Raw genomic sequence first — 71,376 nt, 5'->3', positions numbered from 1 at the left:
TCCAGCATCCCACACAGCGAGTGGAGCCGCCTGGCCCTCTTTGACTTTCTTCTCCAGGTAGGGCTGTGGTGGTTGAGGCCACCTGTCCCATCAGCTGTGGCACCCAGGTTCCCCTGCACCTGCACCTCTATTGTCTGACCATGGTCTCCTTCTGCTCTGAGGGGTCACATCAGCTGTGGTTTCTTGGGATGTATTTTCACTCTTGGGGAGCAGCAGAACTTTGTGCAGAAGTACTTTGGCCTGAGTATGGCCCATGTTTGGCACTTACCAGGCAAGTTGTGGTGAGTCTGTGCTCACGTGGGAGAGCTTTCTGCTGTTCATTTTGTGCTGGCAGAGGCTTGGGACACCCCTAGAGACATCCCCAGGGCATCCCTAGGGATAAGCAGCATGTCTTGCACCAGCCCCATCACATCCAAACTCAGGGATGTGCTACAGGCACTGGAAATAAGGAGCCATGCCTTAGACAGCACTGCCTTCCTCCTCCTCAGCATTAATAGCACTTAATCTTCTGTCTGGAAAATCACACCCTGCCGCTATGAGGGATTGCAACAGTATCCCAGAGAGTTATCAGGTCTTGGAGGGCAGCTGTGAGGAGGCAAAAGTGATTTCTGTGGAGAAAGCCTGTTTAGGCACCTGGGGGCTGTTTATCAGACAAGAGAAAACTGCCTGAAAGGACAAGTATTAATACAAATAAAAAAGGGAAGAAATAAAAAACCCTCAAACTACTAAAATATGTTTTCCTTACTCTCTCTTTTTTTACAACTATGGCTGGCAGAGGTGGAGCTGTTCTGGCTGGGCTTGAAAATATTTTAGCTGAAACAACCAGAGAAATGAGAAGATTAACGAACCCCCTTCCCTTCCCCAGGCCAAAACACCGCTGAGTGCAGTGGAAAGGCTGAGACTGCAGGAGAAAGTATCTAGTTCTAAGGAGAGTTCCTCCTCAAGGGCTGAAGCAGTGCAATGATAAATTCAAGGGCAATACATAGGTTCTCTTCAACAATTCGAATAGAATCCTCCCATGCAGAACAAGTCACATAAAGTTAAAGAGGATATTGTAGAAGTGGAGTAGCATCTTTCAGAAATGGCTTTAGCATCTCCCGCCATTACTGGGGAAGGAGAAGTTGGTGAGCTTTGAGCCCTGTTGTACATTGGCATTGAAATCTTGGTCGTTTTCTTCAATTTCTCTTAAATTTTGGCTTCTTCAATGTTAATTTCTCTTGGTATTTACCATAAGGGAACCACCCACTATGTGCAAAGTTTTAGTGGGGTCAAAATGCCAAGCCTGGTAGAAAAGGGGCAGCTGCTGATGGTTTTGTCCTGCACTTAAACACAGCCAAATCTAAATCAACTCTGCAGCCACATCCCTGCCCTGGGACACCCTCTTCCCAGCCAGGGGGAGAGCAATAAAAATTTCCCTAGGGGAAGCAATCCCAGGCTGAATCATAACTGGAAAAACCTATCACATGCGAGGGGATGTCCCAGGATGGGCATGACAGGGGCTGAAGGCAAGCTTCTGGTAGTGTTTGAGCTTGGATGGGAGAAGGTGTGGCTCATGTATTTGTGTCCTAGCAATAATACCAAAATTCCCATGAATTCGAGCTGTTTAGGCTTCGGAAAGAAGAAATTAATACCAGAAAATCAGGGGAGGGCCAGGGGAGGGAGGGCTTGTCAGCATGTCAGGGCACTCTCAGCATCTCCACAGCCATCTGGTCCCTCTCCTGGGGCTCCACTTGGACACCAGATCTGGCTCCACCTCGCACCCCTGCAGGTTCAGCACCAACCCACCCTGGTTTCACAGGTGCTCGGGGGTGGGTGAGGGGAGTGCTGAGCCCATTTAATGTCTCTGTAAGTTCTCTCAGGTTGTCTTCACCTTCTGTGCAGCCTGCAAAACAACATATCAGGTGAGAGAAACTGGCGTGCTGAGCTCTCCAGCAGGAGATGCGAGGAGGAAATGTGATATTTCTTCTGTTTCCATGTGTTTTGTGACAAGAGGCTCAAGTACTTTTTTACCGGAATGTCTCCCAATGGAGGAATACTGACCTGAGTTCTTCATTAAACCTCAGAAAATAGAGAGGTTTGAGAAGCTCCAGTGTGGGACTAATCCTTCTTCTCAAAGGGAAAGGAATGGCCACGGAGATCACAATTTGTGTTTCCCTGCAGCATCTTCTCCAATGCTTGGTCAGTGTTTGGGTTCAGACTGAGCTCAGTGGCAAAGCACAGCCTGTAATTGGTAACTTGTGCTAATTACCAGGGTAAAGGGAATAGGCAGCCTCTCTGGGTCCCTTGGCTTCTGTGTCATTGTCACTTGCAGATCCCTTCTGGATCACCTGAGATCTGCTCCAGCCCTCCCAGTGGCTCCAGGAGCCTCTCTGCACCTTGAGCCCTGCCTCCTGGGCCAGCACCAGCAATGCCGAGCAAATCAGCAAGTAGGACATTTTCATGCTGCAACCAGAAAATAGATTTATTTTGTACTTTATACATATTTTCATATATTTCATATATATTTCATATATATGAAATATATATTTCATATATTTCATATATATACATGGGGTTTTTTGTAAACAGGCCTTGAGATCAGGAGGAGGTGAGGCAGCTCCCCTACAGGGTCATGGCAACACACAGCTCTGGGGAGGTGTGTTGACAGCTAAGGTCCTGTCTGCCCCACAAATCACCACAGAGGATGTACCAGCTGCTTCTGGAAAAGCTGAGGAAGCTCCATAAATACTGCGGCCAAGTCTGGCAGAGATTTATGTCTTTTAAAAGCCCTTCATTCCTCCAAGGGTGTGGTCGAAACACTGGAAGTTGTCAAGCAGCTCCAGTGTTTCTGCAGGGAACCGGGATGGGAAGCAGGAGGTTTGACAGCCTGGGCTTAAGCAGGAGCAACATGGAGCCTTAGCAGCACCTGCAAATGATTAAACACAAATGTAGCTGAAACAAGTCACCGTGGCCCAACTTAAATGTCAGGCATGCTCTGCATATTCACAGACTGCTTTTTCCCTTACCAATACTTTTCCATTTATCTTTCCATTGAGAGCTGCTCAGGTTACTGTAGGGATGGATGAAAGGTTGCATATGTGACAGGAACCAGATGAAACTGTCATACAGAGCACCAGGACTGGGAAAAATAAATTATTTTTTGAGGTTTCAGACTCTAGGTTTCCTTGGATGCTTTGTTGTTTTTTTTAAATTCATTGATCATCGTGTACGCCTTCATTTCAGCTGGAAGCACAACCCCTTCAGTCTGTGCATATACAGAATGTGGAGGTACCAGGTGTCTGAGCTCCATCAGAAAAGCCTGTCACCATCACCTTTTTCATCACCTTCTTCATGCCAAAGGGGTTTTGCATGTGTGCTTCCACTCCTCTCACTCACCACTGTGTGCAGCTTTTCCATTGCACGTCTCCTGAGGATCCCTAGAAATGTTTCATTTTCCTCTCTACAAGAACAGCTCACAACAGGACCTCCCCAACCCAGGCACATGTCCCTGTTAAGGTCCCCCAATGTCTCCTGCAGGTCCATGACCGCCTGGACCGCTACTGCTGTGGGTTTCAGCCTGATCCCTCTGAGCCCTGCGTGGAGGAGATGCTCCACGAGAAGTGCCGGAATCCAGCAGAGCTGGTCCTGGTCCACATCCTGGTATGCCTCCCTGCTGTCCAAGGGCTGCTCTGGGGCTAACACCTCTGGGGGGTGCCTGGGAGGCACTTGCAGGGCTGAGGTGGTAGCAAAGGGAATGTAGGTCCCATGGTGATGCTGGGTCCTGGCTGGGAGGTATGTAGAGGTATGCAGGGACATAGACATTGGCATCCGCATTCCCCCAAATACTCTCAGGCTTTCTCACTGCATTAAAAAGCAGCCTAAACCCCCACACTGGTGACTCTGCACTGGGTGAACTCCTTGCCGTCCTGCTGGTAGGTCCGGAGGAGCGCGCCGTCCCGCCTGGTGTTCATCGACAACGCGGGCAGGCTGCAGCACCCTGAGGAGAAGCTCAACTTCAGGCTCCTGCAAGGCATAGGCAGGTAGGAATGTGCACGAGCTGAGCAAGGGCTGAGCTGCCACACAGGGGATGTCCAGCAGCCCTGTGTGTGCTCACCTTCTTGCTGCTTCTGGCCTCCCTGATGGGGCATCCCTCTGAATGGGGATGGATGTTCTGGATGTTCCCAGAACAGGGTGGGTGGTTGGGCTCTCAAAAACCTCCCACGTGCCCCTGCCCTGAAACTAACTCTTTATTCTGCTCTGGGTGGCTGATGGCAGGCTCCAAAGCCTATTTCCCCTCTTTAATTGGCAGCTGCACAAAAATAATGAATAATCAGGTATTTCAGCATTTCTTGCACCATTGCCCATGAGGCATTTTGGCATGCTGGAGGCCTCTTGATTTGGAATTTGCTTGGGTCTGTGTCTGATGGAGCTATCCTGCATGCTCACCATGGGCAGAGTTTTCAGCAGAAGGCTCCTTGTCCTGCATGAGCATTTCCTCTTGAAGCGTCGTTGCTCCAGTGCCCTGCTGCTCAGCTTTCCGTGGATAACCCCTTCTCTCCCTGTCTCCTCTGCTCCTCCCTGCAGCTTCCCAGCGGCGGCGGTGGCCAGGCTGCGGTCGGGCAGCTTGCAGAGCCTGCTGCTGCAGTCCCTGCGCCTGGACCGGGAGCTCTGGGAGAGCCAGGGGGGCGCCGAGGGGCTGAGACCCCTGCTCCACACCATTGACAGGAGGGCACAGATCCTGCTCCGCCACATCCAGGAGCACAACCTGACGGTGTTCGAGGACTCGCCGCGCTGAGCCACCCTCCAGCTGGCTCACGGTGTCCCTGCACATCCCAGCAGCCATGGATGTCCCTCTTGCCCTCGGCATGGACCTTATGAGGCTCCACTCTGGAGCTTGGCTCTCCACAAGGTGTTTCCCCTCACCTTGTAGGATGACCTGGAAAAGCAGATGGTACCACAGGGGGGTAGGAAACATGGGGAGGAGATGTCTCCTAAGGCAAGCCACGACTGCTTGAGAAAGGCAACAGTCATCAAATTATGGTCTCAGCATGGATTTTCAAAGGAAGGGCACATCCATGAGATTTTTTGGGTGCCTTTACTCACACGCACACAAACACACAAACAGCAACTATGGAAACTGGAGTCTTGGACAGTTGAACAGCTGACAGGGACCCCGGAAAGAGTTAAAGAAGCTGTGGAGGAAGTCACTGGCAGCCTTTCCATGGCTTTTTGATTATACCTTTGCTATTTATAAAACATCCTGGACAGAGAGGCAGGGGAAAAGCAGAGGGGAGCTTTCTAAGTGGATTAAACAAAGACAAGACACTAGAGCTGAGCTCTGCCTTTCCCCCTGCAGAAGAGGTAATATGTGCCTGGGAAACTGTGAGCCTCTGCCTGGAGCTGAGATTAGGCAGGACCTTGAAGCTCAGCAGCACTGAGCAGCAGCTGCCCTCACATAGCCCATGGTACCATCCCCAGTGAGAGCCACGTGCTGTGTGCCATGAGCCATGGTCCATTCACGTGCCCTGGTGCTCCTGGGCTGCTGCCAATGCTCTCAATGTCGGATTTGAAGATTTAAATCTCTCCTTTACTCTTTGCCTTCACTGTCAGGGGATTAAAGGCAAAACTACCCCACTTCTGAAAAGCACTCCTGGCTGCTCTCCTGGGCACGACTGCATGTAACTCTTCCCCAGGCTTGCAGAAATATGTTTTAACAAAAATGCCAAGCTATTTTAGCAGAAGGCAGTCGAGTGCAAAATGCTTTCTGAGCGCGCTGGCACCTCCGGCAGAGCCCATCCTGTTCCTGTCACCCCTCAGGCTCTTTCCCAGCAGCCCATTCTGATGAAGCACAGCAGCATCCCAGCTAGGTAGCTCCTCAAGTGTCAGGGCTGAGAGATAATTCAAAATCAAAATGAACAGGAGGAAAAGAGATGCAGGGATGGGCTCCATCATTCCCCACAGTGTGTTTCCCAGCTGAGGCATGCAGGCAGTGTTTGCCTGGAGCAGTCAGTTCCTGGCCTGTGGGTTTATGGTTTGCCACCAGAAGGCTTTTTAAAGGCCTCCATTTCTCCAGTGTTACAGGCAGAGCATCCATTGCTTCAGGCACTCCCAATTCACTTGTGCCTTTGGAAAGTCTCTGTGAAACTGGCATTGGCACCCAGCTGCACCATGGTACAGCTGCCCCATTGCAATAGGTTTGGAGAACATGGCCACCCATGCAGTGGGAGAGGAAAATCTGGCTGTGGATACTTTCCCTGCTCCATCCTTCCCAGCACTATGTCAGTTTGAGAGTCTGCTTTAACACCCATGCTGATAAGCACAGGCAATTGCCTTTTTCCCCCTTTTCCCTCTTGCTGAAGAGAGGGTGAAGCGAGACGTGGGTGACATGAATCAACAAGCAAGCACAAGTGCTCTCAGGAAGCATCAGCACTCAGCATCACAGGCACAGCAGCATCCAAAGTGCCATCAGCTTGTTCCTGGAGTCTTGCCCTCCAATTAGCCAGGGAGGGCCTTTCCCCCAACACTCTCTCCACTCTGTGAATTATCACCCTATTTGCTGTGCCAAGAGATGGATGACAGTCATGGAAACCCTGCTAAAGCCTGAATCATGAGGATTTATTACTGGGAGGTGAGCTTAGCTTGTGAGCTTGAAAGAGAGCAACATAACTCATCCTGGGTCCTATGAAAAGCCATACCCAGGCATGGCTGTGTAGGAATAAAGGATACTAAATGTAACAAAATTAAATCAAAAAAATATGCTGGGAAAAATGTGAGGTAACAAGAGCATTAGTTATGATGTACAGCATCAGTCAGAGTTTTGCTTTATCTCACTGAAGTGAGAAACTTCATCAAAGGAGAGGTTTTCATTCCATTTAAGCCAAGTTCTCAGTGAGAATCAAGAGACAGGTGGGGTTCTGTGCAGTGGCCAAAGCTGTGGACATTGCTGAGTTGGACCAGCAGCTTTTGCCTTGCCTCTGGTTGCATCTGCTCTACCTTAACATTGCACAAGGTAGTGGGGTTTTTTTGCATTTCTTTAGTTGTAATGTGAGTTTGCTGGCTAAACACATGTGGGAACATCTGTAAGCAGTTATACATGTGAATAAAAACCCCTCGTGATTTAACAAAGAGCCCTGTATGGATAAATGAGAGAAGCAAAAGCCAAGATCTTGCTGAGACTGATCATTCATCTTCTTTAATTAGTCCATTTTTCCATGGGCTTGCCTATGTAACCAGCACAGGCTCTGAACTGCTGTCATGGCTGTTCAGAGAGATCCTGTGCCCTGCTTGTGCCAGCCTTTACCCTGTCGTGTTGGGTTTGGTTTGCTCCAGCTATCAGTGTGTCATATTCCCTATGACAGACTTACTGTTATGGTTGTAATAACTACTTTATAGTTGGAAATATTCCTGTGGGGCCATACTTGACAAGCTAGATTTCATCTGAGCAGGGATGCTGTTTCACCAAATTTTACTGCACATCATCACAGGTCGTGTTGGGGTGTGGTCACAAAATAAGGTGGTTCATGCTGGCTGTAGGACGGCTCTGTCTTTAAGAAGGCAGCAGCAGCTAAGCAAGGGAAAATCCAGTGGAGAGACAAGAGCTCCTTGACAGGGGGTATCCCTGCAGCACCCTCCTGCTCACCCTTGGCACCTTGGAATGTGCTTGGAACAGTGTTTGTGAGCACGGGCACACACCTCCACGGAGCTCCAGCAGGAGGGAAGTGCTTCATTCTGCAGTGATCCGAGCGACACGAGCCGTGTGCCACAGCTCTCTGCTGTGCACAGCCTTTCAGCTGGCAGGAAATAGGGCTGGGGCTGGGAAGGCAGGGCCAGATTGGCTCCGACCTGCCAAGCACATGCACTCACATGTGCAAACACGCACTGTGTCACTGCTCCTGTGTAGCCTGATCTTCATCCCCCAAAGCTGGTGATCCCTGGCACCCCCAGCAGCCTGCTCCAGTGCTTTGCTGGCCTCACCCTCCATAAACTAATTGCCAATTTGCTGCACTTAAGGGCCACTTCTTGAGCTGCACACTAAGTAGTCTTTTCTGCAGCCCCCTGTGGACTCGCAGAGCAGCCCCAGCACTCACGGAACCCACCCAGTGGCAGGGGTGACACCAGTGGGGTGGCACTTGGAGGTGAGATGATGAGCCACCCTTGTGCTTCCTTCCCCTTAAGGGTGGGTTGTCACAGGTGACACTCAGAGAGCCCCCAGGGATGTTCTGCAAAACCCACCCAAGGATCCCCGTGCTGCACAGGGGAAGCGTGGGCTGACTGCTGCCTGAAAGGCATGAGCTAGCAAGTAAATCCAAATTCATTGTTAAATCTCTGTATATAAAAATAATCTGGCTTTTAGAAAGCAATTTATTTATTCTTTCAGTACTTACTTAAATATTTATGCGAAAAAGGGGGAAAAAGTCTACTCTGACATAGGATTATTGTTGTAGCCACGGTCTTTGAGATTAATGGAAGTAAATTAGCCTGATGTTTTATTTACATCCAGAAAAGCAATAGATAAACTCTCCTTGTGATGGATTTTCTTCATTAGCTGGGCGAACGCCTAAGGTACAGCTCTTGACATTGTTTCTTCCACACAGTTAGACAAACAGTTTATCAAAAGAGTATAAAATTGTCAGGAAAAGGAGCAGATTAATGGCCAGTAAAGTGAAGATCATTGAATTTATGATATAAGTAGCAGTACCACTGGAGCTCAAGAAATGGCTTATTAGATAAGCACCATGTACACGCACAGGGAAGTGCTGAGTCCCCCCGGATCTGCCGCATTGTCGGCAGCTGCTTCCCAAATCCCAGTGGGGTGGTGTCCGCACTGAAGCTTCCCTTCCCTCCTCTTGCCCTCCCTGTAGGTTTGGGTTTATTCTGTAGCTCTCTCATACAATTTCCTCTCAATTAAAACCCCCTAAGATTTCAGAAATGATAACTTTTTCTTCATGTCTGTGCTGATGCAACCATTTCTGCAACTTATTTTGGCAATTTTGGCTGCTTTTTACACCAGGGATAATTGTGCCAATATCAGCAACAATGATGTACAGGTCTTATGATTATTTGTAAAAAATCCCCCAGCATTAGCAGCTTATGCATCCCATATGGCTCCTGCAGCAATTACCACTGCAAGGATAATTACCTGCCAGATAAGGCAAATGGAAGAAAGGAGACAGGGAATGTGGGAGAAACTAAACATTCCTGGGGATGGCAGAGGGGCTGTGCTTGTGGGTTCCTGAGGTCTCTGCTCTGATAGACATGGGCTCAGGTTTTCAAGCTTCAGAAGAGGGATTTTAGGTACACTGATGACTAAAAACCATGAATTTAGCTGGTGCCATGAATCTTGGTGTCCAAGTGCTGTCTCCAGCAGGTGGCATTGGCTCGACAGGCTGTCTTTTCCCAGGGCTTGCCAAGAGCGTCTTACAAATTTCATCTCTGGACTGGCAGATTTCAGGCTGCTAAAGCATCATTAAGTCCCTAATTCCTTTGCAGCCTAATCTGCCCAGCTGTACTTTATATCTCTTCACCAGCACCACCTTTTCTCCCCCCATTTCTCTCTTCCCTACAAAAATCTAGATTTAGGGAAGCAGAGCGTTATGTTACGAGCAAGACAGAGCAAGCAGCTGCTTGAAGAACAAAATGCCACAGCACCCAGGGCTCTTTCCACCCTAGTGTGCACCCAAATGGGGACCCAGGTGCACAGCAGCCACTGGATTTTTGGATTGAAGATCTCAAATGGCAGTCAGGTCCAGGAGTTTTTCCCTAGGGATATTTTGGATAGCTGCTGCTTTGGTAGGATTGTCTCTGTTCCAGAGAACTCATAAAGTTCAGGACATTTTGAATGGGCCCTGCAGCTGTCCCTGGGATGGATTTTAAAAGGATACATCTCCTAAAGCTGTGTGCATCCAACTGGCAGATAACACAAATCCAACCATGCTCTGGGGCTTTGGAATCCACTGGTTTGTAAGCAAGGAAAGCCAAAGATGGGAATAGCCTCTCCCAAACAGGAGTAGTTTTCTACCCCCAGACTATCACCATGGGAATTTCCCTGGGTTTTTGCTTCACTCCTGACTGAAGGACCTGCCTCAGATTTCCTCCTCTTCTGAGCTGAGCCAGTTTTTATTCCCTTGGGCCACACCCAGCATCACTAGGGATGCTGACTCCATAGTGCTGCTGGCCAGGCTCTCTTCTTGAGCAGGTGTGGTACCACGTCTTCCAGTCCTGCTTTTTCAGTGAATTTTGCTCCCTTGGATTTAATGTTTGGCTTTATCTAAGCAGGAATGTAGTTCTTATTGAGGATGAGGTGAGTGGATAGAGTGGTGCAGGCTGCACTGTAAATGTTGCTGTATTTTTGCATGTATTTGGTTTTAATTTCCCATTCTGGGCATCTGGGAAATCTTGGAGTAAGCAAAGCATGTTACATCCCAGGGCTCTTTATGTACATAAACAATTGGAGGTTTATTGCCTTGACCTTCCCTGAAACAAGTTCTTGACTCCTCTGAGTTAAATCTTGGGGAAAAAAAGGGATCTAATAAGCTGAGCTGCAGATTTGGGCTTCTAGAAAGCACATCTAGGTGCCAACAAGATACCAGGAGGCTGAGATTTGCCACAACTGGGACAAATCTTTTTAAATGGCTTTTGTTCAGTTCACCAGGGTCTGCCAGCTCTGCTCCTTGCCAACAGTAAATAGTCTGGAAGCAGGGAATTGGTGATTATATTAAATTTAAGGCAATTCAGCATGGTTTTACTTGGTTTGGAGTGTGGGGGAGAGGTGGCACAACATCTATGCACAGAATGGACAGGTTAGGTCAGACACTTTATTGTCTGAGCATGAAACATTGCATCACATGGAAAGAGCCATAATTAGGTGTTCAGGAAGAGCTCATCCTGCCCATTTGAGTTGAAGTTGTAAACTAAGAGGGCAGAGATCAAAGGCCAGAGCAATTTGCTGAGGAGCTTAACTGGAGGGTTAAGTGCCCATACAGGGACATCAAATCAGCTGCAGCCTCTTCCTTGCCTTTAGTTTTACCCCTCTTCCAGAAACAGGAAACAACCAATGTGGGGGAGGTATCTCTACTTCAGCTGGGCATGGCCTTTTCAAGCCTGATCTCAGTTCAAGAGGTGGGGAAAAAACGCTCCAAAAAGGCACAGCCATGCCCCTGGCTGGGCAATGTGGCTTCACATCCTGGGGCTCCATTCCAGCCTGGCCCCAGGCTATGCAGAGGGAAAACCTGCTCAGTCCTTCCCGGCCTCTCCCTCCTGGTGATGCTTTTGCATCATTCACCCTCTAAAGGATCTCATCTTCTTGAGGCATTTTGATTGCTCTAGGTAGACACTGCCTTCTTTGCCTGCAGCATTATCCCTTCCCTGCCCCTGCCTGCTGGAGCTGCCTCTTGCACACCCCACAAAGCAGCCAGGCACTGTCCTCTCTTTTAATTGCTTTTGCCCACCTCCTTACAGTAGCTTTAGGGGATGTGGGGCAGGGGAAGGGCTTGGAAATAAGGAACATTTGGATGCTGAGAGGCAGGGGAAGGAGAGTAAGCAGGTACCTTGCTGGCTTGGTGGGAGCAGATGTGTCAGTGCAGGCACCTGCATGGATATGGACAATAATTTCTCTGTCTTTGCAGAGCTATGGCCTTGAAGTTTGCCTCTTTTATTCTGTAGGGACCACTGACTGCAGAAAACAGATGCCATCTGTCCACTGTGCCTTGTAAATCAGGTTTTAATCATCTCAGGGAGAGCTCTGTCTCCAGCTGAGTGCTGCAAACCAGGTCTTCAGGAGTTACTCTGCAAAATTTACATTTCTGAGATAGGTTAGTGATTAGGGCTCCAGCTTCATAGCAGGGAGGCTGAAATCCAATTTCTTCCCCTCTCACAGATTTCCTGGCTGTGGGTGGAAAATAGCTTAGGCCATGCCTGAACTGATCAGGAAAGTGCAGGTCTGTTTCTCACCTCCCAGCGGACCTCCCTCCCCAGCACGCTGACTCTGCAGCACATCTGCATCCAGAGTGGGCAGAGAGGCTCCCACAATGAAGGACACCCCTGAGTCAGGACCAAAAAGAGGCACCTCCAAGATCCAGTTTTGCTCCATGAAAACTGAAGCCACAGACTGCAGAGGTGCTGGTGTTGGAGTTGCTGTCTCCTCCAGCAGTGCCAGATTCCCAGCTTGCCTGGTGGATAACATGTTTGTTCCAAGGGCCGCTGCTCTAGGTTGCAGTGGGCAGTGGGGGAGAGAGCCAGGGAGGGAAATGGCACAAGCTCTGACTCTGTCTGGTCTTGTACAGCCCTTACACAGGTCTGTAAGGCAAACTGTGTGTTCCTACAACAATAAAAGTGCACTGCTGAGGATGGTCCCAGCACAGGTGAACTGTCCTTGTCCCTTTTTTCAAATCATTATATATTGCAAAATCATTGCAGGTATTACAGGGAGGCTGCAAAGCAACCTCTTTGTGAGTAAAGAATCAATAATTTGTTTTCTTTTTCCTTATATGAAAACAATACCATAAAATCATGTTGGTTTATTAAAAAGGCAATACTCTCTGAGCACAAATGGCAAGGCTGATCACAGCCTGTCCTTGGGGAGATACAGCTCTTTTGTGCACAGCCTCTCTGGACTTCTTTTACAAAAAAGAGCTTAGCAAAGCCTCTAAAAACATGGTTATTTATTAGTTGGCATTGCCAAGTTTTGACCCTGAGGAACTCGCAGGGGCAGAGCAGACAGAACCCAGCATTACCTGAAGGAAGCTTTGAAACAAATCTCTGCCCCTTCTCCTCCATCCTCACAAAAAGAGATTTGCCAGGCAGGATGGCTCCTCACAGCAGTCCCAGGTCACTGACCTCTGCCATTTTACACAGAAGAAGTGCATCCTCCCAGGCTGTATCACCACATCACAAGAGGGTGGTTACAGCAGTCATACCCTGGGACGAGTCAAGGCCTGTCAGCTCAGCAAACCCCAAATCTAATGGTTATAATGATGCTATCATTAATTTTTAGAATGTGATGCCATTAGAGTTTAAGCTCTTGCAAGGGTGCAGGAGAAAAAAAGGTGCCTCCTGTCAGCATCTTCTGACACGGTGCAGGAGCAAACCTGCATCCTTGGTTCACATGAGCTGGGGCAGCCATCATTCATTTTGCACAAAATCTTTTTTCCCCCCCACCTCTGCAGTGCAGTGGAGATTGCAGCTGGGCCACACATTGGTGAACTGGATGGGGTGAGGGCACAAAGGCAGCATGGCCTGTGTGGAAATCATTTACTGGGGAATCAGTAAAGGAAATGCCCCCTTGTCCCCCACCTTCCTGGCCCTTACACACCCTCAGGGAGTTGTTCTGTATGAAATCTCCATGGAGGAGCTTTGGCTGGAGCTCTCTAAAGGTTTGGGCATGAGGCTGGTATTGATGAGCAAATTCTGGAGCTAAGGGCATCAAAGCTTATTTGAAAAAATGGGCCAATAAGGGGAAGTGTGGTACCCAGCTAATGGGGAGAGAGCCCAGGCTCCACTGCATAAGCCCCCCCCACAGTGCTGGGATTCATTTTAATCAGCACTTAGATAGGAAGAGAAAATATTCCCCATCTTTTTTCATTAAAGATTAAATAATTCATTCAGCCAACACCCTAATGAGGCACCAACAGACATGTAATGAATAAATATTTTAAAAACAGTTAACTTAAACATTAAAAACCACCCTCATCTCTGTTGTGTGGGTAGTGTTTGGGGAACTAGGCTGGAGTGGGGAGGAGGTGGAACAGCCCCTTTCCAGAGGAGCAAAGGAGACTGCAGATTAAACCAATTCTTGAGCTGGTTTCTAATGAGCCTGCTGCAGCTTTTCCAGGAGAATCAAATAAATGAAAATCCTTGGGCAAAACAAATATTTCCATTCAAGTCCTGTTGTCTTCCTATCCCCTAATTTTCCCTCCAAATCCTTATTCCTGACCCAGATGCTCAGCTCAGTCTCAGTTATGAGGATGCTGGGACTGAGGGATCACACCTATTTCCAGGTGAGACTTTGCTGTCCAGAGGATGTTGGAACCATCACCTTACTGGTGTTCATCACCTCCCTGGAGCCCAGGGAGCCCTCACCAAGGCTGGCTCTGTCCTACATCCCTCCAAGAGATTCTACACTTGTGGTCCTTCTCACAAGCACCATGATTTCTCCTTTCTTTCTTCCTCTGCAAAGGAAGAGAATTTAAATATTAAATCCTGCTGAGAAATTAAAAAATCATAGGCCCTTGGGGCACAAATACAGCTAAACCCAACAGCATGAGCAGGGAAACAGGGAAAATGTTGGGGGAAGCTTGGCAGGTAGGAAAATATTTCTTAGCTGAACACTCTCCCTCTGGTTTGGATTAATAGCTGGGGTCCAACTTCACTACTCCCATAACAAATAAATCTTAAACCATAACTAGCCCAAGAGAAGAAGTAACTGCTGGATGTCTTTTCAATGCTGTATTTTGCTGCTCTGTAAAGCATTCCTCTTTTAAAAGCTCTCTGGCTCTTCACAGCTTATTTTCCTTGGATTTTATAGAGATGTTGGCACCAAACACATGCAGACAACTAAACTTCCAGGTGGCAACATACACAGAATACATGTGGCAAAAAGTCCAAGGCAAGATGTTCCCAGCAAAACAATGTTTGATTTACTGCTTGTGAATTATCCATGAGGAGATCCAGACTTTTTTTTTTAACATATTCAGCTATTAGTCAAAATTATTTGATGCTCTGCAAGATCCCTACACCAGTGTCCACAGCCCCTCTGCAACATCTCTGTCACAGGCTTCTCCTGCCCAAGGGGATGGAGGTTGGCATGGTTTTTTTCTCCATGATTTTGGAATCTTCTCCAGCTGCAGAGAGCACCCTACACTGAGATTAAGTTGCCATTGTGTTGGAGCACTGGGGGAAGTTAACAAGAACTCAATGTATCATTTGTACTTCTCTTAAACTAATAAACAATAGATGTTCCTTTCACAGGTAAAGGAACAGCTAATAAAACACTCACAAGCTCTGTCTTTCAACCCCAATAAAATCCCAGCCAGATGCCAAAGAAATCCTTAAACCCAAGCATTGAACTCAACGTTGAAATGTCAGCCCCAAACGTGAGAGGAATATGTCCATTTCCTCAATGTGCCTGGGAAGAGCCAGGGTTTGAAGGGCCTAATCTTTCCCTTTTGCTATCAGGTAGAACAAAATATTTCACCTAAAACCTGGTAGTCATAAATCAGGTCTTTGAATGCCTGCAGAGAAGTCCTCGAGCAGTTCTCAGCTCCAGGTGTGGAATGAGTTTGGACAGACTTTTATCTCCATTTTAGCAAAACAGAGCAAAACCGGTTATACTCCACAATTTTTTTGCAGTCTCCTCAAAGAAAACCCTTCATCAGGTGTCTTTTTTTATTAATTGCACTGTCTCTGAGGATGGGAGGGAAGAAAGTAAATTTGGAGAATAAAGGGGAAATCAAGCATGGCAGAGGTCCTCTCTCTGGGTAGAGAGCTTGAAACAACTCTGATAAATGATGGAGAGCAAGGCCAGCGCACCCACAGGTTCTCCATGGTCCTTTGAATTGGTCAGGAAACAGTGGAAGAGGACGGAGAAGCTGCCATCAATGCAGAGAGGCTTTAATCCCACTTTTGCAGAGTCCAAGAGCAAACTTCTGAGGTGGGAGGTGACACACCAGTCCCATCCAGACCTTGCAAAGCCTGGCCTGGCACCATTGGTGCAAGACCACTTGGTCCTTTCTCTGGCTTGCTGCTACTCTGCTGGCACCAGGGGAGCGGCTGATGGGAGCTGGCGGGAGCCTGGGCACGTGTTTGAAAGCCAGAGAGAAACAGGAAAGATGTGGCATTAATTAGGATGGCTTGGGACCAGCTGGAACTGTCAGAGTGAGTTAACTGAGGAGAAAATGGCCCACAGCTCAGGGACAGGGTGACCTGGTGGGCTTGCAGGGGACACCAGATGAAAACCACCGCCATGTGCCAACCCCCTGCTCTTTCCCAGCCTCGGCCCTGGAGCATCACCCTGGTGTCACCATGGATGCAGCTTGGGTAATGGGAAAACAGAGTGAGCCCACTGTCAGCAGCATTTTCTTTTGAAGCCCTGCCGTCACATGTGGGATCCCACTCTGGCAGAGTTTGAGCTGCCTTCTTAACTAAACTAGGAAATTATTTACCCCGAGACACACCTCCAAGTGAACAAAAGGAACTTGGTCTTGGTGATGCCTGGTCTCAAGCAACTAAATCAAGCTCAGTGAAGCAGTCCAGAGCCTCATTGCTTGGTGTGCTCTAGGACCACAGCTTCCAGTAGGCAGCATGTTGAAATTAACACTCTACATCGAGGTCAGAAATATTTGGAGCTCTTGGCAGCTGGAGAGCTGGGCTGGGGTAGCAGCAGGTGCGCAGCAGGTGGGTGTAGAGGTACCAGTGTGGTTATTTAAATGCTTTAAATGGAAACAGACAAAACATTTTAAAATAAATTGCACTGATTGCACTGGGGTTTTGCTTCTTGTTGCCTCTGCTTCAAGCTGCAGGTTTGCAATCAGTTTGCATTTATGGATAGTTTGCATTTTTAAAGCGTTTCAAAACACTCCAGCCTAAAAACACGCATTTCCAGTCTGTTTGGATTCCGTGGAGAGGAAGAGGTTCCCCTGTGAGTCAGGCAGCTTCAGAGTTAAACAAGAGATGGATCCCTTTTACAGTGAAAGTCAGACTTACCCTGCTGCTGTATCTCTCAAAGGCAAGCAGGCTCCCAAGGACATGCAGGTGGCTGCAGCCCCTGCTAGGGCAGAGCCCCAGCAAAGGTGGCTGTGCCTGCAGTGCTGCACATGGAGCTCCACGTTGGTCCCTTTCCTGGGAAGCAATGACATTCAAGGGCTTGATTTTTGTTTATTCCGTTGCAACCCATGTGGTTTACATGAAGGCAAAGGATATGAAAAAAGCTATCAGACCAGAACAGGGATAAAAAGGGAGAAGCTCCATGCAGCTGCAGCTGGATGCACTGACTGCACCTGGCTGTGTTCAGGCATGTCTGCTTGCTCCTGAAGCTGTTGATCACCTAATGGTGTTGGGACCCAGGACATTCCTCTGGCTGCCCTGGAGGACTCGAGACCCTGGCAGGGGGCTCAGAGACCTTGGCACAGAGTCAAAAACACCTGTGCCTTCGATTTTAACCCATGGAAACAATTACCAACTTTGTGTGAATATTTACAAGCCACAAGAGTTTGAGTAGAATTATAGTTAATTTGTCACAGGGTGAAAAAGTAGAATTTTGGGGTTTTAGAATGGGGGTTCAAGAAGCAAGATGGAGGAATCTGGGCGTGTCCTGTCTGTCTCCTTCTTCTTCTTGCCCTCCATCTTCTGCTGTGATGGTGGCACTTTTGGATTGGTTTAGAGTAGAGACAAACTGTCTAACATAGGCATTGGAAAATTATTGTAAATAAAATACATGTAGTTTGTAGTATAAAAAGTTAACACCACCCCAAGGGCAGTCACTGTGCCATAACCCGACCTGCTGGAGAGATCTCAGCAGGTCAGAGAAAGAATGTAATAGATAAGAAAAAATAAACAACCTTGAAAAGCAGAACTGAGGAATCTTGACTTCTTCTTTGGTCGCAGAGCTGGGAAAAAAAAGACTTTCTAATACCTTGGGGGTCATCTCAACCACAGAAACCTGAGATAATGGTGATCTGATCTTTCTACAGATCACGGGGATTGGCTGTAAGACACTCTTTAATTCCACCAAGCAGAGAGGGTTTCCAGGCAAATGTCTTGTCTGGCCTGGAGCAGCACAAACCAAGGTGTACTACTGCTCCACATGGGTCATTTTGTGGGTCTTGGCTTCCCCTGAAATGTTACTGCCTTGAAACAGAGCTGAGAAAGCAGAGCCAAAACCCTTGCCTGGAACTGTGCAACTTATTTGTGTGTGGTGCTTACCTAGGTGGCCCTCACCTGAGTTCCTGGTGAGGATGCATCAAACTGGATAAGGTGTACTCTGCTTACTCTGCTGCTCAGAGTTTGCCCAAACATGGGCTGTAAGAAATACAGTTTGTTTGTTTTTTTTCCTTCCTGAGGAGAACACTCAGATTAGGTCCTTGCTCAGAAAGGTGATGACACCTAAAAGGGAAATGTGCAATGTAGAGAATGAAGCTAATTGCTCTTTGGTCGTTTTCTTCCTGCCTACCAGCTTTGCAGCACAGTTTTTGGGAGGAAAAGGGTGCCCTGAGACTTCCACTGCAAATTCTGCACTGCAGACAGGCACTATCAGGTCAGCCCCACCAATTTCTCAGCCCTTCCTCTAGCCTGGGAAAAGGAAAATGGTATAAATAAACCACTGTCTAATCATAACTCCCTATCTAGACCCAAATCAATTGCTGAAAATTGCGTCAAAACCAGTTTTGAGTGGAAAGATAGCTCTGGAGTTTACATATTTCATCAAAATTCTCCCTAATAAAATTTTGTTCTTTTGTTTTGCTTGGTTTGGTTTGGTTTGTTTGTTTGGGGTTTTTTTTTGTGGAGGAAGGAAAAGTTGTCAGAGAAACAAAATGTTTCTCACAAAAGCAGCTGGGACATGCAACTGTGGTGTTTGGCCCTTTGGAGCTGCAGCAGCAATGTGTCTTTGTCCACTTTCTCTAAGGAAAAGCATCTTCCAGGCATCAGCAATAATCAGAGGATGCTCTACAGAGTCACTCCCTGCCCAAAATTTAGCAAGTGAGAGGTAGGAAAAGAACAAGAACCCAAAGCATCTGAAACTCTCACTCCCAGACAACTGAATCCCATTATTCCTCCTAAGCAAACATTTCTAATTGCTCCTCTGAAGCACTATCACCATCCTGAGGAAGGAATTTGGAGGAAGAAGAAAGGAGAGAGATTTTTCACAGCTGTCTGGCTCTGAAGCTGACAAGTATTAATGTGTGGAGGAAAGCATCTTCCTCTCTCAGAGGGAAAGAGATGAAAAAGAATGCTTATGAAAGATGGAGGGCAGCACTCATCTTCCATTGTCCTGCAGAAGCACTGCTGCCAGGGGCTTCCTGGCCACAGCTGGAGACACACAGGTCTCATCACAGCTCTCTCACAGGTGTTTGCTCATGGAGCTCTCCCCCTGCTCCCCTCTGCATAAAGTTCAGCTCAAATTTTTCATCTTCCAATGGCAAAACAGAAGACGGAATCTAGAGAGGAGCAAATAAAAGACAAAGTAATGGAGAATTATGTAAATCCTTGAAACAGAGGAGCAGGATTGGGATGAGGACTTGTACAAACAGCAAATCTTGGAGTCCCATGCTAAAACAAAAGGCTTTGATCTACAGTCCTCCGCTGGTGTCTCACCTGTGAAATAGAGGAGATCTTCCAGTAATTCACTCCAGATTGCTCCCCCGCATGCCACCTCCCTCTCCTCCCTGTTTCTTGGAGTGAGAATCCCACAAAAACCCAGACACATTTCATGAAAACCTCAGCCAGATGGCCACCAGTGCCTGTACCCCGCTAGGCAGCTTGAGCAGCAGCCTGAGGCGGTGTCTGCTCACCCAGGTCTGTCACGCCTTGCCAGCCCCACAAGCAGACCTGGCCCCTGGGGCTGGCAGGTGGGGAAAGGCAGTACCCAGCTCTGGCTGGGGTGAAATCACCCCAAAGCAGGAGATCCATGGGAGCCCAGAGAGCAGCTGCTGCCCCAGTGCCTATTTGTGGACAGCCACAGGGACCTGGCAGGTTTTTGTCAGGCAGACTGAAGAAGCAGGAGGAATTGACTCATCACAAAAGCATCCCACTGCTAGCAACATCCACAGGGTAACACTGCTGGAAACCCACAGTGGGAAAACAGCAATGCTGCTGGGCTTGGAGTGCCTGCAGACTGTCCCACCTCCATCACCTCACCCACACGTTGGCTGGCTATTGCTAGAGGCCAGGATAACACTAAAGCAAGGAGAGACAAAGGAGCAGGGAGTCCCTAGGGCAGGGAACAGAGATGTTACCCTGAGTGGATCTGTCGTGGATGCTGCATTATGCATCCAGGGACATGGCTAACCCAGAAGGGAAATCAGGCAATTGGAGCAAGCTGTTTGAATGCACACCCAACAAAAGCAAACTCAATGAAATTTTAAAGGCAGCACGTTTGAAAATGGCAGGACTAAGCAGCATTTAAAGGTGGAGATCGTTGCCAAGTTATTTTGAGCAAACAGGAGGCTATTCCATGCATCTGTCTGAACGTGCCAACAATTAATTTAGTAATCAGCATGTTCTGAAGGGATGACTTGAGAGGTGACAAGCAGGGCTAGGCCCTCAATCAGTGTAAATTCAGCATGGCTCTCTGTGTTGCAGCCAGCCCCATGCTAGCAGAGGGTTTGGCTGAAAGCCCCTCGGGAGGGACACGCTGGGGGAGGTGACTGCTCTTACATAAGGACGGTGATGTGCCTCACACACGTGCAGATGGTGATGCTTCTCATACCACCCACAGCACAGATGGACTGTCAGTCATCACACTGAAAGCCATTCCAAGAGTGTGCCTACCCCAAGTCCAGCAGGGGAAAATTAAGTGCTCTTTTATCCACTAAACCAATCCTACCTTACACCAGCATAGACAGCAGAAGAAAAATGTTACAGAAGTAAGTCTGCTATTTATACAGCTCAGCAGAAGAGATACAGCAATAAAGATGCTGAAGTCACTGTTTTGTTCAATGCAAATTAAATGATGGTGTGCTTATAGAGCTCCTTTCACCCAGGGGGTCCCAGAGAGCAACAACCTCCTTGCTGTGGACTTGGACCAACTCCTGCCCTGAGGAGGCTAAAGGCTTGTGTCAGGGCCCTTGCCAGTCCACCTGCAGCAAATGTGCCTCTGCCTCAGAGCCATCTACACCAGCAGCCTACAGGGTGTTGAAATGAATAATATCCTGAGTGTCCTCACTTAATTTGGGTCCTGTGAGGTGTTGGTGTCTTGGGACAAGAGACATCCACAGATCCCAGTGTGCTGGACATGCAAAGCCCTAAGAGATGGAAGCAAAAAAGTGGCTTGAAATGGAAGAAAGAATAAAAATTTTAAAACTCAACAGATAGCTTTAACAAATAATCCTGTCATACATTTACCTTGAGTAATGTATTTAGCTCTTAGAGATTGAGCTGATAAAGCCAAAAAAGGAACTTTGCAAAGTCCCCTGTTACTGCTCTTAAGAGTTATCATTTCCTTAAGAAAAGGATCTGTCAGAAAAAAAATCAGGGGAGGGGAGAGGAAGGAGAGAGAAACATCTCAATTTGAACCCTGCAGACCCAAGTATTTTGATCAACTATTTCCAGTCACCTTCTGGAGCTGTAAAACCCACCCTGGGTGACCAACCTGGGCTGCAACCAGCCCATGGAGGCATTACCAGCAACCTGCAGCTCCTGCTGCAATACCTCATGGTCCAAGCCCTCCATTCAGCTCCTCTTCATCCTCACACATGTCAGTAAGAGCCCTCCCACAGCCACTGGCTGGTGCTTGCACTTGGCTATTTAGAAGGAGATATGAAACTGCATCCAGAGGAAACCCTCCTGGGATGATCCATCTCTGCAAGCACGGACAAGCCCAGGAGCAGTGAGTTCAAGACCAGCATCCTGCACTGCCCCCAGAGGGTTCTGGATTTAATCCCAGCTACAATTTAATTTTAATCTACTATTTAATCCCAGCTCTTCTTCCAGGACAGCGTGGACAGACAGCACTGGAGAGCATAATGTATTCCCTTTGGGAGCAGAAACAAATGATGCAGCAGTAGAAGTTCCAAGCCTCTTGCACAAAGCAACTTGTCAAAAGGAGCCCCACAAACTCACACAATGAAAAAAACAGACTAATCCAGCTCCAGTCCTGCCCTCCTGCACACAAGAGAGATGCAGCTTCAGCCCCTGTGCACAGAGAGCCTTCATTCACTATAGGACAGAACTTTAAATGATGCCAGGCAAACATTCCTTCTGATCCATCAAGAAGTGGCATTGACAGAGAGGAGCAAGGGAAACAAAGAGCCCATGGGACAGGGGAGGTCTGGGCCTAAGAAATGGAATGGGCCTGCAAAGCGCTGATGGCAAAGTTATTAAAAGAAAGAAGATTTACTCTGGAAAGATGCCAGCACTCCAGAGCAGTTCTTGAGGTAGTATAAATCAGCATAACATTACAGTGCCCAATTTATGACAGCCACAGGCTGCACCAGGGGCTCTCACTGCTGTGTGCTCTGGCAGAGGAGAAATTCAGGTACAGCAGTGAGGTGCCAGCACAGATACTTTTACACTGGGCAGGTGTTGGAGGCAAATGGCAACATCACCAGCACAACTTCAGCTATTTGAGAATTTGAAAAGGAAAAAGCCCTTCTTTTTCTTTTTTTTTTCCCCACCTCATAAAGTACTCACAGCACTGATGAGGAAGACAGAACCTGAATGCATATTTTTGGAAAGCACATTTGATTATCTTCTGGAAAAAATGAGTCTCTCTCTGAACACAAGAGATTGTTTCATGCCAGAGTAAAGAGCACAGAAACCCACATATATGATACTTCATTGTTCTGTAGCCAATTTTGTTGATTAGTCATTAGGATACGAGAAGAAAATAGTTAATGTGCTGTAACCAATCTGCAAATGTTATAAAATCTGCAATCATATGGAACTAATTTTAAGTGAAATGGGATGATCTACAAATTACAGGCATAGGATTACTACAAAAGGCACAGAGAAAAGCAGGCAGGAAGGCAACAAGCAGATCAATAGCCTGCTGAGGATGAACAAAGGTTAGGAGAACTTACACTCAAAGAAAATTATTTTTGAGAGCTGATACAAAATGAATGCTGACTAAATTTCAGATGTCTGCAGACTCATTCACTACCAAATAGGATACCAACAATACCATCTTTGCAAGAGCCAGCAGGATGGGCTGAGCCTCTGGCCACAGGGCTTCAGTTTGAATGGATGTGGGGATGCAGGACTGCTGCAAAACCCTTTTGTGAGCAGGAGCTCATCTGCCAGCAAGCTCCTGGGGAGCCACAGGTCCTGGATGCTTCCCTGAACAGCTTGCTTTCACTGCCAGCTTTTAGGAAATTTTTCTCACCTCAGCTCTGACATATATGGTGTGGAATGTGCAGCCACATGGAGACTTTGGGGCACAGCTCGAATACTCACTTCAGCAAGAAGCCCATTTTCTCCCAAGAAAACAACAATGAGAATATTCCTGTGCCCCTTTAAAATATCAAGGCAAAAACCATTAGTTGGCAAGGTTACAATTGCAAAGCAAATGCAGACTTTGGGACTCATGTTCTGTTTCTTCCCCTCCATTAAATCATAAACATGTTTGAAAACAAAGCAAGACATAATGAAAATGAATTTACAGAAGCAGCACTTGCCCAAAGATCCAATGTTTGCTGTGTTCTGTTCATTTTTCAATCCTTCTGTTTCTTGTCCAAATTTATACATCCATTTGTACTCCCCCTCTCCTTAGAACCCATATTTATAATCCTGCACTGAGATGCTCATCTATCAACCCAGAAAGCAAGACATTTATCCTATTCTTCAAATGTTCATCCAGACCTTGGGAGGAAGGTGTGGACTGGGAGGGAAAGGAGAAGAAAGCACTTTTCCTTTTGCTTCAACACTGGTTATAAACTGGAGAGGATGCTAATATCTGTCAGGGAAACATCTCACACTCCTGCCCCTTTCCTTTTCCCCTCCTCAAGAACTGCACTTGTGACTCAGAGCCATTTTTCAAAGACAGTGCCATTTAGAGTCTCCAGCTAAAGCAGATGTGACAGGATCAGGTCCAAAGTAGTCAGTGTGTTACCCTGGCAATGAAGCCAGATTCTCATCTCAGGGAAAACGAATTTAAGTCTAAACTAAACTACTGCCCCCCTGGAGTAACAGAGGTGTGAGTGTCATCAGCCTGATCCCTGCCATGTTCTGTGGCCAGCCCAATTCCCTGGCACACCTACCTGTTTCCTGCCTGACTCTGCTTCCTTCCACCAACATCCAGGAACACCTGTGCACAGAAAGCTTCCCTTTGCCACCACCTGCCTATTCCCCAGCAAAGCATGTACCTATTAGTAGCTATTATCAACCAATTATTCTGATTAAACACACACACACACACACACAAAAAAAAAAGGATTTTCTTGAGCAGATTGCTGTAAATGCAATCTCTTCTGCATCAGCTCTCCCAAATCACCCCACTCCTTTTTCACCCACCTGTACGTAACTCACAAAATGAAAGCTCCTAAAACACAGTAAATTATTTCATCTACTCTATCCCTTCTGCCTCTTACCTGTTACTACAACCTTTTGCAATAGGGGTGCATTAAAATCTGATTTTAAACACGAAGCTGTAGTCTGTAGTCATTCTCTTCAGTCAAAATACAGAGGAAGCTACAGATACACATTTTATCACAGCAATGGACAAATCTATCACAGTAATGCTTTTGACAAATAACAAAAGGCAAAAAAAGTATTGAGGAGGTTTACAGCAGTTTAATGAAGGCTCTCGTACAAAATCTTGAACTCAAAGTTACAGCCAAGAGTTACGGAAAAATAAAACTCACAGTGAAAAAGCAGATGAGAATTGCCCACTTAGCCATGGAATTAACTGCGCTTTAACGCTGTGCTTAAATAGTCACCACACAATAGGAACAAATTTAAATCACGACCAAGGTACACACAATTCACTTCCATTCTGTTTTCAATTACATGTATTCAGCATGTAATTTAACCTCTGGAAGTTACTCTGAAGAACACAGAGGTTTCTCTTTTTTTTTTTTTTTTCCCAAACACTCACTGGAAATAAATACCATTGTAAGAATACATGTGGAGTGCAGTAAAATGGACACTTAGGCACTGGTACAGTCTAGTCCTCTTCAGCCCTCTACAAACTACAAGACAAGAAGTTTTAAACCATGGATGGAGTGGAGAGCAGGTTAGAGCTGTACAGGTAGTGCAGTGGGTTATGTACTACACAAGAGCACATCTGCAAAAGGTCCCAGAAGGTTTTTGTTGAAGATGCAGCGTATCCACACCAGGTATATCGTGAAGGGCTTAATGTTTTCTGAGAAGGTGTGATTCTGATGGGACAATATATAAGGCATGTAAGTGTTTTCCCCTTGCTCTTGTATCCACACTTCGTATTTTACTTCTCTGACCTTGAGATACCTCAGATTCCAGGGGATCTGCCAGGACACAGCAAGTTTAGCTTCACTCGTGCCCTGGACAGAGGCCTGGCACTTGGCATCCCTCACTTTCCCAGGGTAGAGGCTACCAGACCACTTCTGCTTCCTGGGTCCGGGCTTAGACTTCACAGTCTGCCTAATGACGTGTATGAGAGACGGGATGTTGACCTTCGTGTCCTGGTAGGCACGGAACAGCCACTCGGGGTTGCGGCAGCAGAGGTGCCGTGGCACCTCCGTGCTCTTAATGATGCGCTCCTGCTCAGCCTTGTCCAGGTGAGCAATCCCGCCCTGATCCCAGGGTCTGTCCGGGTAGGTCACGGTGTCTTCCCTGGCGGTGTTCTGCCAGGCAATGTAGTGCAGGTCCATGCCAGGAAGGGTTGCCAGGGTTTTGTAGGGGGTGTAGTGCTCGGGGTTGATAGCATATGGGAAGAGCTCCACCACAGTGGCCCCTCTTGGCAGGAAGAGCGACATGACTAATTGGGCCCCGTGCATGCTGACCAGCATGGACGCATTGCTGATCAACCGCACGATGTCAGAAAACGAATGCTCCTCCAGAGAGACGGAAATGGTTTTCATCTGAAACTCCTGAGCAAGAGCCAGGATTAGTTCTGCCTCATTTAGGATAAGTCTGTTGATTGTCCGACTGAATACTACGATGTACTCCTCACTGGAGCTTTCCTCCAAGCTGATGTTCAGTTTCTGCATCATGAATTTGGTGAATTGCCTGATCTCGTTACCAGAAACCAAGATGTTAGCCTTTGGCCCTTGTGGCTGGACAAATCCATACTGGTACCAGGTGGTGATTTTGGATAGTCCCACATAGGATTTAGTAAAGCAGAGGAGCCTGCCCAGGGTTTTAAGCTCCTCCCTGAGGAGCGGCTGCTTGTTACTCAGTAACTTGTAGAGGTCAAAGTGAACACCTTCACTCCACCCTTCCATGAAGAAGAGTCGTGCCTCCAAATCTAAGTCGGAGAACTGCTGCATGGTGTAATAGATGGGGAGAAGGTCATCATGAAAGACGTGCATCAGGTTGTCCGGGTTGAACCTGTTGGCAATCAGCGCCACATCAGGCACGAAGACCGGCTTTGGCATAAACTTCAGCGCAGCAGCTGGCAGCTCCACAAAGTTGAAGTACTGGGTGTTGTGATCTTCCACAGAGGAGAGGTCGAGCAGAGCCGGCTGGAACCTCCGGGAGCCCAGGTTGGGCAGCATGATGGAGGAGTTGCTGTGGAAGTAGACAAACTCCTCAGCCTCGGTGGAGTAGCAGAGGGACTGGAAGCGGCAGATGCGGTCGGTGTGCATCCTGCCAGTGCACACCATCCTGGTACCGTTCTCCACCAGGGCCTGCAGAGCTGCATGGTAGTCAACCTGAGCCTCAGAAAGCTCCTGAGACTGGCGCATGAGGACCAGCTCCTCCTCCACCATGGCGGCATGATCGCACAGTTTGATGTACTTCCACAGCACGGCAGCAAGGACGGACACGAGCAGGGCATTGAACACAGCTGCTATGTTCATTCTGTACTTAGATCCTAGCAGGATGGCAGGTGGGGAATGCAATGGAGAGGGAACACATCATTAACGCTCTTGGACATGGTGAGGGCAAAGATCTGTGGAAAATAAAACAACAGAGGAACCTTTAAACATCAGGGTTACAGCTCCAGAATAAATCATATTTTATGGACTATTCAAGAGAGTTTAGGCTTCTTTCAGTAATTTTTCCCTTTCCAGGGAATCAGGGGAAAGAAGAAAAAAGTGACAAAGCTCTCCTCAAAACTGTAAAAAAATATAAGGCAAACAGAACTGGGAGCTGCACTACAGGAAGGCTCCTCTCTCATCTTCATTTCTATGCTTTTGAAGAAGAAAATGTACAAGACTTTAAGGATGAGCTCTATGAAGACCTGCTAGAAAGAAAAGTACGTTCTCTGTGACTCTGGAACACTCTGCCTTTTGCAGACCACTCCCACAGTGAGAGGAAACAGAGCAGTGCAATCACCTGCAGAGGACTCAGCCCCAGCTCCTCCTCCTGCTCTGCACGGCTGAGAGCACTCAGGGTGCCCTCACCTTCACTGTGCCGGTAGCAATAGCTCGAGGAGCGTTGCCAGCACAGACTTCACTACACTCCAGTGTGCAATGTGAACTAGTGAACATCACATTCAATTTCATTTTATCCAGGGGTGAGGGAAGGACTTGCAGGTCTGTGGACTGCCCTGAGGGAGAATCCCGAGTCACTGGGGTGTTGCTCTGGCTGCAATCCAGGATCAAAGGCTAGGAACTGCCATCATCTTCCAAAAGAAATATTGGCATGGAAGAGAGGAGAGCTCTGCTCTTTATGAGAGGAACTGTTGTGTCATTAAAGCAATCAGACCTTCATTTAGTGAGAGTCTGGCTTGCACAGCACAGTCAGCCCTTATACAAATGATAAGCTAATGCATTTGAAGGGTTTCACTGTTGGCATTTTCCCGTTCCAACCTGAGAACCTTTTCTGTGCGGCTCCAAAGCCTCCCTGATTCTTTTTCTGTTAGAGCCCACCACTGTTTTCCTTCTATGCAGAAACACTACTGGCTTATAGCAGAATATTGATTATAACTTCAACTGTGAACTTCAATTGAGATATTGATTCACCTACAGAATTTATGGGCTTCAATTTTCATTAAGCATCAAGATTCACTGCTAGCCAGGCTGTAAATACTTGCATCCATGACTCATGGGGAACTTCAGGAAGGGAAACTTCTGATTAGTATTTACCTCACTAGATTGTTTATAGCTGCCATTTTTAAAGCTAGCAATTTTAAATTTCTTTTGGTGCAAGTTTACCGTGACGGAAAAAAAGAAATGTCTCAAGCACATGTTCTGACATCCCAAGCATCCTTTAGCATTTTAACCAAGAGACACTTCTTACATGGCAATGTGGAGGAAGTTAGCCAGGCATACTTGGGACCAAAGCACACATCCTCTACTGCCAAAGGAATCTCTTTGAAAAGAGCTACTGCAACTTAAAAGCTTGATCCTGCAACTTGGAATTGAATGGAGAGTCATGGAACTCAATGAAGGGATTCCTATACCTCATGAGATCCCAACAGCCTGGGGGATCTACCTTAGGAAGAGCTGAAGGTACTGAGAGTCTGAATAATGCCAAAGAAATGAGTGCTAGCTGTAAGCCACACAAACTCAAGGGGTGATCTCTGGAGATCTGAGCAACAAATTCACTTCCATTTCTAGCTACTCAAATGAAAGAGAAATGAAGTCCACCTCCTTTGGCAAGTGGTCTGAAAACCCGCTTCATTTAGAAACTCCCTGAAAGCAAGCAGCAAATTAAAAATGTGTTGTTTTGATTTCAACCATGGAAAAAAAGGAAAGGGACCTAGAGTGATTATCTGATTATCAGGGCAGGATCAATTCTCCATAAACCATGCCCCAAAGATGCTTCTCCATCTCATTCTTAGTACTCATTCATCTCCTCAGCCAGCCTCTGTTAAGAGAGGCATGAAGGACTGTGATAAACTCTTTTCTAACACTTAGCCTTTGTTTCCACCACAGCAATTTTAACTGGGTCTCGTCCCAGGTGCCACAGATAGCCTGCACAGAAAAATGATGGCTGTCACATCACATCTCAAGCTGTCCACTCCATCAGGGGTGACTGCTGCTCCTCACGGCTGTGCAACTCTCAATCATGGCTATTCCATGGACAGCCTGGAATAGAAACCCACTGGGGACAGCAGTATATCACTCAGGTTCTGCTAATGCAATCAAATCAGTTTTCAGGAAGAGAAAATTTTGATGCAGACAGATCCTGAATTATTTTACTAGTACCAACTTTCAGAGCTTTATTTTACTTCTTCACTCTCTTTGAAAAATGTCTAATGGTATCACCCAATTCTGTACATAACTTCTCCACTACAAACCTCTCATCTTGTGAGCACAGCTTTAAGTGGCTTCAACAGCATCAGCAAGGAAAGGATCAAGCCCCAGCAGCCATGTGCAAAGCTTGATGATCAGTTAATGGAGGAGACCTTTAACAAGCAGGTACTCTCCTGCAAGCACACCCTCAAAGGAAGGCCAGCCTGCAGGCATTATGAAATTTAACTTCTGTGGGTCAGAAGAACAAAGCACATACAAGTTCAAGGGAGTCAATGCAGGTTGCAACAACTTGGCAGACGAGGGAAAACCACATGGCTTCTTTATTACTCCATTATGGCAAAGTGAGTGCGTATGTGTGGGTGTTTCAAAGCCATGAGAAGCTCACAGTCCACAAAAACACCACTGATGCCACCTGCATCTCATGGGCATTTTGGTGGTGGGGAGATCTGCTGACCATTACAAACCCTTGAGCCAAACAGGTCTCCTTGAAAACAGCCTGCTCAAATGTTTCACCCCTGACTGATTTGTTCTCTCCCCTCCAGCCCCAAGGGAAGGGCATAAGAGGCACTTCAGAGATGTGGCCTGATGGATGCAGCCAATGTTCAGAGGTTAGCAATTTTCATTTCAGATTCTGCCACAGCCATACCTGCTAAACAGCTAGGAATGAACAACTCCGCTTTTTAGCAAAAAATCACCTGCAAGGCCCTCTTCTACCTGTTCCTTCTTGCAGCTCTTTCACTCCCCTGCACTTAGCTGAAATGAGTGTATGTGCTTTAGCTAACCAGGTGTCAGGAATATATGTTAAATGTTAGCAATGCTAAAGTAATCCATCTTCATTTCTGGTCCTCGTTGCCAGTTCCTAAATTCTGGTTCATGCTGCCTGAGAGAAAGCTGCTTTTGATGGAAGTGAACAACGGGATGTGGACAGGAAGGGGTGTTGCAGGCAGAAATGAAAGGAGAATTTCACAGGTACTCAGAGAACTGTCTTAATTCTTTGCCTGTTTTCCCACATTTTATCATCCACTTTTTTTTCAATCTGACACCTTCAGTGAAAACAGACCTTCAGGAACTATAATTTTGGTCCCTCAGGGAACGATAGAGCATAAATAGTAACAAACACTGTTTGCTTTTACATACCCAAGAGAGGCTGCACCAAGGAAGTAAAGGAAAGCAACCACTCTGCATGTCCCCTGGTTCCTCAGTCCCCCAAGCTGAGATCAGTCATAAAGTGCTGTCAGCAGCAATAGACCTGGGATAAGAATCTTTCCCAGGAGGCAGAGGGCAACACTGAAAAAGGGGAAAGCATTTAGTTTCCTACCTGAAGAGAGCTGCTTCACAATAAAAGAAACTTTCATTACTAAATCTCCCTCAGTAAATGGGTCTAGAGCTGCCACTCCCACGGTGTCATCAGAGAACATCCTAAGAACTGAAAGGCCCTTGCAGAAGTGGCAGGCCAGACACACTGCTACTTAAGAGCAGAGTGCTCTGTGCTGCTTCTTTCTACATAGAGGGCAGCCTCTAGGCCAGTCACCACCCAAGCTGCCCACAGACTCCCTCCTCCCCATCCCTACCACATTCATCCACCCTCTTGCTTCCCAGTGACACTGGCATACCCAGGGCTCTGCTCCACGTGAGGAATATGCCCCAGTTACCAAAGAAATCGATTGGACTGACATTTTTTCACTCTCTGCTTTGAAATGCTAAAGCACCATCCTTCAGCACCAGGAGACACAGCAAGTGATAGAGCAGAGCCAAGGCAGAAGAGACGTGCATGTAAAAGCTGCACAGAGCTTCTCACTGCCAAGCTGCCACAGGGCAATGATGTCCCACAGGAGGGCATGGGATGTGCCACTGAGGACTCTGAGAGGAGTGGGCTGCAGGGGAGCAGCAGGAGTGAGAGAGGCAGGTAGAAGAGGCAGATTTCCCTGGCAGTGATGCTGACAGGCAGGAGGCAGCAGTCTTAGAGCCAGACAAGGGGAGTTCAACAAAAACATCGGTGTGGGGGTAGCTCCAGACTGTGCAGTGGAATTAAGAGCATATCCTGAGGCTTGCAGCTCAGCCACAATGGATGCTGCTCCAGCAGCTAAGAGCCTGTGGGAGGCACTCTATTTTTGGTCAGCTCATCTTTACTCTTTTTCCAAGAGTTCACAGGCATGAAGAGCTTACCCCATTTTCTTCTGCCACCCCCATTCACTCAGCAAAAGCATCACAGTTTCATTCTCACAGCTCAGCTACTTCTCCTCTAACTAGCACTGGCTGCTGGTGAGCAGGTAAAGTCTTCAGGAATATTCTTCTGGTTTGTTCAGCAGGCACTTCCGGCAGAGCCCTCCAGGGTCTTGCAGATCCATAACACTCTCATGCAAGTTTGGACACAGCAGCACCTTCTGCCTGTTAGCTACAGGTTATCTGATGTATTAAACATCCTCAGGAAGTGGTAAGGACACAGGAAGCATAGATGGAGACACTGTTCTCCATCTCCTGTTAACATGCCTAGGAGATCAGAGTGGGCGGGATGAGAGAGGAATTTCCACTAATAGGCAGTTGGCATGAAGAACTGTTTGGATTCATTTAGGAGATGAGTTCTGTTGTTCTTTTTTTAATTGTGAAGCTACAGTAGGATGAATCACTAAAGCTATTAATATGATGGACAGTGTTCCAAATCTCCTCTCAATTTTAAAAATTGCAATCTAGGTAAGAAATAGGGAGAAAAGCTACAAAATCCACATAAAAAAAATCCCAACTACAAAAAAGACAAGCATACACTACTAAGACCCCCAAAAGGAAAAAAACAAAAGCTTGATTAGGGAGAACAAGGGTGAACAGGGTGACCAGCACGCCTAAGGAGGGGTCACCGATTCCTGCAGGTATTAACGAAATGAGAAGTGCTGGGTTTGTCTGTTTAGGCCTTGATGAACTTTTGTTACTAACTACCCAACATTTTCCAGGCCAATGTTCAGCTTCCCAAAGCTACAGCAGGCTAAAATGCCTCATCAAATGGAAAACCAAAAAGCATGAAGGAGACACATTTCCAGAGAGCATCACCCCTCTGTGCACAGAGGAAATGCCTCATGGAGGCCAACTTGGCTTTGGCCCAGCTCCTGTGCACAGCCTGCCAGTGGTGGCATGGTGTCCAAACAGAACCATCTCCACAGTTCCCAGAAATGCAACACAACTGGAAGTGGACTGGGGCTGCTCTTGCCACAGGACAGCAAAGGAGTTAGGGCAGAGTTGCATGGCCAGGAAATGGGCTTCTTGTTAGGGTAACACCGTGGGAGGGGCAGGAGCAGCTATTCCCTCCTCAAGGACATTTCCCCCATCAGCGCTCCCTACCCCTGGATCCATCTCTTGCTAGACTGGCTTTCCAGGACCAGCACAGGAAAAGAGAAGCATGCAAACATGGCATCTTGCACTCCCCCTGCAAAACGTCTTCTGTTCTTTCTCCCATCCCTGATGCAAGAGGCTTAGCTAAGGATTCAGTGTATGCAACACATGCAGTTTTAAATACCTACTTCATTCATCCTCAAAGCAGAAGTTGCTAGAAGGCAACTTTCCCAATTGGAAAGAGGGGGAGTTGGGATTCGGCAGCCAAGAATTTGCTTTTATTCTCATCTCTGTCACAGATTCCCACAGAACTACAAGCAAGTCAATCCCCACAGCCCAAAAAGCTGCTATCATCTTATTCACTCTATTTATTTAATGAGATACATATATCTTTCACAGTACATAGCACATTAAAGAAAGGATGGTACACTGAATGATTGATATACTGGAACATTTTCTTTGTAAAAAGCAGCCAACTGTAGAAGTGCTGACTTTTTAAACAGGAAAAGAGCAGATTCTTGTAGAGGGAGTAAGCCCAGCAGTTAAAGATAAAAATATCATTATTGAAGCCTGATACAAAGAGGGGACATGAAAAACAAGAATATCTAGACTATGCAGTCTCAAGAAGAATTTTAAAAATAGAGCTTTATTTATGGAAAAAAAAATCAAAATATAACAATATATTTTACAAACCCCTGTCTTATAAAAACATTATCTATAGATAGTTGTGATCAAAATTAGGTCCATCTTCAGTTTTTATGGTTCAACATAAGTGAAGAATAGACAGCAAAACTGTAAATCTTTCTATACAAGACTGCAACCAAGGAGACTGAGGCTCTGTGCAATGGTCCCTACTGCAAAAGTACCTTCCATACGAACATCCTGGTGGCTACAGGACACCTCCCAGCTGCACTTATGGATAGAAAACCTAAGTTTTCTTCCACTTAAATTCCAAGTCTGTGAGAGCTGGGACAGGAAGAGATCCAACCTGACTTTCACAATGACTAGCAGCCATTAATTTAATATTTGCTGATACTCCTGTCTTGATCTAGAAAATAACAGGTTAAAAAAAATTCCAAGACTAAAAAGTCAATGCATAGAAGCAAGCCACAAAGCTGAACTAAAAGTATTAATCTAAAAAAAATACTTCTTGGGCTTTTAAGATCTGCATTTCCAAGTTCTCCATCCATAATGGACTATGAAATTCTTTCCCCATACAAAATCCCAGATCTCAAGAAAATTCCCCTAAAAAAGATGCATTTTTGATAAACTAGCTTGAGGCGAGAAATGTAAGGAAAATGAGCTAAAAAGGTGAAGAAAAAGAAAAAAAAAAAGGTATTTCTCTCAGTCCCTCAAGTCTTGTTCACCTTCTGAGAGTCCCAAGCCTGAAGATGAAAACCCAAGCTACTCAAAATAACCATGGCTAGACAGAGGCGAAAGCTTAACAGGCAGAGTTCATTCCAGTTGATCTCTGTTCACCCGAGCATCCCACTGAAACCTATCTGGTTACATTGTCATTAACAGCCATGACACTTGAGTAAAAAAATCTCTCCTTTGGCCTGGTCTCTTGCTTTTAGTCTGTAAACAAGATACCTCTGTCAGAACAAAAAGTGTCAAGAGAGCAGTAGGTTTATCTTACTTCAGTGGTCTGCCTAAAGCAAAGACCGAGCGGGGGTGGCTGAAGGGAAAATTTACTAATGCTGCAAAACTGAATGAAAAAGAGTATGATGTGAAATCCCAAAGGACTGAACAAGACGATCTTCAGCCACTCCAACTGTGCCTCTGGGCTTTAGCTGCCATTTGTTATTCTCTGTATTTTATTTATCCTTTCCTTCTGTGCTCTCCAGCAGGCAGAGTACCTGTGTTATTCGGGTACTGGGACTGTGCTTAGCAGCACCCACAGCCTGAGCTCTCCCTGCTTTCCATCAGCACGGTGCCCAGGACCGCTCCTGGGTGCTGCAAATCCTAAGCAGGAGCCAAAATTCTTTGGAGCACAGCACAGCCAATAGGAACAGTGACAATCCCTCCTTGGTTACCACAAGCTCCACATTAGCATGTTTTTAGGGGAAGGTAAAAAAAAAGTAATCCCATAGCAGCACATGTCGGGCAAGAAATACATTTCTGCAAACCTACAGGATTTAGTCCATATCAGAGACGTTTTCCCCATGAGACTTTTGTTTAAAAATGATAAAGCAAACCACTAGTCAAACAAAGAGGGACTACAAAGACGTGGGATTACAAATGAACTACTGACTCCCTTCCCGCATGTGCACACACACAGAGGAGGGATTCAGTGTGAACTTGCATGGAAGGGGGAGCGAGGAGATACCATGGAAAACATGCCAACCTCCCCCCTCTTCTCAGTACACTGCAACCAGGACTGCCAACAAAACTGAATTCAGAGCCGTATGTGATCAGCACAGCAAACACAGCACAGTTACAATGACACCCGGCAAAGAAATACAGTAATTCAGAGCATCTGCAACCTTTTTAGTCTTGGAAGTACTGTCACTGGTAGATCAGTGTTTCAGCACATGCACGCATACCTGGTGATGCTAAATAACAGGAAATGCTATCCGGTGCCTCTCTTTCAGAGGAGAAAGAAAAAAGAAGACACCTTAAAGCTATGCTTTGCAGGGGAACGAGCACTCTCCAGTCCTCTTCTTTCCTCACCACCACAAAGAAAAAGCAAAAATCCCACCTAAGAGCCGTCGGCACCGTAACCCGCGCACCATCGGCAGCCCGAGCTACCTTTCTCCGCCAGGTCTGAGCATGCTCTGTGTGCCGGCAATGTCCTATCGCTCCAGCTGGCTCACCTCAATTTGTTAGCCTCCCAGAGGTCAGCCTTGCATGCAGGATGATTTGCTGCAGTATTCCTGCAAATCCCCGACGGGCGGCCACACTGAAACAAACACCAGCGTGCTGCTCCACGGAGCTGAGCGTGTCTTGGGAGACGGGCGGAGAACTGCTCTGGGGAGGGGGGACACACGCATTTTAGAAATGCTGCTTTTGAGGATCCTTAACGCCACTGCTACTCCAAACACTTCACAGAAAAGAAGAAAACAATAGGAGAGAAAGGAAAAAATGCCCCTTGCTTGAAGACGTGAAAGCCTTTCGTCGTGCTTTCTAGTAATTCCCTAGGCACCAGGAAAGCAATTTCCCAGCTGTGACGGTCAGCAAATGGCTTAGAATTGAACAGGGCTGTGATTGCCCTCCTTCAGAGATCCAGGGAGCAGTATTTTCATACTAGAGTTAATTTTTATGGTGGAAACAAGTATTTGCTAAACACAAAGGCACAGAAATTATCCAGGAGCTTATAAGAGAATCTCCTAGTGCACACAAGCTCACGGAGGTGAGTGCCTTAAACAAACCTTCCCAGCAGAGCTTGAACCTGTGGGGGCTGAGCAGCTTCATGAAGATGGCAAACCAGATAGAACTGACTGGGAACACTTCCAGTTCTTATCCCACAATGGGATCCACATTCAGATCATTGCCCTCCAAAAGGCTCATGGCATGAAATCACACCATTGAACACAGGAGTGAGACCCCAGCCTTGCAGGGACACTCCTGCAGGCAGACCACAAGCAAACACAGGAGGCTCTGCAAACCTGTTGCTTGTATACTTGCAGGACACATCTTGTTCAATATCTGTCTGTGAGGATTTTCCCTAAAGACCTAACAGGTAAAATAAGAAGGATGAAAAAGAAGGAAAGTTCTCTTAATACCTCCTCCTACATGCTCAAGGTGCACTTCAAACCACAGCATGAACCTATGCCTGTCCTGAGAGGATCTCAGAGAGACATTGCTCAATCACATGTGCCTGGGGGAAATAAATAATAGAAAAGAGCAAAGAGAAGCGAGCCCATCCAGTGCCCTCAGCCTGTCCTATTGGGACTAAGGAAATCTAAAGTCACTCTTCTCTTTTTAAGGCCATCTCATTGTCCCGTTGCGCCTCTGAATACAAAGATATTGCCTTGTGCAGAACAAGTCCGATATTTTTCCTCTGAATTTTGTAACTCTAGGAGTGGAGTTAGATTTGGAGCTGACCTCACTTGAGAAAACACACCTTAACTTTGTGCTTTCTGCACTTCAGAAAGCTCCACAGCGTGACCTACCTTCCACTGATGCTAACGGGAGCCTTTCCACTGACCCCACAGATCTTGGCTAGTGACTGTATCAGTAGGAACCCTGATAACCCAGACACACCATGTTGGTCTCTCTCTCTCTTAGAAAAGCTTTTATTTTACTGGAGAAGAAAGGACAACATATACAGACTGGTCTTTTATGAATAAACTTATTCTCTACCCCTGGAATGAGTTATATTAAAGGATTTCTTAGGTACAATTTATCACAATGCATAGGGAAGAGAGTTTAAACCCAGTCCTGAAGAGGGTCCTGTTTGTCAACCTGCCATAGCACAAAGTACAAAACTGCATCATTAAGGGGCAGGGGAGGAACCATAATCTAATAATTCCAGTAACTGGAATAATAACTGTCCATTTCTATTGCACCATAAGGCACTAAGTGTGGCAGTCCCAAGCTCTTCACAGTCAGCACCTACTACAAGCTGGTAAGGTTTGAATAGGAGATCTTGGCTCAGAACTAAGAATTTGATGAATTATTTAATACCCCTCATAAAGTTGCAGTCTTCAATAACAGCACCACATTTTAGAACTCCTAAAAAGCAGTACAGCACAAACAAAACTCATCAAGCTAGCAAGAAAGTCTGAATAGATCCCTCTTGGTTTAGGGCTGACAAAGAGCAGGTAAATCATTATTTACTGAATCTTTTCAGTGCACATATATGTTGCAGGGGTGCCTGCATCACTCTGAGTCACAGCATTTATTATTTATAGTCCCAGAAGGACTCTCTATAAGAAATTATTCCTCTTGCACTGCTTTTGAACCAAAAGTGCATTTCAGTTTGAGAGCACACAAAAAAAATTATGCCTGAACTAACAAAAAAAGTCTTTGTACTGACAAATACAAAAAAGACACAAAGGAAGCATTTGGTTTCTGGACACCAAGATTGGGACTTCACACAGGGAGGATGACATTTTGATTCTGTAGAAGCTAAAATTAAAACTCATGCCAAAAGGACGAGGACTTCAGCCAAATATTGAAAATTCCTAAGCAAGAATATACTTTGATATGGTAAAAGGTATTTTTCAGAAGAATATCTCAGAAGCCAAATTACCCTTTGCTCAAGTGCTTCAAGAATGACATGATCCCAGGCTTAAGAGATGTAGGATGCAAGTTTTACATAAATATTAGGTTTAAAAAGGTTGAAGTATGATCAAACATATTTTACACGCATGCACACACACAGAGAGGTTACATGTCTTGACATCAACCAAATTCATAGATATTTATTCTCTTCTGCAGATGTAAGCATGTTTTATACATATAAAACATATATTTGCCTGCTATCTGAACTTGTCATATGCTAAACTACTCACTCTAATAAACTCCTCCATCCCTATTAGGAACCACCCTAGCAGCATTGCAGGGACACACTGGCCTGCTCCTGCAGCTGTATGCAGTGTGTGTGGGGAAGAAAGGTGTGGGAGAGTCACCTGCCAGTTCCCAAGGCAGGAAATGGCTTTGGTAGCTGTTCTGATTCAAGTTAGGTGCCACTTGTGCTCTTTCAAGTTCCTATTTGGCCATCAGTAATGACAGGTCAGCAGGGTGACAGAGATAAATCAATTCCCTCTACTACAGCTTTGCCAACTGTGCACCTGCAAATGTAATTAGTGCCAGTGAGTCTGCAAGGGAATTTGAGATAATTCATGCTCATAAAAGCAGTTTGGTAAGTCAATGATGTTCAGCAAGACTGACGTGAGAAACCAAGGGTAAAACATTGCCTGTGAGATCCCTGGGTACAGCCTCACCCTGGTGCTGCCCACAGTTGCTATTTGTTCACTGGTTTTGCCCAGGCAGCAGGAAGATCATCTGCCCTCTCTCAGATGACACTTCAATATTCAGCCACAACCTCACCTGAAGACAGACATCTCCCATTTTACAGACAAAAAGACTGAGCCTGTCAATGGGATCTGGCTGGGATGCACCACACCAGCATCCATTAATATGAGAGCAGCTTCCTGTCAAAAAACTACCAACAATCAAAACCTCTTGTGTATTCCAAGGTTGTACTCATGGGCTCCAGGGCTCAAGACAGAAGCTGGGGCCTCTAAGACCACAGGTGACAGAGTAAACATGGTAAAGGACAGAGAGGAATATGTTACCAGCTCTGTCACTGTTGCTCTCAAAGAGCTGCTGGAGGAGTAGCCACAAGCCTGACACACTCTGTTCCCCACACACCTTCCCTTCCATCTCATCTTCTATTCCCACTGCACTTGCTGTGCAGAAAGTCCAGGGGCCTCCTGCATAGCTGGGAAACCCCTCCTGGACCCACAACTTAGCTTCAAGTTGGAGGCCATGTCAGAGTTACTTGTCCTGGGAATTTTGGAGGAAAAGGAAGAGAGCCTCTTCTCCTGTCTATTGAGACAAACAGGGTAGTCATAACCAGCAAGTCTCACAGATGTCTTAGGAAATTAAGATGTTAATATCACACCAAAATACACCTATTGAAAGAAAAAACACCCCTGAATGTGAACATAATAGGGGTGCCAAGTTATGGAAGAGACATAATAGAAATACAGAACACCAACAGGCACTTAGATCTATAGGGGTGAACAGGTAACAACTGTGTGGAAGTATTCAAAGGACAGGGCATAAGATGTCCAAGAATTTAACTGCCTTCACTGGACTATGCACCTGCTTTGCAAGTGGGCTGCAGCTGTTCCAGAACTGATGAGGACATCTTGGTTCACAAGGAGGATTACAGGAGGGCTTCGAGGATCGAGTCCCAGGACTTGGATGGTCTTCATGGGTGCCTTCCAACTCAGAATATTCTATGATAGGACTGCTGCCTGAAGCTGCCTTTGTTTTAACCTTCCACTTTTTCTATGTTCAGAGACTTTGTACTTTCTTAAAAATCTTGAGAATCCAAACCTACAAACCAAAGTCCTAGTACTTCATGGAAAGAACTCCACAAGGAAGCAGTAACAGCATCTACAGTCTGGATCAAAACAGCAGTTTCGATCCAAGCTGGAGCATGTGCTTCAATTAGCCAGTCTCTGACAAATGCCTGCAAGTAGCTAGAACAGCAGCATGACAGGAAAATAGTTCAGAGCCAAGCTAAAGGAGAATCTAAATCAAATCAGGGGAAATAAAAAGGTTTACTGCCATTTTGAGTCCCATAATTGCAAACTGATTGTTTTGCCTCCAACGCCCCCTTCAGCCACACCTGTACAACACATCCTCCTCATGTCTTAAAGGATGCAGCCAGCATACAGCCCAACCCTACTCCTAGGTCAGCAGTGTAATATAACAACAGGTAGGAGCACAGTATCACAGGATACTCTCCCTGTAGTGTAACCTGTTAGATTGATGCTAAGGGAGCACAAACATCCATGTTTTGAGTGGGGGGCATATCCCAGGGTGCTGACAGTCACATGAAATTTTAGAACAAAGCATTAGGTCTCACAAATCATAAAATAACCTAGACAGGAGGTAAAAAAAAATCAAAGCTGTGTTTCCTGATACCATAAGCCATACAAATGAAAAATATCTGCTGGCCAATTAAAAAAATATCCTAACAACTGGGTTTTGATAAAAATCTCAGTCTGATTTCCCCCAGGGAAAAGAATTCTTACCTTGTCCCTCATCTGATTACAGTATCTTCAGAAGGCCCAGAAGAGAAGTATCAACACATGGCTGTAGGCCAGGCATTTACTGTTGCTCTGAGGGCTACTCCTGCTACTGACAGGAGGGAGAAGAAAGCAAATGAATCATCTTTCTCAGCTTCAACATGAACCGCTGCACACAACAGGGGAAGTGTGATGAATACACTGAATTAATTGTAAAAGCCCATTTCAACTCCTCCAGGTGTCATATGCAACCATTTACAGTTCAATACCTAAGAAGAGCCTCTTCATGCCCTCAGCACCTTGAAAATTCATGGAAAGACTATTGAATTTAGGCATATTTATCAAGGGCACAGCAGCAAGAGGAAGAAGTCCAAGCTTGACATGATGGGAAATTTTTGTATTAGACTTGCTGTTGTATTTATCTGAATAGTAATAAAAACCAAGGTGGTTAATTTTTGCCCCATTTTTTTCCACCAATAAATCAAAGTATTATTTCTCTACAATGAAAAGTGGGTCTCCTTGTGACCCATTTCTGTGGAGTTTTTAACACCCCCATAAATAAACAATATGACATTCAATACACACAAGAAGGTGAAAGTTTCAGAGAAAAAGCAGGAAGTATCTGTTGAAAGAGGAACACCTGCAAAACTACTGACACAGTTGCTGTTCACCTGTGGCCCTTCCATGATGGGAGATTCCTTACCCAACCCTGCCACAGCAGCTCATTTCTGTTCCCTTCCTTCCTACCAGCAATATCTGCTGCCTCTGTTGCATCAAATGCTGAGTCAAGTCTTTGGCAATGAGAATCTCTTCAAGTAACTGAAGCGTAACCTGACTGTTACTGAGAGAGAAGCAACATCAGCCCAATAAAGCAACTGCTGTTCAAGGCAGCTCCAGTTAAAAACATCTGCCCTCATTCATTTTGTACAGCTCTGGATCCATGTGCTGGTATTTGCAAAGCCAAGAATAGAGTGGTCTTTCAGATACTTTACAGAGTATTTCAAGACATCAAGGGCTCTCCAGACAGCTTCCTACATCAGGATGTGCTTTTCCATCCCTAGGCTTCTGCTGGCATTGATGCAGCCATCCCCAGAGAAGCCACCAAGCACAGGGAGGGCTGGAGCAGGGCTGAACCCTCTCAGTAGCAAAGCATTCCCAAGATGAGCCACAGTAAGGACGTAAGGGCTGCCACACCCCGCAGCCTCAAAGAGGAAGGTCTGGTGACCTTGAAGCCAAGACTAAAATATACAAATGTATTGGCCATAGGCAGTGAATCCTATCCTAAGTGTGGAGAGAGAGGTCAGAGAAAGAGGACATTTAGAACCTTCCTGCCTTGGCTCATCCTGCTTCACCCCTTCTGTGGCAGAATGATGTGCTTTTAATCTAACCTGGAGGCTGACAGGAACAATCTGCTGAGGTAGCCAACCCTTCCTTCCAGGCAAAGGGATTAAAGCTACAGCACAAAAAGCTTCTCTTGCAACTATGAAGACACAAATCTGCACCTGTGTTACTGCAGCAAGTACGTAAAATGAGAAAACACCGAAGTCAGGGACTGAAGACTGACTAGGAAACAACCATCATGCTGAGTGACCTATAGTTACACAAAATAACCACCATTTCTTTACCATCAAGGTGATGAACCAAACTAAACCCCAAAATACACTGAAATAAAACCCCTCTTTTAATATACTTAATGCTTAAAAATAAGCATGCACACAAGAGTCCTGTGTTCCAGGGGGACAATACATGCACATAAATTAAGCAAGGATTACAGAACTTTGTGTATAATATAACCTTGTGACCTCTGTGCTAAGTGTATATATATATTTATATATAATACATATGTATGACTATTCCAAAATTAATATAAAATATTACAATTAAGACAGAGACTATGTACTTCTTCTATGTTTATACCCACATTAAAAGATGATTAATCAATGATTTTATAAATCCAAAGAAGTTAATTTCAATGAGCTGCTGGCTTCCTAGCTTTAGCTTTATACTTTGACACAACCATAACAGAGTCAGAAGCCGAGATGCTGCAAAGCCTTATATAAAGGTCTGTGGAACTGTCCCAGGCAACCTTACAGGAGAAGGGAAGGTGAGACCAACTCCAATCTTCATTTTCTATTAACTTTCAGGTCTCTACATGAACATGAATAACAACTTAAGTAGTAAAGAACAAACAGCCAGAAGCAAGGAGCAGAGGTAAGAACAAATCATTAAAAAGTGATAAGCACCAAGGGTCCTAACTTAGCTAAAGGCAGTAAAAATGCAGACACACAGAAAAAACCACATCATGCCTCCTCAAAATGAATCTGGTCGTATAGTTTTAGTGCTGAGTAAGTGAACTGCCTCAGTGCAACACACCAGTGTCTGCTAGAAAGGGCAGTATTTCATCTGTGTGCTTAGAGGTCTGATAGCCTATTTTCCCAGGTGTGTCTCTCCCTCCTTCTAAAGGAGAAAATTACACAGCAAATTAATCTTTGTGAACCTTTTTATTTTTCACTGCTCCTCCTCTTCCCTCCCGCCACTCCTCCTAGCCGTTGTGAAAGGTAAGCAGGAATATGCTGAAATTAAAATTGAAATAAATGACAACAGCAGGAACAGCCCGAGTCTGGTTTGGCTCACAAAAGCGAGTTTATGATATGGTCGAGTCAGTGCAAAAAAAGAGGTCATGAAAGTGCTGTCACATACCTTTCTGGAGAGAGCTTTTTGTCCACATATCCACAGATGAAAGCCTCATCTGCTCAGGGAAACTAATTTTCCAGTGCAAAGGGATTTCAATTCACAATCCACCACCATCCCACTCAATTTACATTACATGTGGCCAGCTGGGAGAGGGGAAAACAACAGCAAACTAAGACACGAAGCAATTCACGAATCACTCATTTCCAATGCATCAAAGGCGTAGCAGTGAGCGTCTGTGTCATGGACTGTGGTCACTCTGTAACTACATCTGACTGCCTGCTTGCCAGAAGCACATGCAAAACCCCACCACATCCAGGGAACCACTGACTGCACAGGGGGACTGCAGTCCCTACACACAAACTCAGAAGGGTTTTTTTTCCCTGGGAGAGAGGAAGGGACAGTGGCAGTTGATTTCAAATTCTTTCAAGGCATTTCCAAGGTATGTTACATTGACTGTGCTTAAGTATTTCATTGGTCACCTGTGATTCAAAAGTCACATACAGCTTAAAACTGCAGATGAGTCTCTGAGCTTAAAGAAACCAAGGTCTAAACTCTCAGCTGAGTACCACTCCTAGAACAAAACATTCACATTAGTACACCAGTGAAGAGAACTGAACTGCCAATAGTGTTATTCAGTGAAGAGTATACAAAATTGATCCCTAAAATAGAATGGGTGAATTTTTAGTACCAGAAGATATTTAAAACTCACAGCATAGCTTTGAGAAGAATGTAGCAGAAACATCCCATTCTGGTTTAGAAGCTCTGAGAAGGGAGAGCAAAGATTACTTTTCAGTGTAAGCTATAAGACTTCACAAGAAGGATCTTTAAAAGCTTGTATGGTTTACTATCAGAGAACATAACTAGTGCATAAGAAAGATCTGTGTGCAAGCCCTCTTCATACATAGAGCATAACCAGGAAACCCATAACAATTTCTTGATGTCATTAAAGCATGGTCCTAATACACAACTCTGAGCTGATGAAAGAGTTAGTTCTCTGAAACAGAAGCAGCCTATGCCAAATTTACACAACAAGGACTTCCAGTCAAGGACTCAAATCCCATAATTCAGCTGCTCTTTGCTTCTTGAGCAGCAAAGCAGCCAGCAGATCAGACTTTAGAGACATCCCTCCCTGCTAATTACATGGTAACAGTTTAAAACAGAGATTGTATCACACCCACTGTCTCTCGAGAGCAAAAACACATGTATAATCAAATTGTTAAGGTAAAACAGTAAAAAATATGGAAAGGCAATTAACACCATATACAAAGAAATCTTTGCAACTGAAAACACATGATCTGTTTTCACTGAGAATAACATTTTCTCAGCTGAACTTTGGCAAGTAAGCTGTGTGGTACAAAAGCCATTATTTCAGAAATACGAGAAACCCCTTTTGGTATCAAACAAACTCTTATTCCTCTCATCTTTAATCCCAAGCCACCTCCACACTAGAACCAAGAAATCCTTATTTAATATCAAAATGAGCCCTTGTCCCCTTTTTATACATATGTGGCCTTCAGAACATCTAGCAGCTGAAGAAGGGGCTCCTGGATGCAACTGAGCAGAGAAGTCCAGCTGCCAGTGAGTACCTAGATCTCTGCTGCAGTTTTATAAGGCAGAGTCAAAGGCCAAAGGAGAGGAGAACACTTGCATTGTGTTTTGAAAGGAAAAGGTGAAACATTTTACAGTGGAAAAGGGAAACATCAGTTGGTTTGGATGTGAGAATTGTGCAGCACAGCCTCTCACAGGTATGACAAAGCAAGCTTTGGAGCACAAGATGGTCAAAAGGCAATGAAAGCTGGAGGCAGGATGGCAAAAGTTTGTGAAACTTTTCAGCTGACATTGGAAAAAGCTTGAAGAGATGAAGGGGCAAATTACTGAGCTCTTTGCTTACATGGCAGTTGTAAGGAAAACTTCCAGGTTAATTCCGAATAGCCAACTATACTTAAACTCAGGTGTGTCTCTTCTCACACCTAAACAAAACAACCCAAAAGAATTAAGAAGACCTAGGAATAAAATAAAGGGAAGGAAGAGAAGAAACAAGTAGGAGGGGAATAGACAAAAAAAAGACACACTTGGACAAAGGATGTACAACAGAAGAAGGTGCAACCTTCAAAGACTGCTCTAGGGAAAAAAAAAAGACCAGACAGGAAGATTATCTTTTTTTATCTGTATTTATCAATAAAACACCAAGAAATTTCCAGTCATGAGCTCGAGACCTCATTGCACTGTATGAAGTAAACAAAATCACTTAAAACACAGGAGAAGATTGTGGGAATGTTGGTGCCAGCCGCCATGCTGTTGGATCAGCTAGTGGTAATTCAGTGAAACTGATGCTGTAAAATCAGTGCATCAGGAAAACTCAGCCTCCATCCCTCTTTTAGAGTCTCAAGGATGCAAGAGGGATGACATCTAATTCAGTACCAAAAAAAAAAAAACAAATAAAAACATTTCCATCTGTACACAAAAATGATATATCACCTCCCAGTTAGAAAACTAGCTCAAATCCATGAGGAAAGACATAGATGACTTCACACTACCAGGAATATGTGGACAGCCACCAGAGCAGAGAATACACTGCATCCTCAGAAAGCACACATGACATCAAATAAAAAGAAGCAAGAAACATGGCAGGAAAATGAACTACAGGGGAGGAAAGAAAACAGAGCCAAAAAGAGTACTTCTACTAAAGGACAACCAGAAAAAGAACCAGATAGAGAAAAAATCATAGAATCATAAAATACGCTAAGGGAAGGGACCCATCAGGATCGAGTCCAACTCCTGGTCCCATGTGGAACATCTCAAGAATCACCATATGTCCCAGAGCATTGTCCAAATGCTTCTTGAACTCTGTCAGGCTTGGTACTGTGACCACTTCCCCCTGGAGCCTCTTCCAGTGTTCAGCCACTGTTTGGGTGAAAAACTTTTTCCTGATATCCAAACTAAACACTCTCTGACTCAGCTTCCTGCCATTTCCTTGAGTCCTGTCAGTGGTCATGAGAGTGAAGAGATCAGGACTTGCCCCTCCTTTCCCCTCCTGAGGATGCTGAAGACCACAGTGAGGTCTCCCCTCAGTCTCCTCCAGGCTGAACAAACCCAGTAACCTCAGCCACTCCTCACCAGGCTTCCCCTCCAGACCCTTCACATTCTTGTTGCCTTCCTCTGGACACTCTCTAATAGTTAAATGTCTTCTTCACATTGTGGCTCCCAAACCTGCCCCCAGCACTGGAGGTGAGGCCACCCCAGTGCAGAGCAGAGCAGAGCAGAGCAGAGCAGGACAATCTCCTCCCAGGTGGTGATGCTGTCCCTGATGCACCCCAGGAAGTCACTGGCCTTCCTGGCTGAGTTGGGAATTATTGAAAATTTCTACATATTTCCCTGTTTGTGAGGGAGGAAAAGTCCTGCACTCCCACATAACATCCCAGTCCCTTCTAGTGCTTCCACCTTGTAAGCTGAGGTGCTGTGGTGCTGTATTGCCTGCTACAAACAAGGCTCTCTGCTCATGGTTAGCAGACATGGGCAGAGGGTGAAAAGTGAAGAGAAGTGGAGGGATGGATGCACTGTAAGGTAGCAAACAATCAGCATCTCTATTACATCAGTTCACACTGTTGTGTGACAGTAACACAGAACAGTTAAACCTGCACTACCCTCAGACTGCTCTTCAAGGGGACAGGAAAAGGCTCATCTTCTTATCCCACTTCAAGCCACTAAAACAAGTCAGATCTCCTTTCACAGAATGAGCTTTGCTTACCCCACACAGCGTGGTGCCAGATATATACACCCAATGGAAGCAATGCTTCTGCTTAGATTTAAGGATGTGCTTAACTCCTGGCTGGATCTGCACTTTCAAACATATCTCCTTGTGGGCCAAGGATTTGCATTCTTACACATCTTTAAGCTTTCCATGACATGACATTTATCATTCTGACTGTGATAAAGGGTGGCAACACCCTGCTTGTTTATCTTGCTCTCAATACACTGCAGAAAACAAAAATACAGATTTTTTTACTACAAGGTGGAGGAGGCTGATATCACTCTCCCTCTCAGATAATTTAACTATAGCATAACATCATCAGGTTTAAATCAGAAGAAGGAAGAAAAGGCTTGAAGAAGCAAAAAAAAAAAAAAAGTGAGGGAAGCAAGATTTACTACAAAAGAAACAAACAAAAAAGTCTGTTTACAGATCAATCTGAAAAGAACATCTCTATTAAACGTCATTTCAGAAGAATTGATAAGATTGACAAGAATAAATCCACATGCAGCTCCAGGTATTTGAGCCTGAATGTGGAAAATACACATTATTCTGAGTTTATGAAAGGCTTAGTTTTTGTACACACTTTCTTGGTTCATTTTAGACATAGCACAAGATTTTAAACAAACAGACTTGGGTGCTCACTGATTTTTAAAGACAACAGCGCCCTACTTTTTAACATGTTTCTGAATTATATATGGGCTGTGTACTCCTCCAGACAAAGGAACTCAGAAAAATTATGTTCTGCCTCTATCCAGGTGCTTCAAATAATCTCCACCCTCCCACCTCTTCATCCCATGAAGTAAAGATGAAGACTGCATGACGTCAGTCACGCTTCAGACCTGTTCAGATGCTGCCTCTACCTGAAACTACACAATCCATGTGTTGAAATTCTCATCTCAATTACCAGAAGCTGAAATTTTTCCTACAGTGGGCTAGGCAGGTCCTGAGAGGGTGCTGACTGGAACACATCCTCCACAAGCCAGCATTATGCCAGACTGCATCCAGCTCCTCTCACAAGTTTCTCCTGATGGGATTGCTCTCCCTCCTGCCTTTCTCTTTGATGCCTGGCTAAGTGATTTTGGCTGCACCTGTGGTCTGCAATACATTTAACAAACAGCCCAGTGTGCTCCTGACCTGGCTGCTCCAGAGCCACGTGCCTGTGGCAGTGCTGCCTAGAGCATTAAGCCCACTGCATGTGCTTGAGCGCACACGGCCCATTTTGGACCCGCTTCATTACCCTTTCCTCAGCAAGCCTGCCTGCAGTTAATTTAATGCATTTAAGGACTGAAGACCAGCCTTGCCACCCTGCAGGGCTATCAAACATGTTACAGGCAGAGGATTTGGCCATATTCCATCTATGGGGTCTCTTTCAAAGTCCATTTCTGCTGAAAATAGCCGAGCTGGTGCTTGAGCAGTATGAGAACAGTGCTCCATCCAACACAGATCACCACCACCATGGAGAGCTGCTGCATCTTTACACTGACCCTTGCATATCCAATCCCTCCCTCACAGGAATGGGATCATTTCCAAGTCTCCTTATCTGATACTTTAAAAGTATGGAAGAAGACTGGAGTACACAACAGTGGTCCCCACATTTAGGTTCTGCAGGCCTGGTCAGCTTAATATGCTCTCTCTCTTGACTGCCACAGAAGGGCACTCGCAGTCCCCAGTCCGGGAAGGAGCATGAAGGACTCACAGGAGTGATCAGAGGCAAGTAAATGCTTTCCAGCTTCTTCCTCAGCAAGAGTCCTCTGAGGACAGTCATCTTGACATCCAGATTCCCATGGAAGAAAGCTTTTGCCTTTTCAAGAGTGACTTCCAACTTTGAGGCCCAGTATAACCAGGACAGCTTTGAGAGAGAAGGGGGTGAGTCTGTGTTCAGAGCCACACCTGGATGTGCCTTTGCAGGGCAATCCCACCTCTGCCTACAAACAGGCTTCCTCCCAACCCACTCAGAAATACCTGTACTATGCTTTCTACCAGTACCATACAAACTAAAAACCTTTAAAGTTCAAACATAAGTCACTTATTTTCTGATCTAGCCAATTGAAAAATGATGAATGACAACAGGTTGTGAAATTTATCTTGTCACCAGCCTATAATTGCTACTTGGAGCTTCAAATTATGGCAGAAAAAATGAAGAACAAAACTGAAGGGCTTATGGCTTATTTGGATTCTGGTTTACAAAGTGTAGATCATTATCTTTGTCAGTGTGTGAAGAAATGCAATTGCACTGTGGATCTCTACATCAAAAACCATCTACTTTAATTAATTGAGAATTATATCACCAAGAAAAGAATTACTGTAGTTATTTCAGAGTTGCTTATTGCTTTTATACATATATTGCTTATATAATAATATATATAATTATTATAATTATACATTGCTTTTATACAACCTGTCTGCAAAGGTTAATATGAATTTGCCAAAAATCTAAGTTCATTTTACTACAGAATTATTAAGGTATTAGGATTTAGGATTAGCATACCATGACTATTAGGATTCTTAATGGTATCCTAAAAAATACAAAAATATTTTGAGGTCTTCCTAAAAAGGGACTGGATAAGGACTGAGGAGTAAAGGAGGAAGAAAAGGCTGCAATTTAAGTAGGTGTGAGATTGTCTACAGATGGAGAGTTAAGGATAGACAACGACTAAGGAGCCCAGTGTCAAAGAAAGAAATAAAATCAACAACAAACTATAGGCAGATTTCCAAGACCTTACAAGTAAAATTACAGTAGTTTAGGTGCACTTGGTTTAAAGTTCACTCATTCACATTTCTTCACTAAAAAGTCACCCATAAATACCAGAAATAAAAGCTCACCAATCAAAAGCAATCAAAGCTACATTTTAAAAGCTAGCTCTGCCCCTCTGTTCTTCCCCCCAGGCTTCCAACTTCCCATCTCAGGACTGTCAGTAGCTGTCAGCAGATCATATGAGAAATTCATCTGAACATACAACATAACTTGACAGGCAATACATCAGAAAACCTAGATGTGACAACAGCAAATTCCACCAGATGGTCCTGGATCATATCTATCTATTAAAAAAATTCTGACAGAAAAAAAATTCTAACCACCCATAAGCAGAGCTTCTGAGGAACAGAAAAAAAAAATCTGGTATATGCACTGTTTCACCCTTTACCCTAACCATGCCAGAAAAGGAGATACACAACAGCTCCAGCTTGTCCTCAACAGTTTGTCCTCTCATTAATATCTATATGTATATTTCATCCTCCTCTCCAAAGAAAAGACTTCTAAATAAAGATGCCTCTCCCTTAAAGGCAGTATGTACTACATACATTGCTGCTTTTCAATTGAGAAAATTCTGTCAATGACTCTGGAGCTTGGTCTTGCTCCAGCACCAGCCTGGTCTCCAGGAACACCAAAACCATGTGGTTAGCCCTGGGAGTAGCTGCAAACTTGAAGCACATTCAAGACTCCCTGTTTGCCACCTTTCCCATCTCCCTGTTGCTCTGGCAGGCAGCAGATTCTGTTTGCGTCCAGGCTGCCTACAAACCTCATCAGCCTCTGCAGCAACTCATTTAGGAGAGACCTTGGATTGCCTTGTCCACTGTCGGTCACACAGTCAAACACTGACTATCCAAACCTACCCTCAATCCAGGTAAAACTGCCTTTGATATATGTGGAGTACAAATCACATTCCAGCATGCACAGCCTGCTCCAGCCTCAGGCCCACAGAAAACAGTGCTGTGGCAGGCATAGGGTCAGGGTCAGGACACTGTGCCACCCTCTGAGAAATGAGCACAGTCCCATGGCAGGAAACTCCAGGTTCAGAAGCAGCTCCATGGCTATTTCACTGATGCTGTCACTGTTCTTCAGGTGAGCACCACCAGCCTGGCCGCAGCAGCAGCTCAGCTGTGACAAAAGTGACAGGCCTGTGAAATGTAAATCAAACTGGAGCAGGCTGTCGCTGCTCGAGTGAGACCCTCAGGAACACCATTCCTTGCTCCTGTTCCGCCCCTGCCTTCTACAGCTGTGTGCAGATACATGTTTTGCTCTGTGAGATGGAAGTTGTGTGTAACTGCAAAGAACTACCACATGTCCTTGTCCTCCCAATTATCCATGCTTGGGACTAAAAGGTATTTAGTCAAATATATTTTAATTGGTAAAGCAAACGGACATGAATCTGAATGCACAGTGGGAAGGAAGACAGTGAAGGATGTGGTGTTACTTTATCATTGTTTAATAGGGCAAGATGGTGCTCCAAGTCCTTTGGAAATCTGACAGTTACTTTGAATACAAAGCTGTGACTGTGGTAGAAAACAGATCTACTCCCTGTCAGTGCACAAGCTGCACTCCACAGCTCAGAGCTGAGGTAATCTCTCTTCAGGCCAGTGTGGCACAATCAGTTTCCACCAAGAAACCAGACTGATCCTTTAACCAAGGAGTAGTTCTGTATATCACACAAACCTTTTTTCCTTCCCCTAAGGCAGCTCCTTCCATTACAGACTCTCCTTTGCTGTTAATCAAAGTGCACCCGTTTCCTGAGTGAGAAACACCTGAGTGTGGGATTACTCCAGTGTGCTGTTTATTGTCTCCATCCAATCCATTTTACAATTATCACCTTCAGCACAGAGAGAAAGCTACTTTTACATCATAGCCCTGAGAACAAAAAGCTTATGAAAAAGCCAGTTCTGCCCTCCTCCTTGAACTTCAACAAGGAATGTATGATTTTTCACTGTGCCTTTGTCATTTTGACATAAAAGAAAAAGTCAGTGACATTTTCAAGTTTTGTTGTTGTGCACCAGTGGGGTTTCAAATACTGCAGAAGAACATAATTACATTTATAGACACTTTTGACTGGAACTTAAATGTTGCAACAGCTATAATAGTCTCTTAGAGATAAGAAAAATAGGCATTTAGCTCAAAATGTACGTTCTGATTAAACTGAAAATGGACACCATCTTTTTACTGGACTGCTTTTTGGCATCTAAAAGTTTTTTCTATAAATACTAGACTATGATTTTTCAAACCATCAACTTCCTACAGAGAGAAAAATACACATCTTACTATTTAACTGTTCTCAGCTGAAATACTGTAAAAGAGAAGGCATAGCATGTATTTAATAAAATTAATGGAAAGTCACTTCCTCCCATTCTGATATTTAATTATATCTCATTAGAAAAGAAAAAAATAGTGCAAATCAAAGTCCATGAATCAGCTGTTTACTTTATTTATTTATAGGCATTTATATAGTGCTCATCACCATAGCAACCAGGAAACTTTTCTTCTTCTTGTTCAAAGGAAAAGTTGTAATTTCAAAATGTGATCCTTTGATGTCACAGTGCAAATAGGTACTTAGGTCCTTTGCAGCAAACACTTTAGGCAGGTGCCTGAAGTACACCAATCAAGTCAAGGTGCAATGAAAGAGACAGAAACAGAGAAAGGAAAAATAAAAGGAAAGGAACCATGAAACAAGTGAGAAAAAGGGAAAGAGGGAAAGAGTAAAGGGCTTTCTTATGAAAATCCACAATGCATGGTGTCCCACAATAAGCAATGACCACCCCAGTACTTTTTACCTGTAATAACAAGTGTCTGGTTCATGGAGAACAGTCCAATTAATGAAGACCAATCAGCAAGTTCCAAATTTATGCTGAGGGCACTGGTGAATATTCTTAAGCAAGGATTTCTAAAAGGATAGTAGCTTAAAAATGAGGCTGCAGAGGGCTGTCTCCCTTTTGAGAGCAGAGAAGTCAGGAGCTTCGCTTTGACTCCTACTCTATTCTGATCCCCCAGCAATTAGGCATTACCAAATTCCCACAGAATTAATAGACCCTTTTAAAAATGCCATCTGCTCACAAAACATCAAAGAAATGTGTAAATTAGAACACTGCTCCTGCATATACCATTATAGAATGAATTACTAGGTATGTCCTGCAATTGCAGTTTCCTCATGATACTGCTAGGAACTTCTTTTCAGACCCCCAAAAGAGACTGAAATTGGTTTTACGCTATTTCATCTGGCTCCTTCCCACCATTGTATAGATGATACACATACATGAACAACATAGTATTTCAGATTCTTTTTAAAGGTAATGAATTTCTAATTGGGACAGAAAGGAAAAAAAAAAATATCTTTGGCCTGTCGTCATTTTGTTATGTAAGAGACATTATCATGAAGATTTCCTCAAGACACTGGTATGTGAAGTTATTATCTTCAACTCTGCATTTAGCTTGATCCTAACTTCCTCATAAACCAATACTGTCCAAAGCAGTTAAATAAGGAGTGTTCAGTTGTTACTAAACTAAACACATAAATCTTTACTCAAGACTGGTGGTTATTTTGTAGTCTTTTTTTATATTGTATTCTAAATAGGGCAGAAGCTGCATGTATGACAGCAGGAAAAGTGACAAGTTCCTTATCTGGAAAAGCACCAGCAGGCACTGTTATCAGAGCAGACCAGCTCTTTTAAAGTGGATTGATGAAGCTATTTTTAAAAACACCTAATAACATCACAGAGGAGACTCTGATCTCTGCAAAGGTGAGCCACACAGCTGGATACTCCTGGGAGGCAGCTAATGAAACTGAAGCTTGTCATACACAGACTGCGTCCAGTAATTGTCTTTGAACACTCCCAGCTGAGCCTCCCCCGTGCTGAGCTCAATGCTTGCTCACAGCTTGTGCCAAACGCAGGCCGAGCCGGGCGCCGTCCGGCACCACCAGGTGTGAGTGGCCCTCTCTCCCCTGTCCTGCCAGCAGGCAGAACCTGCACACTTGGAAGGCAAAGAAAGAAACCTGCTTTCTTCCAGCCCCTCACACCTACCAGCTGGCTTCCAGGACAGGGAGAGACAGTTGCGTGGGAAAGGTGGCAGAGTGGTGTCAAAGCAGGCGGTGTGCTGATGGAGAAGGGAACACGTTCTACCACAGAAGGTGAAGGAAAGGGGGGGAAACCTAACCTTTTAGAAGGAGGAGGATCCCATATCATGTCTTCATCTAGCACAGCAGAACCACCAACAAATGGTAACCTCTGGGAACCCAGGAAATTCCTCTGGCTGCCCTGGAGGACTCGAGCCCCTGCCCAGGGGGCTCAGAGACCTTGGCACAGAGCCCAAGACCCCTGTGCCTTTGATTTAGCCCTTGGAAAAAACAATTACAACCTTATATGAAGAATTACAAGCAATGAAATTTAAGTAGAATGATAGTGAATTTATCACAGGGTGAAAAATAGGTTTTTGAGGTTTTTAGAATGGGGGTTCAGGGGACAAGATGGGAGGAATTGGGACGTGTCCTGTCTTTCTCCTTCTTGGCCTCCATGTGCTGTGATGGTGGCACTTTTAGATTGGTTTAGAGTAGAAGCTCACTGTCTAACATAGATGACAGGTATTGGAAAGTAATTGTAACTATTGTCCACGTAGTTTTTAGTATAAAAAGATAAGACAGCCCGGGGGGCGGGCAGAATGCCTCTGACTGTCTTGCTGAGTGGACCTCGGCAGGACAGGAGAAAGAATTTTATAGATAAGATACAATAAACAACCTTGAGACCGAGAACTGAAGAGCTCTGACTCCTTCTTTGAGGGCCAGGCTGGGAGAAGAGACTCTCTAACATATCTTGGGGTCACTCTGACCAGCTGAGACCCTGAGACTAACCCTCAGTCAGTGCTCTGTGCCAAAGGTGCAAAGTCCCTTAGGGACAGCTGCTGGCTTCCCCTGGAAGGCAGCCAGCAAGAGACGGGAGCATCACTCATCTTCCCCAAAACTCCACTGACCCTTCCTAGCCCGCTCTTCCCTGGCCTTTGTGGACCCACAGATCTACTCTACCTCTCAATGTAAACTTCAACATTGAATTCTGCAACCACCCTGGAACACAACCTAAGAAAATACTGTCCCACAGTGTGAGATCTTTGCCCTTTTGAAGAAATTTTATCTGCATAGCTGAGGATCTGTGATCTGGTTCTGGCTCTGTGGTTAAATGCTCTCCTTTGCGCCACCTTCTTTTTCATGATTCTTCCTGCCTCCCACTACTTCCTAGAAAAATCCACTCCCTCATAGCCTAGATACACCCTGACTGGAAAAGCCATTTTAAATAGAAAGCAGTTTCTTCTGCTGAGAAAAGTCATCTATGGCTCTGATCATTTGACAGTTTTATTTGTGGAAGATCTCTCTAGGTCCCTATGTTTTAAAACACCTCCTAAAGACCTTACTATGTTAGAGCACAGGCCAGACACATTAAAAACTCTGGGGAGCAGCAACTGAATGTGGGTTAATGTCATAGGGAACCATTTAAACCCACAGCACTTATGGAACACTTTAAAGCAACAACTTTTAAAAGAAAGGGGGTGAGAAAAAGGGGCATGAGAATATTCAATTTCCAGATGATTGAAGCAAACCTCAGTAAGTTCACAATGAGATGCAACTGAGGAGATTGGAAATTTAGCTGGAAAGAGATTTCCATATAGTCAATCCATTTTTCACATTGCTGAATAGAGAGTGGGCTCTAAGTAACTAGTTCCAAAACATTACCCAGGCATCTAGAGTGCATGTTCATGGCACATTTCACAAGTGTTGGAAGCTGAACTCCAGCTTTGATGACAGCTAATTAAAACACAAAAGTGAGACTCCAAGTAAAACTGCCACCTTGCAATCATAAACCGTTCAAAATGCACTCTGGCAGAAAAGCAGACTGCAAGGCAGCTTTCCTGTATCTAGTTCACACATTTGGTATCTGCCGCGGTTTTGAAAATGACATTGCAAAATAAACACCCTGTCTTACAGCTGATGCGTTTAGCCTAAGTCAGATTTGTTTCAGGGAGAACGTCCTTGCAGAGAATAAGAGCTCTTCTGGTTCCCAGCTAAGTCAAGGCTGGAGCTAACAAGCCAATCAATCAGTTCAAGCGTTTTGAGATTGCTCTTAAAAGGAGCCGCTTCTGTTTTATTACCAAAGTCAGCAGTCACCGTTTAACAGTCAGCATTTGTCAATAGTTACCCAACTATGGCACTGGTGTGAAAACACTGATACGTTCCCTTGGCTTGAGCAGTTGTTCAGATACAGTCCTCATTCTCATCACCAGAGGAGAGTGTGCCTCTCCAATTTATTTATTTTTCTAAACATGAAGCCTTTATCTTCATAGCCCATTTAAACACCGGGTTAATTGAGGGGGACTGGAAGGGAGCAAGGGGACCCAGCAGACACACAGAGCCCACCTTTGGAACATGCGTGTGCAATGCATCCACAGCTGACACAGCCAAGAGAAACTTTTCCACCATGCTTAGTCAGCACGCAATAATTAAAAAGGTGCAGGGTGTGATAAACCCAGCATCCGTATCCACTGGGGCCAAACTCGCAAATTCACTGCTAAGCTTTCAAAGCCCAAGACAGCTGTCGGGGGGCTAGGGGGTGTCCCAAGGCACTCAGCCATCAAGGAAAACTGTCAGGAGAGCATAATTACATCTTCACCTTCCCCAGTAGGCTTTAAACCTGCAGTGCCTTTGACCTCTGGGGAGGTTATCAGAGTTGGGATTGAACAGCTGCCTGCTCCGCTCACCCTCACTGCGGGCTGCCCTGCCGGCCCGGAGCGCTCTCGGTGCCCGCCTGTGCAGAGGTGCCCACGGCCGCGGCGCCAGCCCCGCTCCGGGAGGGCTCATCTCATCCGCCTCCCCGCCGCGGGGTCGCCGCCGACCACGAGGAACATGGCCCCGCTCCCCCCACTTCCTCATCACCCCCTCTCCTCTCATTCCCACCCTTCGGGAAGAAGGCGACAGCGGCCACCGCCACCCCCCACGAACCGCCCCCTGCGGGAGCTCGGGCCGGCCCCCGCCCCGCGCCGCCTCACCTGCCGCCCGCGGCAGCGACCGCCCCTCGGCTCGGCTCGGCCCGGCCCGGCCCCGCTGCCCTGGCCGCCTCCTCGCTCACGGAGTCCCCGCCCGGCGGCGGGCGGGAACGGGGCGGGCGGGCCTGGCAGGCGGCGGCCGCGCATGCCCGGTGCGGGCCAAGGGCATTGTGGAGGCTGCAGTTCGCGGGGCCCTGAGGGCTGGCGTCCTGCTTGGGCGCTCAGCGCACACCCTGTTCCCGCTCCTGTCCCCGCGGTCAGCGCACACCCTGCCCCCGGCCCTGCTCGGGGCTGTTCCGCGCACACCCTGCACCCGGTGCCAGCTCCCACCCCTGCTCCCACCGCAGCCCGGCGGGTTCCCTTCCCGGCTCTCTTCCCGGCTCGCGCAGCCCTTGCCTCCTCGGCTGATCGTTTTCCTGGAACCCTCTGCTTTTCCCAGCCCTCTGCGTTGCCCACCTGCAGCTCCTTATCTTTCTCCCAAATCTCCTTCAGCCTCCACAGAATCATTGAATCATCAAGGCTGGGAGAGACCTTTCAGATCATTCAGTCCAAGCGTCCACCCAGCACTACCGCTGTCACCCCTAAACCACTTCACCCAGCGCCAGGTCCAAGTGTCTCTTGAACTCCTCCAGAGACGGTGATTTCAACACACCCCTGGGCAACCTGTTCCAATGCCTGACCACCCTAACAGGGAAGAATTTGTTTCTAATAGCTTATATGACTGTCTCCTATCCCAGCTTAAGGCCATTTCCTTTACTCCTCTCATGCTAGGCATGGCAGATGAGACCTGCCCCCACCTCACTGCAACCTCCCTTCAGGTGGTTGTAGAGGGCAATGAAGTCTCCCCTGAGCCTCTTCTTACGCTGTACCTCCCATCACCTCCCCACACTGTCCTAGCCCTGTCCCTCTGGCTCCCTTTCTCACCCTCTGCTCCCCCTGCCTCACAGGCTTCTTCCTTGCTGCTCACACTCCTTGCCCTCTTCCACTCAGAAAGAGGTGGTAAAGCAGAGGGCAGCCATCCTTAAGATAAGTACACACCTCCAAATCCACCAGGAAAATCTGACAGATCTCAGGCACCTGCATCTTTAGTGGAAGAAGGTTCCTTCCCACCAGGGAAATTGTGACAGTGGTGGCAGGTCACATTCACATGGTGGTGTTTTCTCTGGTCAGGCTTCACCAGAGCAACCCAGAGACCATTACAGCTTGAAAAAACCTCCAAGATCATGCGGAGCCTGCAACAAGAGGCACCTGAGCAGGTGGGCACGTGTGTGTAACAGCACCTCTGCTCACAGCCTCTCCCAAAGTCACTGGGGCTTTTGTCATCCACTTCACTGAGGCTCATGGGAGCTCCCATTTCCAAACCATACAGAGCTCTCTCTCAACAGGAAGGACAGATAGAGGTTTGGCAGCATCTTTCACATTAGCTGATGTTTGTATGTATACCTAAATGCTCCCAGAGTGACAGAACTGCTAAACATGCATGCGGGAATTTAATAAAAAAGTTTAACCATTGAAAAGTTTGCTCCTGAAAAGCTGATAATCATTTGGGGAAAATCAAATCTAAAAGCTTAGTGCTCCTTCCTCTAGCCTCTTTTTTCTGCCTTGCAGATTTTGTAGCTAATAATCTGAAGAAATAACTTGTGTTACAAGAGATACACACAAGAACTGAGGGTTTTCAGAAATGCTTGTTGCTACTTAAAATTTAATTTTGTTACAGTCTCTGTGAATTCTAGTGTTGAGCTCCCGTGGACTGACAAGGCAAATGTCAGGCTTCTGAGATCTGTTTTTCAGCTTGTTCAAGAACAACTACACTAATGAGCTCCATTGCAAGAGATACCATCTACTCTGCTTCTCATTAAGTTCCTTAGTTATAGTCCTGTCTTGAATAGACTTCAGAATGCTGGACCCACATCCCTTTAACTAGAGCAACAGTACCAAATAATCATTATCATCATAATTTTCATTATTTCATTGGAATTTTCACTGGAATAAAAAGTCACTATTTCAATAATGTTTAGAGATATCTATTAATCTTCCCAAAGCATTTGTGAGTAGAAATCCTGACTAAGATTTCACAAATACCTGCTTGTATATTCACGTTAATGTCATCTGCAGTGCTACTTTTCCTCCTTGTTATGAAATATTTAATGAACCAGTCAAAAGCCAGACACTACAGTAATTTGAATCAAGTGGCCAGTCACGTATCGCAGACGATGAATGGCTAAAGACACAGACATAATCGTTCAAGAAAAAAAGAACACCCATAAGCTGAGATGTGTTTCTATGAAATATTCATAGGGTTGTGGTGATTTATTGTCATGTCTGCTCCAGAATAACCTGCAATGGGAAAAAGAGCATAATCTGATAAACTTTTCATGCAGAACAGTTCATTGGTTATTCCTGGAATAAGAACTTTGTGGACCCACATCTGTTTAAGCACATCGTCTGTACAGGGTAGGGATGCGTTTTCCTTAATGCAAGGTTTTGCAGGAGATACTACTGGAAGCAGTGTGCTAATGGCAGAGACAGCCCCTTCAGGTGCCCAGGCACTGGTGCCTAGTGCAATTTTGGACAGTTTAGGTTGCCCAAGACATCTGCACAAGGCTGGTAGATTCAACATGGGATCTATAAGAAGACACTGCCTGGCCTGGACTTGAGCTTCAACATAGTGTCACACAGTTATATTGCTCAAATCACTTCTGATGTGACCATTCAGGGAATAAATCAGCTTTTGCAGACACAGGCAGAGGATGGGCTCACAACTGGGAGCTCAAACTTAGCTTTTGCAGTTCAATAGGCTGCATCTCCAGCCTGAAGCAAACACTGGAATGTTTCCAACCCCTACATCCTCTCCTCACATCACCTTCTATACCTGTGCTATAGCTCTCTTGTATGTACACTCTCTTTGAATGATAAAATGCCAGAGGGTTGGATCCTGGAAGCTGACTCCACCCAGCAGAGTCACTGATGTGCCTGCTCATGAACATCGACATATGGGACTGCAGCACTCCAAGCCTTGCTCAGCTGAAGTCAACCAGATCCACTGGCTTCTTTGTTGTGTGTCTCTGTGTGAGGCTGCCTCAGCTTTTTTGGCCATTTACCTAATGCCTCTGTTCTCCCTTGCTTTTCACTGCCTCTGTGTGCTGCACAAATTGTGGGTACTTGTGCTCTTATCCTTTCCTCAGCAGGACAGAGATAAGGATCTACTGGGATCTTGCTGGGATTTAGCCACTCAGATTTTTTTCAGTGTCAGCTTTGTGAAATGCATTTGGTGGGGTTAGTGGGACATGCAATCCCAAGGGATGTAGCACTCTGCCTGTGGTATAATCACAGCTCAGCAGAGCCTGTGGGCCAACCAGCCAGTACGTAAAATTGGATGAGCACCAGGGATTCCAGTCTTGCAAGAGGTAATAAGCAACATCCATGGAGTAAGAGGTAATAAGCAACATCCATGGAGTAGCTGCGGCCTAATCATCCTGCCAAGGAAAACTGTTTCAGCCAAAACCATAAGTGAAGCCATTTGGGACTGAAGGCACCATGGAACTCTCTGCACATCCGCTCAGCATATGCTAAATGCGGGCAGCAGAGAGAGCTGAACGAGGGACTTTGAAAGTGCTGTATGCCTCAAACCTCTCTTACAAATTCATGTAATTCACTAAAGAAATTATACATATTCATGTCATTTTACCTCAGGACCATGAATTTGTTTGGAGGGGATAAATGCTTTCTTGCCTCCAAAGAGCAAGATTTCATTAAACTGTCTCTCTTTTGGAAAAAGCAAGCAGTGACCCCAATCTCTGCAGTACCTGGCAGCCAGTAATAGCTGTATCATGATCAGTATCTGCCCTCTAGTAGCAATTTTTCACACACTGATGTCAAACACATGCAGGAGTAAAAAAAGAAATAAATCTGCTGCTGAGCAATGCTGCCACTGAAATGACTTGTTCCTACGAGGTGGTGAGGACACTGGGTGTTCTGAAGATCACAGCTCTGATCCCAGCGTTTCTCTCCTTAAGCCCAAGGGTTGGGTAATTGCTGCTGTTGCCAAAGAAGGTTAAGGTTTTGTTTATCTTGTTGCAGGTGAAATGAGGTGAAATGAGCACAAACAGGGGAGCAAACATAACCATTCTATACAAAGAGAGATCAAAAAAGGACTTCTAAAGATGACGGTTAAAACTATCCACTGGTTTCATGGTGATACTAAGAGAACAAGAAGACTTCCCAGTCCCACAAGCAGGGCACCAACCTCTGCTTCTGCTGCTAGCAGTGGGATCCCATGGAGCACAGAAGTGAGCAGCACATGGCAATCCACACTAGCATGACAGCAAACCAATGGAGAGAGTAGCTTTCTCCTAGCTCCTCCTGGAGTGGTGACAGCTTCTGCTTGGTTTTTGGAGTAGTCTGCTTGGTTTGGAATGCAGGACAGTTAGATAAGCAAACACCTGATTTATTTAGCCATTCACTTTTTTAACAACATGGTACAGACAAACTATTAAGCAATAAGGAATTTTTCCTTATAACAGGAAATCCATTCATTTATGGACTTGAAGTAGATGTTTCTGTTAAATATAGAAAAAGACTTGCACTAATCTAAATTCAACTGAATGTAAATCTCCATAATTCAAAAAAAGAATAGGTGGGTACTAATGACAATGAATATAAAAGACAGGAAAATGGAGAAATCCAATGGCAGTCGGCATCAACAGATGCGCCAAAAGCTCCTTTGTATGACAAAATGACTGTCTCATGAAATATTAGCAACTATCCAAAACTGGGAAAGTGTGAAAATCTTGTTGCTGTATAAATTATCTAAGATACTCCTGCCAATTATAGACTTGCTGTGAGGAAGAGAGACATTGGTAATCATGACAGCAACTGTTCGAGTGTCATGTGAATATTCTCGGGCGATTATTCAAATCAATCATTTCTTGTCCGTGTGGGAAAGATTGATCACTCCTAGTACTTTGTGTCACTCAGTGACTGAATTGATGGTGCTCTGCTGTCTGTGGTGTTCTCTCTGTGTAGTCTGCCTGTTTAAGGTGACAGCACTCTCACGTATTTAACTGCTGAAGTGAGGAGCTGTCCAGCAGAAAGTAGGAGAGCATAGGCCCAGAATCCTTGAGAAACATTACATAGGTTGTAAGAGACCAGTTCCCTTCTGCACTGAGCAATGTCCCATCCAGATGGATTTTTGGAAGTGGCAGGAGCAGTGCTGGCAGTTGCCACTGGGGCAGGGCATGAGAGGGCTCTAGATGCAGAGGGAATGCAATCCATTCAATCACTCTTCTTCCGTACAGGATGTTTATGAGACCTGCTAGCCATGTCTTGTCATGACAAGTCCTCCAACTTCAGTGCCTGCCATCCCTGTTCATTGAGAATGATTCCCATATTTGATGATGTTCTTGCCTCTTGCTTTCCCAGCCTGTTGTGCTCTGACCTACCCTCTCACACCTGCTGCTCTGCATAAAGAGGGCCTCCTATCACCACAAATTCTTTCATCTTCCCACCCTTCCTGGCAGGAATTTCTCTAACAGAGAGCTGTGTCCTGCTTCCATGAGAATTACTGTTGGTAAGAGACATGACTGAAAATGTGCAATGTGTCAGTGTGTTCACCAAACTGTGACTACATAAATTTTGGTCTTTGACTTGGATTGATACATCTGGTCTTATCTTCCTTTTTGTATATCATGAAGTATAATTTATCAATTTCCTTTTTTGTTTTTGATTAATATTCCCATCTATTTCTTCTGCCTCTTCCTGTAAACTATGCATGTATAAAGGCTGATTCCAGCCCGTTGTCACAAGGGGATGCATTAAAGCTGCAGATCTGCCTTTGCAAAGCCTTAAGCACCTGATTTTGTAAATTAAATAAAATACCATCTACATGTTACTGCTAAAACTACCTAGTATCAGCTGCATTTCAGTACCACAGGGCTTCCCTGCTTCTGTTTGAGAAAGAAAACTAACACCAGCAAATGGTAACATGAAAAGAATTTGTTCTTTAATAAAATAACAAAACAAAGTCTTCACAGAGGAGTAGTTTCCTTTTTTCCTACATATAAGTGTTTGTAACAAAATAAAAGAGCGTTTAACTCTTCAGGCTGGTGATAACAAATAAAGATGTGGTTCACCTCGACTTTCACACGCTCTGTCTTTCTTTTCAAAGAGCTTCTTTCCTTTATTCATGAGCTCTTCAGGGACAGGATTTTTAACAGTTCTTTCTGCCAACTTGTGGTTAGCAGAATATTTGCTTTCCTTTTTTTTTTTTAAGCGTGTGTTGTGGCTCCCAAGTATCCATCTGTAACTCTCTGAAAAATATCTAGTAGCTTGCGGCTAGAATATATTTTGGGATGCCTAGTTTATCGCTGGTTAGCTCGGATGCTGAAGTTTAAACCGACACCTGAAATTCACCAAGATGAGCATTCCTTTGGACACCCTCTCTTCAGCCATCTCTTCCAGGTCACCCTGCTGAAATCCTGAGAGATTATTGACATTGGTACTGAGCTGTCACACAGGAGAGAATTTTGATTTTTTTTGCTTTACGACTGCTTATGCCACATATCATCCTCACTCCCTGGATCCCTTCTGCACCTCTAATGAGATATGATGCCCTTCATTCATGTAAGGTTTTGGCAGTGCATATCCTATTTTTAGGAAGTTGTTTTACAGGAAAGGAATCAGTTTTATGTGTTACACCTCCATAGGAAAAGTGTGAGGTCTGGACATAGAAGATAACTATCCCTGCTTCAGTTGATGGTTGAACAGTCCAGCCTTTTGCTCTCTAAAGCATCTGCTTTTTGTAAGATGTGAGCTTTGCCCCAATGTAGCATAGTCTATCTTTGTCACCTTCATTTAATGACACAGATATGAAACAAGGAGGCATTATACCTCCTCCCAAGACCGCAGCTTGAGAGCCATGTCCATCCTGCAAAACAATGGGAAACATCAAGCCTAATACTAAGAAATCCTTGCTTTGGACCCAAGTCTTCCTTCTGGACAATTGCTTTCATTTTCAGCAATTTGTTTTTGCATGCATGAACAACCATTGTGGTTCCAAATAGGAGTGGGGATGACTTACAGTGATTCCTCTGCTCCAGAAACCCCACTGCCCACCACCTGGGGAAGTGGTCATCATTCCACCCTTCTCCCACTTGAGAGGAGTCTGGACTAGCTGACTCCTGCCTAAAAAGGTTCAGATCTTTCTTCTCAGTGAGAGCAAATGTCTCTTTGTCTTTTCCTCTGAGAGCCAGACTGTGACAGAGAATGGAAACTGGTTGTCCTGCTTTTCAGGATGATCCTGTTCCAGGCCAGCCAGAAGGCAATGCCAACTACCAATCCTTGTGTGGCATTGTTTTCAAGTGGGAATGTTTGGTCTCAGTGAACTTTCCCACAACTTAGCTAGAACCTTGCCGTCCTTGACAGCAGCCCTAGGTACCACAGAAGTGAATTGGGAAAGCCAGGACAGGTAATAATGCTGGCTGCCTTGCTGGAGTCTGTCTGCGCCAGGAAGTATCTTCCTATGAGCTCAATTTTTACCTAGCACAGCAAATTAAATGAAACCAAGGCAAAGAATAATGCTCCACTTCTTTGGGAACACAGGGCCTCAAGGATGTAACATGAATTCAGCATCTGTCTTTTTGCTGAATGTCTTTTTGCTTTTTCCATACATGGGATGGAAAAGAACTCTCCAGGGAACAGCAACACAGGTACTCTGTTTCCCCTTCCCTTCCTTTCCTTTCCCTTCCCTTCCCTTCCCTTCCCTTCCCTTCCCTTCCCTTCCCTTCCCTTCCCTTCCCTTCCCTTCCCTTCCCTTCCCTTCCCTTCCCTTCCCTTCCCTTCCCTTCCCTCTTATTGTTTTCTTTTCTTTTCCCTTTCTTTTTTTCTTTTTCTTTTCTTGTAGTGGAAAACATATAGCATTTGCCTGTGTATTTGAGCAGGGAGTTTGGCTCCTTCCATTCATGTCACAGCAAGACAAAGCATCTCTCAGCCAGGATCATTTCCCTGCTCTTTGAAAGCACCACTGTCTGTGAGCGTGCCCCAGCTCTCCCCTCATGTGCTTTGTGTTGACAGAAAAATCATCTCCATGTGAAGCTGCTCTGTCTCCCTGCAGCTACAGCCCCCTGTGAGCTGCTGCTGCCTTCCCCCCGCTCCCTCCCTTACAGATGACACATCCCATCTCATTTATATTATTAAAATGATTTCCATGGGGTCACCTTCTGCTTCACGCCTGAAATGATAGAGAAAATTAAGCTCTTCCTCTTGTGCCACTTGGATTTAAATTGTAGATTTTAAATCTGTCCTCACTTCTCCATCCTTTAATTTTCCACAGGCAGCGCCACTGCAGCGGCAGCTCCTAGTGACTGCATTAGATGTAAAAAAAAAAAAAAAGAAATCACAGGCACATTGACTCATATGGTGTTATGATGAGTGAGGTGGATAATAACAAACATGCAGTACTCCTGTCACCCACTGGGTCTCTTTCCATTTTCTTCACAGAAAACCCAAACAGCCTGCTGTGTGGAGTATGACAAAGGTCGAATCAAAAGAACATCTGCACATTACTGTGGTGATTAGCTTGTAGAGTAGCACCCAGTGGTGAAAGGGCTTTTATCTTCTTTTCCACGCACAAAAGTGATGGGTCACGGAGAGGGATGCTTACACTGAAGTCAGACCTGATGTCTGTTGTGACTTCTCAAGCATTTCATTAAAAGTATTTCCATGCAGGTGAGTTTGGCAAAAGGCACTGGGCTGTTTAAGGTAAAGTGCTGGACTGTTTTAGGAAGTGTAATGGCAAATACTGTTTCACAGGCAAAAATGCTGCCAGGAATGAGTAATTCTTGGTATGGGATGCAGACAATACGGTAAATATGCAAACCAATACTTTGGAAATTGTGTCTTTCACTTAAGCTTGATTTAAATGTGTGAATTCTTTGCAGCTTTCTGGTATTTACTAGTCTTTACCATTGTCTTTCTTTATTACAGGTCTGAAAGAAGCTGCTGCCATATGGATAGCTGGAGCAGCCAAGAGTTGTATTCACCAGCAATGCACCATTCAAAGCAATTAGAAGCTGCCAGTCCTCATGGTCCCAGACCAAAGCTAACCTTTGTAACAGCACTATTAGGTTTTCTTGCTTCTTTTTCCAAGTCAGATGGTGTTGGCACTCTCTTGTGAAGAACACAGGATCAGATGATCTGAGGGGTTACTCCTGATGGCAGTTCCTGTGCTAACTCAGATGCAGCTGCATCCCCAGTTACATTCAGTTCCGGGGACAGAATAATCCTCTGCATTTTTTCACTGTGTTCAGCACCCATCTGATGGGTCTCACCTGAGTACTGGAGCAGGGATGGAAGAAAGGAGGAGCTTTTGCTCTTTCTTTGGGCAAATGACTGAGCTATTCCACAGAGAAGGCCACACAATAAAAATTAATCCAACTCTTTCATAGTGGCTACTGACTAAGTACACAGCTGTTTAAAGAAGCACCAGGCTATATGTTCAGCCTTCCTTGCAGCACATCCTTCTATCCAGAGTATACTCCAGAATGTGGCTGGGGAGTGAGACAGGTCAGAAACACTGTAAAGATGAAAGCTATTGGATTAGCATTTTTGTCCTAGGGCTGTAATAGAAATCTTTAGTAAGAAAAGCCCAGGCATGAAAATCACATTGTAGCTTGAAGATGAAGTCCAATTTTCAGCTGAAATTCACTCTCTTTAGCGGTCTCAAGGCCAAAGTATGCACAGAGACCGTGTAAGTCCTATTTTCATGGTGTTAGCAGCACAGAGATCCCTCTGCTGGTTCCTCTGTACATGAATGAATTGGATCCAGAGCACAACACAAGCTCATGTCAGAGCACTGCTGTAGGCATGTTTGAAGACAACTTTACCAGTTCCAAAATCAAAGATTAAAAGAAAATCTGACCAGAGGAGTGCTGACACATTTTGAAAATTTAGAGGTGAAAGGGATCTGGGGTCTTTTAATAAGCTGTTCTAAACGTAAAACTGCAAAATAACACTCTTCTGTGTGGAAACCTCAAGGCATGTTCCCAACTTTGAATCTAACTTGCAGACTGTATTCCTCTTCTGTTTCCTTTTACAAGACAGTGATATTCTCCCTCGTGAAGAGGGTGCATGCAAACTCCTCTGAGCTGTAAACATCTCATTCTGCTGATGGGACTCTTATGGACAAATTTATGCTACAGAACTTTTCTTCAAACTGATAGCAGATGTAATGTGTGACTGTGATAGTTACAGTCCAAGCTGTGGCTTTGGTTCTAGGATCATTAACTCCTGTAGGATTATCCACCAAAGTGGTCTTAGTTCTCTAGTAACACACAATCTGCTCAAAGACAGTCTTCATGAAGAATAAGGAATGGATTAAGGAACCACAGGCAGCACTCTGAGACCAGGCAGCTTCAGACAATAATGCCCCCTACTGATATTTGAACAATTCCAGGAGAAAGAGATGTCTCTGAGAGCTGGCAATGGCAGCAAGGCTGGTAAAAAGCAGCAAGAATGTGTGTGAGGAGAGCAGACAGACAGCTTGAAGCTTCAGACAATTAAATGCATAGCACAGAGAAAAGTAACTGCTCAGAAAAAATCATATTTTGAGAAAAGGCTGGTTGAAGATCTTGTATTTTAGGGGGAAGGAGCCTCAGTTGCTAAAAGTTAAAATTTGGCATTTCAGCTGCCACAGAACCCCATGAACTGTCTCATCCAGGCCAAGGGAACTGTCACATCCAGGCCAAGGCTTGGGCTGCTTGGGAGCTGCAGGAGCACCATGAGCACAGCTCACACTGAGACGTTTGCAGACCCACACCAAGGTTGATATTACATACAGACCATGGTCATCTCACCTGGCAGGAAACTGAGACAAGATGGCAGTGGCATCACTGAAGGTGTAAGTATGTACAGGTAGGCAAATTACTTCCTTTCTAATTAGGGTTTCTGTAATTGAGTCCTCTTACCAACTGAGCAGTTATAATTCTTTACAGCCAAATGCTGACAGCAATTTCATTGCCTATGAACCACTAGTTGTAACAGCTTTACTGAAATTTGGTGTTGAAACTGCTTGGGTTGCTCTGCTTTATGTTCCATTATTATATATAGAGCAAGTGTGTCGCCCTGATTTTTTAAGATTTTCTAAGCCTTCTGATATTTACATTCTTGTAATGAACTTTCTCACACACTTTCTGTAAATAACTTATTGTTTTGCATTCTTTTATGGAGGAGGAGAAATTTGATGGACTGTTGGTTTGTCCAGTGTCATTGGAGAGGTGGCACTGTCACCCTCCAATCCACTGTCACTTTTGGAAATCTATAAATGTTGGAGTCAGAAATTAAAAATTCTCTTTTTCACCTTGGAAGAGCTGCATGTCTGCATCATGTTATTTTGTGTCCTACAGTGACACAGGTGTTTCCTGCGCTTCCAAGGAAAAACATTTTATATTTTATACTGAGTATCCATAGCCAAGGAGTTACAAACTTGTATTTTTAAAATTAAAATAAAGCTCAGATATTTGAGCAAAAAGACTGCTGCTTAGTTTCCTCACCTTGCCAGGAACAAAGCCAGTCATTCTGTTATATCCACTGAGAGCTGGCCTTGGCTCAGAAGAGCACTTCTGTGAAATTCCTGTGAGGTGCCATCGACTCTGTGGCTCAGTGGAAGTTGTTGTACTTCCATCAGTCTTAAATCATCCTAGGAGCCACATCCATGCAAAAAATACAAGGATGAGCATGTCATTTGATACTTGTCACACAGGTACCCGTGGTCTAGGGGGGAAGAACAGCCTCCTCAGCCACAGAAAAGCTGTGTGCTCTCTGGTGATCAGGCCGAGGCATTTCAGTCAATACAGCCCTGTGGACTGGGAACCTCAGGGCAAGAGACAGGAGCTGGCTCTGATGCTACCCTTAGGTGAGTTACTTCCTACTGTAAACACAGCCCATGTTTCCAAACACTTTCTTCCTGCCTATGGACTTGCTTAGAGCGTCAAGGTAACTTGCTGTAAGTTTGCTGTGGCAGCCTGTCAGCATCAGACGAAGGCAGCATTTGCAAAAATAACAAGACATCCTAAGAAATCTGAAAAGTGAGGTTGGATTTTACTATTACACTACCCAAAAACCACTGTGCATTAGTCTGCCCTTGGGAATATATCCAGACGGTGAAATCCAGTTTCCTTATCGTGTGCAGTAAACACTGTGAAGTTAAAACCCTCGGTGGCTTCTTAAGCTTTTATCACTGGATTTATGTCAGCAAAATAGCATGGAAAGTGTATTCAAGTGGTTATTATGCACCACTCTGATCAGGCCACATGAAGTTGTATCTGGCACCTTGCATGCAAAGGAAATCTGCTTTTGATGGAAACTAATGCATAGTTAATTTGCTACATTAGCATGTGATAATTAGTACGCAGGGCTTATGATGTATTACAACTACATCTTAGTATGCATGCATGCAAATAGACACATAATACATCAGTGTGTTAAATGCAGGCATCTCTAGGACAGAAGGTGATATAAACAAATCTAAGCAGAAGTTTTGGACACAGAATGAGGGCTGCATAATGAGTGCCTCAATTTACAGTCCAATAACGTATTATATATTCCTCGGCACACCCTGAGCTGTGTGCATATATTAAAATCTCTAATCTGTCTACTTTCATATTCGTGAATATATTAGGACTTTCTGTGGTTCTTTCTTTTTCAAATGCACAGGGTCACTTAAATAGTTGCAGCTTGAAGATGAACACTGTGGCTGTGTCAGAGCAGGACATCTCATTACTCTGAGTTTTGTGCACCTGTAACCATGGTGACTTTGTGGCTGCAGCTTTCCCCAGACTTGGTGTAACCTGGGGTGGATAAAGGCATGCTTCTCCATCTGCTGCGGATGTCACGTACAGCATCTCTTAGGATACATTTTAAATTACCATGTTCTCTTAATTACTCCTCCTGATTTCCCTGGTGAATTGCCTTTCTCGAGTTTCAGTGACTCATTGTGAAACCAAGTGATATCTTTGCTGTCTTCAGTCAGGAAAATTCATCCCAGACCTTTGCCCTTTCTCAAGGACATCACTTGTCTGAAAAGCAATGCAACCTGGTGCTTTGTGCTTGTGGCTACTGAGCAAATATGACGTTTTACAGGTGTAGATTTCCTTCCCTCAGCTGCTGGCCTTCCCAAACCACACTGGAGAGCGTGGCCGTCCTGTCCAAAGTGGCCTTTGAGGGCAGCCCTGCTTTGGCTGCAGGCTGGCTGAGCTCAAGGTGGGCTCCACTGCAACATCTCCTCTCAGGGAGGTGCAAGGACTGCATGGTGGTGACTCCAGAAGAAATACAAAGGTGACACATGGCGGGGTGTAAGGACAAGGCAGGTTCTCATCACCCCCTTGGCCATTTGGTCCCCTCCATGGCTGTCAGGCACTCTGGAGATAGACTCATAGGCCTGTGGGACATGGTGCCATAGAAAAGCTGTCTTGTATTCAGTGGGGGAAGCTGTGGGCTGCCCAGCACACATACAGCTACAGGCAGAAGTCTGTAAGTCTGCACTGTGTAAATCTCACCAGCCTATGCTGGGAGGGGGCTTAGCCAGGCAGTGTCCCCTGTCACCACAATCTTTTTAGATTGCTCTGCTACAGCACAGTGTGCTGGGACCAAACAATTCTGGATTTAGCCTTTTGTTTGACAAGGTACATAGCTAAGAGCTGTAATTTATCCCCTTTGAGCAGTCACTTCTCCAGGTGTGTTAAAGCCACCCCTGGGCAGAGGTCCAGGCAGCACAAGCCCTGCACCCAGGTGCAGACACAGACTATACATAGGTTATACAGCCACACAGCACGGGACTGAGCAGCTGGGGAGGGACAGTGCCAGACTGCAGGGGTGTTTTTCTCCCAGCGTACCTGGGGGATTTGTCTTCAACTTGGCCTTCATGAACTGCAAACTCACCTTACACCATAGATTAATCAGCATTTAACAGAGCACCCGTGTATTCTTCCACTTAAACTGCACTAAGCACAACCAGTAACTGCACTATTTCTTTCTTCTACCTGGGCAGTAATAGATCTTCTTTTCATGAAGTCATCCTTAGCTGAGCCATCTCTGTAAAAAACTGAGCTGCTGAGGTGCATTATTTATCACCGTCAGATGTTTAGCACACGAACCCGAGCAGCAGGCGGCCATGGGATCACCTTCTCACTCAGATGGGATGAGAGGGATTTATGGTCGAAAGCTGTGCCACGGAAAGAACACAGAGTACTTGTTAATTAAGGACAAGCAGCTGAAGACCAGTTCTGCTGCATTTCTGACAGAGGGCAGCATTGAGTTTTTTATCACATAAAATAAACCCCCAACAAAACACTTCTTTGCTCTCTAGTGATTGCGCAGTTCGGAAAGAAGAAAAGCTTCTCACTCACATTTTTCAAAAACTGTTCTATCAACTGGCTTTTAACTAAAATTTCCTTTTAAAGCTGGCTATTTTTGAGACTGTTTTGGCAGAGGGAGGGCAGGGTTGGGTTTTTTTGTTCACAGCTTCATGGAAAATGCTGCTTTCTGGTCTGCCCCTCGCCAGGCCTATGCTGCTTCTCCTCTACCCTGGCCATGAAAGTCACCAGAACTAGACACTACCTGGGCAGCCTTGTAAGGGAAACATGTTCTGTAACACCCAGCTGCTGTTCCCCTGTTTTGGGGGCCTGTGGAAAGGAAGGATCTAGGGGTACTCAGAAATCATCTAGGGAGCCACCAGCTCCTGCTGCAGACAGTAGTTTTGTGAACCAGCTTTGGACTTGAATCCCTTTCTCACTAAAAGTCTCTGTTACCTCCTGATTTTTAAAAAGACCAGAGAGCAGTGAGGCCAACCCCACAGCTGCAGCAGGAGGGGATGCTGCTGAATGGCACCCTGGGCAAAGGGCTGGACTTAGGAAATTTTGAAGGGAGGATTTAGCTGGTGCAGTGTTTACAGACACTATCTCTAACTCTCTATTTGCTGTTAGAAGCACATCTTTTTTCCCTGCCAGCAAGGAATCAATTATTTTAATTCCTGACTAACATAATTTATGATTAGAAACAATCCCTGATGTGGGAATTTACAGCAAAGTCTGTATCTAACTTTCTAGTGTTCCCAGCCTGTTTCATCTCTGGGCTCTGGCTGCACCTCCA

General features: G+C 45.3%; 2 protein-coding genes across 5 annotated transcripts in view; one reads left to right on the top strand and one right to left on the bottom strand.

The window, feature by feature from the left end:
* Positions 1-7,098, top strand: part of GASK1A (golgi associated kinase 1A) — a 7,661-nt gene extending 563 nt beyond the window's left edge. Inside the window, exons 1-4 of the mRNA XM_066571669.1 lie at positions 1-57; positions 3,517-3,639; positions 3,916-4,019; positions 4,564-7,098. The exon at positions 1-57 is cut by the window's left edge and continues 563 nt beyond it. Of these exons, the coding sequence (XP_066427766.1) occupies positions 1-57; positions 3,517-3,639; positions 3,916-4,019; positions 4,564-4,774 (495 nt within the window). The 3' untranslated portion in view covers positions 4,775-7,098. The remainder of the gene's footprint in view (positions 58-3,516; positions 3,640-3,915; positions 4,020-4,563) is intronic.
* Positions 7,099-24,397: 17,299 nt separating this feature from the next.
* POMGNT2 (protein O-linked mannose N-acetylglucosaminyltransferase 2 (beta 1,4-)) lies at positions 24,398-56,328 on the bottom strand. 4 transcript variants are annotated; one of them, XM_066571649.1, is made up of 2 exons: positions 56,239-56,328; positions 24,398-26,716 (listed from the first exon to the last, which is right to left on the bottom strand). In XM_066571649.1, exon 2 carries the CDS (start codon positions 26,622-26,624, stop codon positions 24,888-24,890), a length of 1,737 nt encoding a protein of 578 aa, XP_066427746.1. In that variant the 5' UTR covers positions 26,625-26,716; positions 56,239-56,328; the 3' UTR covers positions 24,398-24,887. The 4 variants fall into 4 exon arrangements, with proteins under 4 accessions (XP_066427746.1, XP_066427749.1, XP_066427739.1 ...); XM_066571652.1 differs by lacking the exon at positions 56,239-56,328 and adding an exon at positions 35,105-35,233; XM_066571642.1 differs by lacking the exon at positions 56,239-56,328 and adding an exon at positions 34,835-35,063.
* Positions 56,329-71,376: the final 15,048 nt, after the last annotated feature.

The sequence above is a fragment of the Molothrus aeneus genome, chromosome 1, assembly GCF_037042795.1.
Source record: "Molothrus aeneus isolate 106 chromosome 1, BPBGC_Maene_1.0, whole genome shotgun sequence".
NCBI classification, from domain to species: domain Eukaryota; kingdom Metazoa; phylum Chordata; class Aves; order Passeriformes; family Icteridae; genus Molothrus; species Molothrus aeneus.
This window is presented reverse-complemented; position numbering and strand designations above follow the sequence as displayed.

Excerpts from the sequence above, each read along its gene's own strand:
- POMGNT2 (XM_066571649.1), bottom strand. The coding sequence starts at position 26,624 with ATGAACATAGCAGCTGTGTTCAATGCCCTGCTCGTGTCCGTCCTTGCT.